The 64,628-nt window shown below is 41.7% G+C and overlaps 1 protein-coding gene across 2 annotated transcripts; it reads right to left on the reverse strand.

Annotated features, from left to right (window-relative positions):
- Window positions 1–40,210: 40,210 nt before the first annotated feature.
- On the reverse strand, window positions 40,211–42,620 carry Cfl2 (cofilin 2). 2 transcript variants are annotated; one of them, XM_045154518.1, is made up of 4 exons: window positions 42,562–42,620; window positions 41,441–41,748; window positions 41,253–41,329; window positions 40,211–41,169 (listed from the first exon to the last, which is right to left on the reverse strand). In XM_045154518.1, the coding sequence occupies exons 1-4, from the start codon at window positions 42,562–42,564 to the stop codon at window positions 41,057–41,059; spliced, it is 501 nt and encodes a 166-aa protein (XP_045010453.1). In that variant the 5' UTR covers window positions 42,565–42,620; the 3' UTR covers window positions 40,211–41,056. The 2 variants fall into 2 exon arrangements, with proteins under 2 accessions (XP_045010453.1, XP_045010454.1); XM_045154519.1 differs by lacking the exon at window positions 42,562–42,620 and adding an exon at window positions 42,069–42,089.
- Between the last annotated feature and the right edge of the window lie 22,008 nt (window positions 42,621–64,628).

Below are 64,628 nucleotides of genomic sequence, written 5' to 3' on the forward strand. Positions count from 1 at the left end.
GCTGGGCATTGTGGCACATGCTTTCAGTCCCAGCACTCAAGAGGCAGAGGTAGGAGGATTGCAGTGAGTTCAAGGCCATCCTTGGACTACAGAGTGAGTTCCAGGTCAGTCTGGGCTAGAGTAAGAACCTTAAATAAATAAATAAATAAATAGGGCTGGGGAAATGGCTTAGTGGTTAAGGCACTTGCCTGGAAAGCCTAAGGACCCCGGTTCAATTCCCCAGGACCCACGTAAGCCAAATGCACAAGGGGGTGTATGTGTCTGGAGTTTGTTTGCAGTGGCAAACTGGAGGCCCTGATGCTCCCATTCTCTCTCTCTCTGCCTCTTTGTCTGTCGGTTGCAAATAAATAAATAAAAATAAATCAAAGAAATTTTTAAAAATAAATAAATAAAGTTTCTAGGGTTGGAGAAATGGCTCAGTGGATAAAGCATTCTCAAGTGTGAGTGCCTGCATTGAATCCCCAGACTTCCTAAAAGCCAGAAGCATTTAAGGGTTTCTATAAGCCCAGCACACCTATGGTGAGAAGATGCAAGCCAGAGACTCTGAAGCTCTCAGACCAACCAGCCTGGTGAACACACACAGCCATGAACCATTTCTCAAACAAGGGGAGGGTGAGGGCGGACACTCCAAAGCAGCCCTTTGACCTTCACACTCACTTCTGCACTCACAAGTGAAGACACACACATACCCCAAAAATATGGTTCGAGGCTGAGAATGTAGGTCAGTTGGGACCATATGTACTTACCTAAAGCACGAAGCCCTGGGTGCAGCTCTTAGCATCACATAAACCAGGTGCAATGGTGAACACCTTGTTGCAGTCAGGTCACATTTCGGGCAGAAATCACCCGACCAAGAGCAGCTTTTTTGGGGGGAAAGGGGTTTATTTTGGCTTACAGACTCGAGGGGAAGCTCCATGATGGCAGGGGAAAACAATGGCATGAGCAGAGGGTGGACCTCACCCCCGGCCAATGTAAGGTGGACAATAGTAACAGGAGGATGTACCGAACACTGGCAAAGGGACACTGGCTATAACACCCATAAGCCCACCCCCAGCAATACACTGCCTCCAGGAGGTTTTAATTCCAGAATCTCCATCAGCTGGGAACCTAGCATTCAGAACAAATAAGTTTATGGAGGACACCTGAATCAAAGCACCACACACCTGAAATCTCAGCACAGATGGAAGCAAGAGGATCAGGAGTTCAAGGTCATCTTTGGCTACATAGTGAGTTGTGGGCCTAGGCTACATGAAGCCCTGTCCAAAAAAAAATTATTAGCCAGACTGTGTGGCTAACACTTACAATCCCAACACTTAGGAGGTTGAAGGGGGAGGACTGATGAAGCCAGTCTGGGCTACATAGTAACTTCCAGGCCATTTCCTGGGCTACACAATGAGACCTTATCTCAAAACAACCAAAGAAGGGGCTGAGAGAAGGCTCAGTGGTTAAGGAACTTGCCTGCACAGCCTAAGGACTGGCATTCAGTTCCCCAGTACCCATGGAAAGCCAGATGCACAAGGTGGCACATGTGTCTAGAGTTTGTTTGCAGTGGCTAGAAACCCTGGTGTGTCCATTCTCTCTCTCTCTCAAATAAATAATCAATTAAAGAGAAAAAAAAAGTGTTGATTGTATGCAATGTGCTAATGCACAGCCAGGGCTCAAGCTCTGTGTTCCAGAAGTGCTGGGACTCAGCTGGCAGACCTGGGCATGAGCTCAAGAATAATCATTGCCGTTGGGCTGGAGAGATGGCTTAGTGGTTAAGCGCTTGCCTGTGAAGCCTAACGACCCCGGTTCAAGGCTTGGTTCCCCAGGTCCCACATTAGCCAGATGCACAAGGGGGCGCACGCGTCTGGAGTTCCTTTGCAGAGGCTGGAAGCCCTGGCGCACCCATTCTCTCTCTCTCCCTCTATCTGTCTTTCTCTCTGTGTCTGTCGCTCTCAAATAAATAAATAAATAAATTTAAAAAATAAAATAAATAAATAAAAATTAAAAATTAAAAAAAATAATAATAATCATTGCCGCCAAGTGTGGTGGCACACGCCTTTAATCCCAGCACTCGGGAGGCAGAAAGAGGTAGGAGGCTCGCCATGAGTCCCAGGTCAGCCTGAGACTACATAGTGAATTTCAGGTCAGCCTGGACTAGAGCGAGACCCTATCTTGAAAAGCCAAAAAAAAAAAAAAAAGAATAGTCATTTTCTAGACTTGTTTGGAAAGAAATCTATTACAGACAAACCCAGTATCGGCTCCTACAGCTCATCTGCTAAAATAGGAACAAGGCAGAGGTCACAATGCCCCTGTGTAAGGAGGACATGCAAATCTGTAAAGTAGTCTACATTTCTTTCTAGTTATTTTCCCGAGGTAGGGTGTTGCTGTAGCCCAGGCTGACCTGGAACTCACTATGAAGTCTCAGGCTGGCCTTGAACTCATGGTGAGCCTCCCACCTCTGCCTCTCGTGCTGGGATTAAAGGCGTGCGCCACCACGCCCTGCTGTGGTCTACATTTCTTTACAGGATTTTGTAGAAAAAGCCAGAGTGTCACCATCTTAGGACAACGAGGCAACTGTTTTGCTTCCCTCATTCTCAAGCAGAGTCCGCCTATGAATCCCGTCACTGGCAATTACTGACTGCAAGAAGAGGGCGCTGGCATTCTCTGCCCTGCAGCCTCCAGTGCCCATTACTGCCTTTATCATTCTCCAGGCTTCCCCACCCCCCAGGTAGGGTGAGCTGCAATTCACTCTGTGGTCCCAGGCTGGCCTGAATTCACAGTGGTCCTCCTACCTCTGCTTCCTGAGTACTGGAATTAAAGGCATATGCAATAAATATGTTTAAAAAAATGGGCTGGAGCGATAGATTAGCAGCTAAGGCACTTGCCTGCAAAGCCAAAGTACCCAGGTTTGATTCCCCAGGACCTACATAAAGCCAGATGCACAAGATAGCACATGTGTCTGCTGTTTGTTTGCAGCAACTAGAGGCCCTGATGTGTCCATATTCACTCTTTCTCTATCTGCCTCTTTCGCTCTTTCACACAAATACAAGTTATATATATATAGTTAGTTTGTTTTGTTTTCTGAGGTAGGGTGTCACTGCAGCTCAGGCTGAATTGCAATTCACTATGAAGTCTCAGGTTGGACTCGAACTCACAGCAATCCTCCTACTTCTGCCCGCCCCCAAGTGCTGGGATTAAAGGCGTGTGCTAGCACGCGCAGCTATAATTTTATTTTTTGAGGTAAGGTCTCACTCTATCCCAGGCTGACCTGGAATTCACTATGTAGTCTCAGGCTGGCCTTGGACTCATGGTAAACCTTCTACCTCTGCCTCTTGAGTACTGGAATTAAAGGTGTGTGCCACCATGCCCATTTTAAGCTTGTTTTTATTTTTATTTTTTTATTTTATTTTTTTATTTTTGTTTGTTTGTTTTTTGTTTTTTCCAGGTAGGGTCTTACTCCAGCCCAGACTGACCTGGAATTCACTATGGAGTCTCAAGGTGGCCTCCAACTCACTGCAATCCTCCTACCTCTGCCTCCGGAGTGCTGGGATTAAAGGTGTGCGCCACCACGCCCGGCTTTATTTTTATTTTTAATTGTTTGTTTTTTTAAGGTAGGGTCTCACTGTAGCCCAAACTAACCTAGAATTCACTATGTAGTCTCAGGGTGGCCTTGAACTCACAGTGATGCTCCTACCTCTGCCTCCTGAGTGCTGGGATTAAAAGCATGTACCACTACTCCTGGTTTATACTTGTTTTTATTGACAGGCTGACCTAGAATTTACTATTTAGTCTCAGGCTGGCCTCAATCTCACAATGTTCCTCCTACCTCTGCCTTCCAAGTACTGGGATTAAGGACATCCTATTATGATGGTTTTGTGTAGACACTGTGAGGTCATGGCTATCAGGCCATTTTGTGTCTGGAAGACTGCACTGTAAGCAGTCCTACCCTTCCTTTGGCTCTTACATTCTTTTTCTTCTTTTTGGTATTTGTTTTTCTTTTTATTTATTTATTTGAGAGAGAAAGAGAGGCAGCTAGAGAAAGAGAATGGGCACACTAGGGCCTCGAGCCACTGCAAACAAAGTCTAGACGCATGTATCAACTTGTGCATCTGGCTTACATGGGTCCTGGGGAATTGAACCCGAGTCTATTGGCTTTGCAAGCAAATGCCTTAACTGCTAAGCTCTTACATTCTTGCCACAACCTTTCCCATAGTGGACCCAGAGCCTTGGAAGGTGTGATAGAGATGTCTCAGTGATGAACACTCCATGGTCACCTCTTCTCAGCAGTATGATGACTTTTGAGTCATCCCTGTCATTGTCGCCATCTGAAAAGAGAAGTTTCTCTAACCAAAAGTGAGAGTAACATGAACTTTAAGACTTTAAGAAAGGTGCTTACAGGGCAGTTTAGTGGGCATAATATTTACATTTAGTCAGACAACAGTAAGCATTTTATTCCCCTAGGGCTCATGACCTCCCCCAACATAGACTTTTGACTAGGTTTTCAGTACCAGGCATATATTCTCCAGGCTTTTATTTTTTTCCATTGATTTATTTGTTCATCTTTATCTAAATATCATGCCATTTTGGTTATTATCTTCTCTAGGCTTTTAATGAAATTTAGTGTGCTGGAGTACTATAAAGTACTGTCAGTAAATGGGAAAAAAATTGAAAAAATAATCTCTCAATAGGGCTATAGAGATGGCTTAGTGGTTAAGGAGCTCTCCTGTGAAGACTAAGGACCCATGTTCTACTCTCCAGATCCCACATTAGCCAGATGCATAAAGGTGAGGCAAGTACAAGGTCGCACATGCCCACTAGGTGGTGAAAGTGTCTGGAATTCAATCCCAGAGGCTGAGGCCCTGGCTCACCAATTCTCTCCTGCTGTCTCCCTCTCTCTTTTGCTATGTCTAAAATAAAAATAAATTTGAAAGGCCTGGAGGGCAGGGCATGGTGGTGCACACCTTTAACCCAGCATTTGGGAGGCAGAGGTAGGTGGATTGCTGTGAGTTCAAGGACACCCTGAGACTATATAGTAAATTCCAGGTCAGCCTGGACTAGAGTGAGATCCTACCTTGAAAATCAAAAAAAAAAAAAAAAGGCTGGAGGGATGATTTAGAGGTTAAGGCACTTGCCTGCAAAGCCAAAGGACCCAGGTTCAATTCTCTAGGACCCACATAAACCAGATTCACAAGGTGGTGCATGCATCTGGAGTTTGTTTACAATGGCTAGAGACCCAGGTGCACTCATTCCCCCCCCCCCACTTTCTCTCTCTCAAAATAAATTATAGACTATTTCAAAAAATAAATTAATTATAGAAATGAAAAAACTACTTCTGGGGGGCTGGAGGGATGGCTTAGTGGTTAAGGTGCTTGCCTGCAAAGCCAAAGGACCCAGGTTCAATTCTCCAGGACCCACATAAGTCAGATGCACAAGATGGCACATGCATTTGGAATTCATTTGTAGTGACTTGGAGGCCCTGGCACTCTCTCTCTCTCTCTCTCCGATTCTTAAGTAAGTAAGTAAATAAATAAATAAATATATAAACTAGCCTTTAATACCAGCACTTGGAAGGCAGAGGTAGGAGGATCGCCATGAGTTCAAGGCTACCCTGAGACTACAGAGTGAATTCCAGGTCAGCCTGCGCTAGAGTGAGACCCTACCTCGAAAAAACAAACCAACAACAACAACAACAAAAAAAAAACTATTGCTGGGTGTGGTGGCACACACCTTTAATCCCAGTACTTGGGAGGCAGAGGTATGAGGATCACCATGAGTTCAAGGCCACCCTGAGACTACATAGTGAATTTCAGGTTAGCCTGTACTAGAATGAAACCCTACCTTGAAACAGCTCCTCCATCAAGAGAAAAATAAAATAAAATGGAGCAAGACTGAGAAAAAGTCCCACTGAATTCTTAAGCACATAAGTCTTTCCTGCCACACCAGATCTGACTTGAGTTTTCCACACCCCTGGAGGGAAACTATGTGCTTGGTACTCAGATCAATGTCTTACCCATCCCAGGAATTCAGTAAATGTCTGCTAAATGAGTAATAAAAGTGTTGCCCACATTTATATTGAAATTTTCATTTTTTGTTTTCACTGCATGGCCTAGGGGCAAGACTTTAAGCGAGAAAAGAAAAGGATGTTTGAAAATCATTTCAGCTAGAAAGAAGAAAGTGAAGAGATTTAATTAGAGATGTTTTATCTTAAGATCTGAGCTCTGGGTTGTTCAATTCAATTCTCTTCTGTGGTTATGGCATGGTCTCAAATCTGTCCAATGTGGTCCTTTGTTAATGTGTGTCCTTGAAGAGGAAAGGGAAGAAATAAAACACAAGAAGCAAATCCATTATCAAGTTAAAAAAAGAAAAGTGGGTTGGGTATGGTGGTGCACGCCTTTAATCCCAGCACTTGGAAGGCAGAGATAGGAGGATTGCCATGAGTTCAAGGCCACCCTGAGACTATAGAGTGAATTTCAGGTCAGGCTGAGCTAGAATGAGACCCTATCTCAAAAAACCAAAAACTGGGCTGGAGAGATGGCTTAGTGGTTAAGTGCTTGCCTGTGAAGCCTAAGGACCCCGGTTCAAGGCTTGATTCCCCAGAACCCATGTTAGCCAGATGCACAAGGGGGCGCACGCGTCTGGAGTTCGTTTGCAGTGGCTGGAGGCCCTAGCACGCCCATTCTCTCTCTTTCTCTCTCTGTCTGTTGCCCTCAAATAAATAAATAAAAATGAACAAAATGTTTTTTGGGGTTTTTGTTGTTGTTGTTGTTGTTGTTGTTGTTTTGGTTTTTCAAGGTTGGGTCTCACTCTGGTCCAGGCTGACCTGGAATTCACTCTGTCGTCTCAGGGTGGCCTTGAACTCACGGCGATCCTCCTACCTCTGCCTCCCAAGTGCTGGGATTAAAGGCGTGCACCACCACGACAGCTAACAAAATATTTTTTTAAAAACCTAAAAATAAAAATAAAAAATAAAGAAGAGTTCTAAGCGCAGGTCCTAATGAGGGAATTTGTCAATTTAAAAAAAGTTTGAGGGCTGGAGAGATGGCTTAGCGGTTAAGCGCTTGCCTATGAAGCCTAAGGACCCCAGTTCCAGGCTCAGTTCCCCAGGTCCCACGTTAGCCAGATGCACAAGGGGGCGCACGCGTCTGGAGTTCGTTTGCAGAGGCTGGAAGCCCTGGCGTGACCATTCTCTCTCTCTCCCTCTACCTGTCTTTCTCTCTGTGTCTGTCGCTCTCAAATAAATAAATAAATTAATTAAAAAAAAAAAAAAGAGAGAGAATGAGAATGGGCAATCCAGTGCCTCCAGCCACTGCAAACAAACTCCAGATGTATCTGGCTTATGAGGGAACTGGAGAATTGAACCTGGCTCCTTAGGCTTCACAGGCAAGTGCCTTAACTGATAAGTCCTTATTGACAACTTTTATAATTATAGGCAATAAACCATAATAATTCCCTCCCCTCCTCCTCTTTCCCCTCCACAAATCCACCCTCCATCATATCCCCTCCCTCTCTCAATTAGTCTCTCTTTTATTTTCATGTCATGATCTTTTCCTCCTATTATGATGGTCTTGTGTAGGTAGTGTCAGGCACTGTGAGGTCATGGATATCCAGGCCTTTTTGTGTCTGGAAGATTGCATCGTAAGCAGTCCTACCCTTCCTTTGGCTCTTACATTCTTTCTGCCAGCTCTTCCACAATGGACCCTGAGCCTTGGAAGGTGTGATTGAATGTCCCAGTGCAAACACTCCACTGTCACTTATTCTCAGCACTATGGTGCCTTTTGAGCCATCCCAGTTGTCACCACTACCTGAAAAGAAAAGCTTCTAAGGATGGAGAGAAGGCTTAGCAGTTAAGACATTTGCCTAGAAAGCCAAAGGACCCAGGTTCTATTCCCCAGGAATCACATAAGCCAGATGCACAAGGTAGTGTATGTGTCTGGAGTTTGTTTGCAGTGGCTGGAGGTCATAGCAGGCCTATTCTCTCTCTCTCTCTCCCTAATAAATAAAAATGTTATGTTTTGTTTTTTTAAAAAAGAAGCTTCTCTAACCAAAAGTGAGAGTAGCATTAATATAAATGTGGGAAGGTTAAGAAAAGTGCTTTTGGGCTGGAGAGATGGCTTAGCAGTTAAGCGCTTGCCTGTGAAGCCTAAGGACCCCGGTTCAAGGCTCGGTTCCCCAGGTCCCATGTTAGCCAGATGCACAAGGTGGCGCACGCGTCTGGAGTTCGTTTGCAGTGGCTGGTAGCCCTGGCGCGCCCATTCTCTCTCTCTCCCTCTATCTGTCTTTCTCTCTGTGTCTGTCGCTCTCAAATAAATAAATAAATAAATAAATAAATAAACCAAAAAAAAAAAAAAGAAAAGTGCTTTTTGGGCAGTTTGGTGAGTATAACATATGTATCCAGCCAGACAACAGCAGATGTTAAATCCCTAGGGCTCATGACCACCCTATCATAGGCTTTGGACTAGGTTTTCAGTACCAAGCATGTATTCCCTCCCATGGAAAGAGCCTTCAGTCCAATTTGAGAACAGATGGTTTCCCCCATAACAAACATGCCACTATTGCACCCATTTGGTCTGGCTGGCCAAACTTAAGGCTTGCAATGTCCATTGTTGTTTATCAGCAATGATGACTTCTCTCTTCCACAGGGTTACATGCAGCATAGCTTTTTCTAGCTGTCTGTCACCTGGTCCACAGGAAGGAAATTTTCAGCTCAGCTTCAGCTTGATTTGTTTCTTTCTTTCTTCCTTCCTTCCTTCCTTCCTTCCTTCCTTCCTTCCTTCCTTCCTTCCTTCCTTTCTTTCTTTCTTTCTTTCTTTGAGAGAGAGAGAGAGAGAGAGAGAATGGGCATGCCAGGGCTTCCAGCTACTGCAAACGAACTCCAGATGCATGTGCCACTTTGTGCATCTGGCTAACGTGGGTACTGGGGAATCCAACCAAGGTCCTTTGGCTTTGTAGGCAAGTGCCTTAACCGCTAAGCCATCTCTCCAGCCCCAGCTTGATTTCTTAGTGACCTGCAGTCCAAGCATGTAGAATCTTTAGCAATAGGGTCTTCCCTTCTAGTTCTGGTGGGAAACCAAGAGCCTTGGTAATGTAATGTTTTGGCGGCATCATGGACATCCCTGGCCAACAACCCTCTGGAAGGTATCCCATCCCTGGCACTGAAATTTTTTTAATAATAGTGTATGGCTTTTTTGTTGTTGTTGTTCACTTTTATTTGAGAGCAACAGACAGAGAGAGAAAAAAGCAGATAGAGAATGGGCACGCCAGGGCCTCCAGCCACTGCAAACGAACCTCAGATGTGTGCGCCCCCTTGTGCATCTGGCTAACATGGGTTCTGGGGAATCGAGCCTCGAACTAGGGTTCTTAGGCTTCACAGACAAGCACTTAGCTGCTAAGCCATCTCTCCAGCCCCGTTTGTTTGTTTTTTGAGGTAGGGTTTCACTGCAGCTCAGGCTGACCTGGAATTCACTATGTAGTCACAGAGTGGCCTTGAATTTATGGTGTTCCTCCTACCTCTGCCTCCCAAGTGCTGGGATTAAAGGCGTGCCACCACACCCAACCTTTTTTCTTTTTCTTTTTTTCTCTTTTTTTTTTTTTTTTTGTTTTGAGATAGAGTCTTACTGTAGTCCAGGCTGACCTGGAACTCACAGCAATCCTCTTACCTCTACCTCTGCCTCCAGAGTGCTGGGATTAAAGGCATGCACCACCATTCCCAGCATCTGTGCCTTTTCAGTGTACCATTATCCAAAAAAGATTTCCATATGGCTTATTCGTAACATTAAATTTTGATTAACCCTCCTTCCACCCTTCCTTTACTCAAATCAAATCACTATTTTTAATAGTTGTTTTTTTTTTGTTGTTGTTGTTTTGTTTTTTTTTGTTTTGAGGTAGGATCTGGCTCTATGGCTCTAGCCCAGGCTGACCATTCACAATGTAGTCTCAGGATGGCTTTGAACTCATGATGATCCTCCTACCTCTGCCGCCCAAGTGCTGGGATTGAAAGTGTATGCCACCACATCCAGCTAAAAAAATATATTTGTTTTAAGTTACAAGTGCAAGCATGCAACCTTAGCTACTTGAAAAGCTGAGACAACAGAATTACAAGTTCAAGGCCCACTTGGGCAGCTTAATGAGACTGTTGTAGCTCCCTTCTCATTGCTGAGACAAAGCAAGGGGTCAAAAGCAACTGATGGGAGGGAGGAAAGGATTTATTTTGGCTTATGTTCTTCAGGGGATGCTTCATAATGGCAGGAACAAGCTGGTAGAGCAGACATTGGTCATCACATTTCATCACAGTGGGTAGAAGATAGTTGAAAAAGTGTGGTGAGCTCTGGCAAGTGGGAAGCTGAGCTTTAACACCCCAAAGCCCACCCCCACTAACACACCTCCTCCAGCAAGACTCCACCTTCCAAATTGTCCCTACCTGGGCATACAAATCCCATGAGTTTATGAGGAACATCTGATTCAAACTATCACAGAAATTCTTTCTCAAAATAAAAACTAGCCACAATCCTTGTGAGTTCAAGGTCAACCTGAGACTATATAGTGGATTCCAGGTCAGCCTGGGCTAGGGTGAGACCCTACCTTCCCCCAAAAAAAGAATCTATTAAAAAGCCTGGTGATTGGGCTGGAGGGATGGCTTAGTGGTTAAGGCATTTGCCTACAAAACCAAAGGACCCAGGTTCGATTCCCCAGGACCCACGTTAGCCAGATGCACAAGGGAGCACACGGGTCTGGAATTCGTTTGCAGTGGCTGGAGTCACTGGCATGCCCATTCTCTCTCTCCTTCTTTATCTGTCATATAAATAAATAAATAATTTTTTAAAAGAGCCTGGTGAGGGCTGGAGAGATGGCTTAGTGGTTAAGTTCTTGCCTGTGAAGCCTAAGGAACCCGGTTTGAGGCTTGATTCCCCAGAACCCATGTTAGCCAGATGCACAAGGGGGCACATGGGTCTGGAGTTCCTTTGCAGTGGCTGGAGGCCCTGGCACACCCATTCTCTCTCTCTCTCTCTTTCTCTGTGCCTCTTTCTCTCTCTGTCTGTCACTCTAAAATAAATAAATAAAAAGTTAAAAAACATACAAAGCAGGATATGGCGGCACACGCTTGTTATCCCAGCACTTCATAGGCTGAGGCAGGAGATTGTTGCAATTTGAGATCAGCCTGGTTTACATGAGAGCTTGTTTGAAGGTTCTAGCAGGGGAGCTCAGCTACTCCTATACCCTTGACCAGAGACCGACCCTCCTCTATTCCGGGAAGGTCATCCTCTTCTCAGCTTTGGGAGGGGGAGGGACACACATGGAGCGGTGAGGGAGGAATGGGACTTCTGCCTAGTGGGCCAGATCAGACAAATCAACCCTGGTGATCAATGGGTGATATGTCAAAGTCAGATCCCCTCACATCCTGGTCTACATAATGAGATCCAGACCAGCCAGGGTCACCTTGAATCTAAACAAGCAAACAAATAATTGAATAAATAAATCATGCACACTGTATGTCTCAGATCATATACATGTAAATCTACCTATAATTAATCATTATTTGGATAAGTTCCCTTCTTCAGATCATTCAAGGTGATGTCTAGAAAAGGTTAGGATGGGTTCTAGAAATTCTGAGCTGCAAAATTATTACTCAGATGGAACATAAAACAACCAAAGGAAAGCTTTAATGTGCCCCCCCCCTTTGCAAAATGACTTCATGGAAGGCTGTTTTTATTTATTTATTTATATTTAATTAGTCAGTTTTTGGAGGTACAGTCTCACTGTAGCTCTGACTGACCTGGAATTCACTATATACTTTCAGAGTGGCCTGGATCTCACAGAGATCCTTCCAAGTGCTGGGATTAAAGGTGTGTACCACCATGCCTGGCAATTTTTTTAATTTAATATTTTTTTAATTTTTACTAACATTTTCCATGATTACAAAATATATCCCATGGTAATTCCCTCCCTGCCCACCCCCACACTTTCCCATTTGAAATTCCATTCTTCATCATATTACCTACCCATTACAATCATTGTAATTACATATATACAATATCAACCTATTAAGTATACTCCTCCCTTCCTTTCTCTTCCCTTTATGTCTCCTTTTCAACTTACTGGCCTCTGCTACTAAGTATTTTCCTTCTCATGCAGAGGCCCAGTCATCTGTAGCTAGGATCCACATATGAGAGAGAACATGTGGCGCTTGGCTTTCTGGGCCTGGGTTACCTGACTTAGTATAATACTTTCCAGGTCCATCCATTTTTCTGCAAATTTCATAACTTCATTTTTCTTTACCGCTAAGTAGAACTCCATTGTATAAATGTGCCACATCTTCATTATCCACTCATCAGTTGAGGGACATCTAGGCTGGTTCCATTTCCCAGCTATTATAAATTGAGTAGCAATAAACATGGTTGAGCACGTACTTCTAAGGCAATGAGATGAGTCCTTTGGATATATACCTAGGAGTGCTATAGCTGGGTCATATGGTAGATCAATCTCTAGCTGTTTTAGGAACCTCCACACTGTTTTCCACAATGGCTGGACCAGATTGCATTCCCAAAGCAGTGTAGAAGGGTTCCTTTTTTTCCACATCCCCAACAACATTTATGATCATTTGTTTTCATGATGGTGGCCAATCTGACAGGAGTGAGATGGAATCTCAATGTAGTTTTAATCTGTTTTTCCCTGATGACTAGTGACGTAGAACATTTTTTTAGATGCTTATATGCCATTCGTATTTCTTCCTTTGAGAATGCTCTATTTAGCTCCATAGCCCATTTTTTGATTGGCTTGTTTGATTCCTTATTAGTTAACTTTTTGAGTTCTTTGTATATCCTAGATATTAATCCTCTATCAGATATATAGCTGGCGAAGATTTTTTCCCATTCTGTAGGTTGCCTCTTTGCTTTTTTCACTGTGTCCTTTGCAGTGCAAAACGTTTGTAATTTCATGAGGTCCCAGTGATTAATCTGTGGTTTTATTGCCTGAGCAATTGGGGTTGTATTCAGAAAGTCTTTGCCAAGACCAATATGTTGAAGGGTTTCCCCTACTTTTTCCTCTAGCAGTTTCAGAGTTTCAGGTCTGATGTTAAGGTCTTTAATCCATTTGGACTTAATTCTTGTGCATGGCAAGAGAGAAGAATCTATTTTCATCCTTCTACAGATAAATATCCAGTTTTCAAAACACCATTTGCTAAAGAGGCTGTCTCTTCTCCAATGAGTATTTTTGGCATTTTTATCAAATATCAGGTGGCTATAGCTACTTGGGCTTACATCTGGGTCCTCAATTCTGTTCCACTGATCTACATGTCTGTTTTTGTGCCAGTACCATGCTGTTTTTGTTACTATGGCTCTGTAGTATAGGGTAAAATCAGGTATGGTGATACCACCAGCCTCATTTTTGTTGCTCAGTATTATTTTAGATATTCTAGGTTTTTGTGATTCCAAATGAATTTTTGGATTGTTTTTTCTATTTCCATGAAGAAAGCCTTTGGAATTATGATAGGGATTGCATTAAATGTGTAGATTGCTTTTGGTAAGATTGCCATTTTCACAATATTGATTCTTCCAATCCAGGAACAAGGGATGTTTCTCCACTTTCTAGTGTCTTCTGCAATTTCTCGCATGAGTGTTTTAAAGTTCTCATTGTAGAGATTCTTTACTTCCTTGGTTAGGTTTATTCCAAGGTACTTTATTATTATTATTTTTTTTGATGCAACTGTGAATGGGAGTGATTCTCTGATTTCATCCTCTGTGTGTTTGTTGTTAGCATATATGAAGGCTACTAATTTCTATGTATTTATTTTGTATCCTGCTACGTTGCTGTAGGTTTTGATCAGCTCTAACAGTTTGCTAGTAGAGTCTTTAGGGTCCTTTATGTATAGAATCATGTCATCTGCAAATAATAATAACTTGATCTCTACCTTTCCAATTTATATCCCTTTTATGTGTGTCTCTTTCCTTATTACTATGGCTAAGACTTCCAGAACTATATTAAATAAAAATGGGGACAGTGGACACCCTTGTCTTGTTCCTGATTTTAGTGGGAAAGCTTCCAGTTTTTCCCCATTTAGTAATATGTTGGCTGTAGGCTTGTCATAAATAGCCTTTATTATATTGAGGTATGTTCCTTCTATTCCCAGTCTCTGTAGGACTTTTATCATGAAGGGATGTTGGATTTTGTCAAATGCTTTCTCTGCGTCCAATGAGATGATCATGTGATTTTTGTCCTTCAACCCGTTTATATAATGTATTACATTTATAGATTTGTGTATATTGAACCATCCCTGCATCTCTGGGATAAAGGCCACTTGGTCAGGGTGAATGATCTTTTTGATATACTCTTGTATTCTGTTTGCCAATATTTTGTTGAGAATTTTTGCCTCTATGTTCATGAGGGAGATTGGTCTGTAATTTTCTTTTTTTGTTCTATCTTTGCCTGGTTTTGGTATCATGGTGATGCTGGCCTCATAGAAGGAGTTTGGTAGAATTCCTTCTTTTTCTATATCCTGGAAAAGCTTAAGAAGCAATGGTGTTAGCTCTTCCTTAAAAGTCTGGTAAAATTCAGCAGTGAATCCATCCAGGCCTGGGCTTTTTTTTAGTTGGGAGATTACTGATAACTGTTCGGATCTCCATGTTTGTTATAGGTCTATTTAAGTGATTAATCTCATTTTGATTTAATTTAGGTAGGTCGTATAGATCAAGGAAATCATCCATTTCTTTCAGATTTTCATACTTTGTGGAGTATATGCTTTTATAGTATGTCCCTATGATTTTTTGAATTTCTCTGGAATCTGTTGTGATGTTACCTTGTTCATCTCTGATTTTATTAATTTGTGTCTCTTCTCTCTTTCTTTTGCTCAGATTTGCTAAGGGTTTATCAATCTTGTTTATCCTTTCAAAGAACCAACTCTTTGTTTCATTAATTCTTTGGATTGCTCTTTTTGTTTCTATTTCATTAATTTCTGCCCTAATCTTTATTATTTCTTCCCGTCTACTGATTTTTGGTTTGCTTGTTCTTCTTTCTCCAAGGCTTTAAGGCGAAGCATTAGGTCGTTTACTTGCGACCTTTCTAATTTCTTAATATAGGCACTTAAGGCTATAAATTTACCTCTTAGAACTGCCTTCATTGTGTCCCAGAGATTTTGGTATGTTGCGTTCTCATTATCATTTGACTCTATAAATTTTTTGATTTCCTTCTTGATTTCTTCATTGACACATTCATCATTTAGTAGTGTATTGTTTAGTTTCCATGATTTTGGTTATGCTCTATAGCCTTTCTTGCTACTGATTTGTAGTTTAATTCCATTGTGGTCAGATAGAATGCAAGGAATTATTTCAATTTTCCTGAATTTGTTAAGATTTGCTTTGTGTCCTAATATAAGGTCTATTTTAGAGAATGTTCCATGTGCTGCTGAAAAGAATGTATATGATGCAGCCTTTGGATGAAATGTCCTGTATATATCTGTTAAGTCCATTCCTTCTATGACCTCATTTAGTCCAGTTGCCTCTCTGTTTATTTTTTCCCGGGATGACCTGTCAATTGATGAGAGTGGGGTGTTAAAGTCACCCACCACCACTGTGTTTGGTGTTATCTGTGACCTTAGTTCTAATAGTGTTTGTTTGACGAATTTGGGAGCCCCCATGTTAGGTACATATATGTTTAGGATTGTAATGTCCTCCTGCTGGAGTGTGCCCTTAATCAATATAAAGTGACCTTCCTTATCTTTCTTGACTAACGTTGGACTAAAGTCTACCTTGTCTGATATTAGGATAGCAACCCCTGCTTGTTTTCTAGGCCCATTTGCTTGAAACACTGTCTTCCAACATTTCATCCTAAGATAATGTCTATCTTTTGTAGAAAAGTGAGTTTCTTGGAGACAACAAATTGTAGGATCCTGCTTGTTAACCCAGTCTGCAAACCTATGTCTTTTCGTTGGGGCATTGAGGCCGTTGATATTAAGAGATATTATTGAAAGGTGTGTATTTATGTTTGCCTTTTTTTTTTTTTTTTTTGTGTGTGTGTGTGTGTGTGTGGTTCCGGTTCTACCTGTGCTCTCTTCTGTTAACTAGTATTTGAGTATTGCTTGTTTTTTCTAGGGTCCTTATATGTATGCTTTTCCTTTTCTTCAGCATGGAGGATTCTATCAAGTATTTTCTGTAGAGCTGGTTTTCTCTTCAAATACTCCTTTAATCTGCTTTTGTCATGGAATGTCCTTATTTCTCCATCTATTTGAATGGATAACTTTGCAGGATAAAGTAACCTTGATTGACAATTGTTATCTTTCAGAACTTGGAATATATCACTCCAAGCCCTTCTGGCTTTAAAAGTTTGTGTTGAATAATCTGCTGTAATCCTGATGGGCTTACTTTTGTAGGTAACTTGATTTTTCTCTCTAACTGCTTTCAATATTTTTTCTTTGGTATGTGTGTTTGGAAGTTTGATTATAATATGGTGAGGAGAGGTTCTTTCCAGATTTTGTCTGGCTGGGGTTCTAAAGGCTTCCTGTATCTGTATTGGCACCTCTTGCCCAATTTGGGGGAAATTTTCTTCTATGATTTTGTTGAAGACACCTACTATGCCTTTGGAGTGGAATTCTTCTCCTTCTACTATGCCCTGAATTCTAATATTTGATCTTTTCATAGTGTCCCGAATATCTTGAAATTCCCACTCATACTTTTCTATAAGTTTGTCTTTCTCTTTGTTGGCCTGTATTAGATCTGCCACCTGGTCTTCTAGCTTAGATATTCTGTCCTCTCCCTCATCCATTCTACTGGTGAGATTTTCTACAGAGTTTTTTACTTCATTAACTGTGTTCTTCATTGCTAGTAATTCTGACTGGTTTTTCTTTATTATTTCTATTTCCTTATTTATGTCTTGTATTGCCTTCTTTATTTCATTAAATTGGTGTCCTGCATCTTCTTTGACTCCTTTGATTTCCTCTTTAAGTTCCTCTTTGACTCCTTTGATTTGTTTTCTGACTTCTTTGAACATATTTACAATCATTCTTTTGAAATCTTTGTCAGGCATTTCCTCTAACTTGTTTTCACTGGAGGACATTTCTGATGCATTGATACTTTTAGGTAGATTTATATCGTCTTGCTTTTTAGTGTTTCTTGTGTTATAATGTATATATTTTTGCATCTTGGATTAAGTTAATGCTTGGATTTTCTAGCTAGCTGTGTATTCTTAGCAGTATCAATTGATTTGATGTTATATATTTTCAGTGTAGGAGCTTGAGGTTTTATATGTGGCTCTTAAGACTCTGAGAGTATCTACAAAGGTGCTCCTAGGGGTTGAGTTTCCCTGCCATGGGGGTATTCAAGTAGGCTGAGTGGAATAAAATACAGGTAGATTCTAAAAGTTAACTAAACGGTTGATATTGTATATATGTAAATACAATGATTGTGATGGAGAGGTAATATGATGGAGAATGGAATTTCAAAGGGGAAAGTGTGGGGGGTGGGGAGTGAGGGTATTACCATGGGATTTTTTAAAATAATCATGGAAAATGCTAATAAAAACTTTAAAAAAATAAATAAAAATAAATAAAATAGTTAAAAAGAAAAATAAAAGTTAACTAAACACTGTACCCATTCAGTCAAAAACAGCCCCAAGTATGTATGCCAGAGTAGTTATTATAACAACCAGATCCTCTATCAACATAGAGGTTAAGACTTCTGGTCTGTTGAGGGATCCTAGTCAGCTTGTGGCCAAGTGAGACCCTTCCCTGGTGCAAACCCAGTTACCTTGGATGAGTTTGGTCTCAGTCAAGTTGCTTCCTGGGTCATCAGGCTGCTGTTGTGATTTCTGGTGCTGGGCACTGGCTTTTCCTGCGGGGCAAGCCAAGCCTGGCAACTGTGGCCCTGCAGATAAGCACCCCTGCTGCTGGAACTGCTGCTCAAGCTGCCACTGCTGGGTCTGTAGCCGCTGCTGCTGAAGCTGCTGCTGCTGGACCCACTGCTGCTGCTGCCTCTGCTGCTGCTGTAGCTGCCACTGCTGGAGCCACCACTGCTGCTGAAGCTGCTGCTGCTGTGTCCACTGCCACTGCTCCCACAGAAGCTGCTGCTGCTGGGTCTGCCGCTGCTGCTGCTCCTGGGTCTGCTGCTGCTGCTGCGACTGGAGCTGCTGCTGCTGGGGCCGCTGTTACCATTGCTGGAGCTGTTGATGTTGCTGCCGAACTCTGCTCCTGCTTGGGTCCCGCTGTCGGCTCAAGTTGGCGTGGCTGGTCCCGGGCTGCTGCTCTGTTTGCAGGAGCTGGGCTCAGGCGGTGGGGGAGGGGAGGGAGCCGCGGCTGCTCTGGTTCTCTCGCTGTTCCACGTGTTCTTCTACCTCGCGGTCTGCTACTCCGCTGCTCGCTGCCGCTCTCCCTTCACGTTTCCCGAGTTGCCGAGAGCGTGGTGTGAGGGGAAGCGCCCGCACCTGGCTTTTCCTGTGGCTCGAGCCGAGCCTGGTGGCTTCCTGGTGCGCCGCCGCCGCTGCAGTTGCCGGGGCTGGCGGAGCCGCTTTTGCCAGCCTGTGCGGGCTCTGGATGCTCTGGAACTCTTCTACTTCTCCACTGCCCCTTCAATTTCCTATACACCTCATTTTTTAGTAAAAGTGTATATTTTGCTGAATTTTTTGGTCTTTCCCCCACCTAGGCTGCTTTGCCGTGGTACCTATGCCGCCATCTTAACCGGAAGTCTAAATTAAATATTTAATTTATTTAATTATGAGAGAGAGAGAGTGAGGCACATAGAGAAAGAGGATGGGCACACTAGGGTCTTTTACCACCATGGCTAAACTAATTTTCTTTTAAAATATTCATTTTATTTATTTGCAAGCAGAGAGAGAGAGAGAGAGACAGCAGACAGAGAGAATGGGCATGCCACTGCAGATGAACTCCAGATGCATGCACCTCCTTGTGCATCTGGTTTATGTGGGTACTGGGGAATCAAACCTGGGTCCTTTGGCTTTGCAGGCAAACACCTTAACCGCTAAGCCATTTCTCCAGCCCTTCTTTTCTTTTTTCCTGGCTTTTTGAGGTAGGGTCTCACTCTACCCAGGCTGACCTCGAATTCACTATGTAGTCTCAGGGTGGCCTTGAACTCTAGTGATTAAACTCATTTTCTTTAAGTATAATTTAAAACTCAGTTCTGCTGGGCATGCTGGCATCTACCTTTAATCCCAGGCAGAGGTAGGAGGATCTCCATGAGTTCAAGGCCACCCTAAGTTTGCATAGTCCAGGTCAGCCTGGGCAAGAGTGAGACCCTACCTCAAAAAATAAAACTCTCAGTCCTGGTGTCTGAGTGATTCCTAGGGCCCAGCAAAGGGACCAAGTTTCCAGAGCCCTGAAGACAAGGGGTAACACACCAAAATATGGACTCATTTTCCACTCCACTTTCATCAGCCGCATCTAAGGAGGAAATGGTAAATGAACCAGAAGACACAGGCAAAAAGCATGTCTCCAAGAAGAGAAAATTCTCTTCTGTGGAGGAACTGATTAGCAGTGGGCCTGAAGAGGCTTCTGGCAGCAAGAGCAGCACCAAAAAAAAAGAAAAAGAAAAAGTCACAGAAAGCATCCCAGGAGTAGACTGGACATTCCATGGACATGTCCCAGAGGTTATCTTGTATATCCCATGTCCTAACCCCAATAAAAACAAATGCATAAAAAAAAAACTCAGTTCTAAGAAATCTGTTTTTTAATTCTTTTTTCCTGCCTTCCCTTGATGCTTATTAAATTGCTTATCACTGAATACTTATTAGTTCACAGGTCAATTTTGTCTCTCCAACTGAATTATAAAAATGCCCTTGAGAAGTTTATTTTTCACAGTAGCCAGAATAGTGTTCTACAAATAGACACTCAATAAATGCTTCCTGTTGAATGTAAGGACTTTCAGAAAAGTGAATTTATTTACCACAGAAGCCAGATTAAAGACAAATATCATTAGATAACTTTGCTACAAAGAGAGAAAAAAAGAGGGGACATTGATTTTAGATACTACCTGTGAAAGGAAACATGTTTATAAATAACTTTTATTTACTAGAAGTTTAAAATCTTCCTTAATTGAGGGGGCTGGAAAGCTGGCTCAGCAGTGAAATTTGCTATTTGGCAAAGCCTATCATTCTGGACACAATCCCACACCACCCACATAAACCAGATTCGAAAAGTGGCATACAGCTAGAGAGATGGCTTAGTGGTTAAGGCACTTGACTGTGAATCCTAAAGACCTAGGTTTGATTCCCCAGTACTGACATAAGCCAGATGCACAAGGTGGCACATACATCTGGAATTCATTTGCAGTGGTTGAAGGCCCCAGCGTGCTCATTCTTTCTATTTCTCTTTCTCTGTCTCTTTCTCTCTCTCCTCTCTCAAATAAATGAAACATATATATATAGGAAAAAAGTCAAAGGGAGAATTTCTGGGTGTGTGGGTATTTTTTTTTTTTTTGAGGTAGGGTCTCATTCTAGCCCAGCCTGACCTGGAATTCACTTGGTGGTCCCAGGTTGGCCTTGAACTCACAGTGATCCTCCTACCTGTGCCTCCCAAGTGCTGGGATTAAATACATGAACCACCACATCCAGTGAAAGTGAGATTTTCTGTTAATGCTCATCAGAAGGTGACCTCATCAGAGGATGACTTTAATAATGAAGTAGATAAGCTGACTCGTTCTGTGGACTCTTTCTGCAGCCATCCCTGTCACTGCCCAATGGGCCCATGAACAAAGTGGCCATGGTGGCAGGGATGCAGGTTATGCATGGGTCCAACAACATGGACTTCCACTAACTAAGGCTGACCTGGCAACAGCTGCTGCTGAGTGCCAAACCTGCTAGCTGCAGAGACCAACTCTGAGTCCCCAATATGGTAGTATTCCTCAGGGTGACCAGCCAGCGACCTGGTGGCAGGTTGACTACATTGGAGCACTTCCATCATGGAAAGGGAACCATTTTTTTTTTTTAATTTTTCATTTATTTATTTGAGAGCGACAGACACAGAGAGAAAGATAGAGAGAGAGAGAGAGAATGGGTGTGCCAGGGCTTCCAGCCACTGCAAACGAACTCCAGACCCGTGTGCCCCCTTGTGCATCTGGCTAACATGGGACCTGGGGAACCGAGCCTCGAACCGGGGTCCTTAGGCTTCATAGGCAAGTGCTTAACCGCTAAGCCATCTCTCCAGCCTGAAAGGGAACCATTTTGTCCTTACTGGAATAGACACTTATTCTGGGTATGCATTTGCCTTTCCTGCACGTACTGCTTCTGCCAAAACTACCATCTGTGGGCTTACAGAATGTCTTATCCACCGTCATGGCATTCCACACAGCATTGCTCCTGACCAAGGAACTCACTTCATAGCCAAGGAAGTACGGCAGTGGGCTCATGATCATGGAATTCACTGGTCTTACCATGTGCCCCACCACCCTGAAGCAGCTGGCTTGATAGAATGGTGGAATGGCCTTTTGAAGAAACAGCTACAGTGCCAACTAGGTGGCAATAGCTTGGAGGGCTGGGGGAGTGTCCTCCAGCAGGTCGTATATGCTCTGAGTCAGCGTCCTGTATATAGTACTTGTTGCATTCAGGTCCACATTGCTGGTAGAAATCACCCAACCAAGAGCAGCTTGTAGGAAAAAAAAGAGGTTTATTCTGGCTTACAGGCTTGAGGGGAAGCTCCACAATGGCAGGGAAAATGGTAGCATGTGCAGACAGTAGACATCACCCTCTGGCCAACATAAGGTGTACCATAGCAACAGGAGAGTGTGCCAAACACTGGCAAAGGGAAATTGGCTATAACACCCATAAGCGCACCCCCAGCAATACACCATCTCTATGAGGTGTTAATTCCCAAATCTCCATCAGCTGGGAACCTAGCATTCAGAACACCTAAGTTTATGGGGGACACCTGAATCAAACCAACACAGTACTGTTTCTCCTATAGCCCAGATTCTCAGGTCCAGGAATGAAGGGGTGGAAATGGGAATGGTCCCACTTACCAGCAGCCCAAGTGACCCATTAGCCAAATTTTTGCTTCTTGTTCCCACAACCTTATGCTCTGCTGGCCTAGAGATTTTGGTTCCAGAGGGGGGAGTGCTTTTGCCAGGAGGCACAAAGAACATTCCATTGAACTGGAAGCTAAGACCCCTGGCCACTTTGGGTTCCTGATGCCCTTGAGTGGACAGGCTGAGAAAGGAGTTACAATGGTAACTGGGGTGATTGATCCAGACTACCTGGGAGGGTGGGGGGGGGGATCAGACTGTTCCTCCACAATGGAGGTAAGGAAGAGTATATCTGGAGTGCAGGGGATCCTTTAGGGTGTCTCTTGGTGTTACCATGCCCTGTTACTAAAGTCAATAGACAACTACAACAATCCAATCAAGGCAGTATGATAAACCGCCCAGATCCTTCAGGAATGTGGGTACTGGGGAATCGAACCTGGGTCCTTTGGCTTTGCAGGTAAAGAACCAAGACCTACTGGGGTACTTGCTGAAGGTGGAGGAAATACAGAATGGGTAGTAGAAGGCAGTTACAAATACCAGCTAAGGCCACGTGACCAGTTACAAAAAATGAGGACTGTAATTGCCATGAGTGTTTCTGTCTGACCCTTGTTAAGAGTGTTTGTAGGGCTGGAGGGATGGCTTAGTGGTTAAGGCATTTGCCTGCAAAGCCAAAGGACCCAGATTCAATTTCCCAGGACCCACATTAGCCAGATGCCCAAGGAGGCGCACAGGTCTGGAGTTTGTCTGCAGTGGCTGGAGGCCTGGCACACTCATTCTCTCTCTCTCTCTTTCTCTCTTTCTCTCTCCCTCTTTCTCTGTCAAATAAATAAATAAATACAAATAAAATATTAGAAAAAAAGAGTGTACATAGCTATACCAATATTAAGATGCTTTTGTTCTTCCTCTTTCTCTACTAGGTAATTAATATCACTCAGGAGGCAGAGGTCAGAGGATTGCCAAGAGTCCGAGGCCACCCTGAGACTACATAATGAATTCCAGGTTAGCCTGAGCTAGAGTGAAACCCTACCTTAAAAAACAAAACAAAACCAAAAAAAAAGTCATATTGCTAGTTAACTGCTGTTGAGTTTATATTTGACCTATTATATCAGAGACTAGGCATGCCTCAAGGAACCTTGCTTTGTGTTTGGGGGAAGATTGTGCATTTCTGGTTGTATGTTAGGCGGAATTATGCCTTTATTACTGTCTACACTTGGAAATTAAGTATGACAAGGAGATATGATTTGGTGACAAGTTGACAAGGAGTGGATGGTTAAGTTTGTGTCAAATTGATCTGTTTAGGAATCCACAGACATTCCTCATAAGTGGGTCTCTGAGGCTGCTTCCAGGAAGGATTAACCTAAGGAGGAATTCTTCCCCCAGGGTGAGCCCTTCTCCCAGAGAGGGCAACCCCTCTTGGAAGTGGGCTTTATCTAAGGAAGCTCTGGGAAGGACAGTATCCCCTCCTCCCACCTGGCTGCTACTTGCTCTGCTTTCTAGGGTGGACTGGAGAGCAGCGAAGACTAAAGAGCAGCGTCTCCCAGGACGCCTCCAGGCCTTCAGTGCTGGATCGGGACTGCTGAGGCATCCAGCCTCGTGGGCTGAGCTGCTACCGGGTTCATTGACTCTCAGGCCTGCAACCTGCTATAGGTGGGCTGCCATAAATTAATCCAATAAATTCCCTTTTAATACAATTCATTCTATCAGTTCTGTTTCTCTGAGAACCCTGGCTAATACAAATGATTAAAGCCTCATACTCTTTCACTTAATTATAAAATTAATGAAGCCTTGTCAATTTTTGCCTCTAACATACTTTTTGCTGTCTTGGTCTATCAGTTTTCCTCCTTCTATAATTCTCGTGATGATCAGAAAACAAGTCAGGATTGCATTTTGGAATGATCGCAGTGCTCCTCTGCTTTAAAAGAAAGGGTGCTCTTTAGTTTCTGTCGGTTTCATGTTCGACCTTGTAACAAGGATCCTGGAGTTTTTGGCTCACACTCGCCTCTCCACACTCACGGAGTGCTTCTTGCTTAGTGCACAGCTGTGACACTCTGCAGGGCCATGTGCAGCCGCGCTTTCTCCAACACAATCCTAGTTTCTTGTGAACTCTCCTTGTACTCTCCAGCCAGCTGCACTACTACCTCTATGATGTCTTCTCCAAGCCCATCCCAACTCCAAAGCTAGCCACTCCCTTTTCTTTTCCTTTTTTTTTTAACCAAGTTCTTCTCTTTATTTTTTTATTACTCATTTTTATTTATTTGAGAGTGACAGAGAGAGAAGGAGGCAGAGAGAGAGAGAGAGAGAGAGAGAGGGAAAGAAGCAGAGAGCGAGAGAGAGAATGGGTGCACTCGGGCTTCCAGCCTCTGCAAACGAACTCCAGATGCGTGTGCCCCCTTGTGCAACTGGCTAACGTGGGACCTGGGGAACCGAGCCTCGAACTGGGGTCCTTAGGCTTCACAGGCGAGCGCTTAACCGCTAAGCCATCTCTACAGCCCGCCACTCCATTTTCTAAACTTGTAATAATTAGCACATAAACATGCCATAGATAGATAGATAGATAGATAGATAGATAGATAGATAGATAGATAGATAGATAGATAGATAGAAAATTGTTTTGTTTTGTTTTGTTTTTTAATAAGGTGCTCATGTTTTTGGACCTGAACTGAGTTTGATCTAGTGATCTGAGTAATTGGGAAACAGAGATGGGATGCTTCCAGAATGATTCATTGCAACCAACATGATCATATTTCTCCACAGTAATCATAAATCTTGCAATGCTTTAATCATGGGGATTACCAGCCCCTCTTGGAATAGCACACAAAAAACAAACACTCGTTTTAAGTTAAGTGAAAACTAAGGAGGCAGTTAGTTACTGTTTGGTGTGTGTGGTTTGGGAAAACTAGTACAGCACCTTTTTGTCATCTATAATGTGCTTTGGACAGTGCAGAAACATATACATTCTACTTCCTCTTTAAATTTTTAACAGGAACAAAATTAGAATAGAGGGTGTTTTATTTATACTGTACACCAGGAATTAACACCTGTTAATAGAGTTCTGAAGCTGGGTGTGGTGGCGCACGCCTTTAATCCCAGCATTTGGGAGGCAGAGGTAGGAGGATCACCATGAATTTGAGGCCACCCTGAGAATACAGAGTGAATTCCAGGTCAGCCTGGGCTAGAGTGAGACCCTACCTCAAAAAACAAAAAAAGAGTTTTGATACATTGCAAACTATTTTACAAATTATGTAAGTGGTTCATGGTTTCAATGCCCAGTCTAATAAAAGTAGGTAGCACGAAAAATACTGGATGGGGCTGGAGAGATGGCTTAGCAGTTAAGCATTTGCCTGTGAGCCTAAGGAGCCAGGTTCAATTCCCCAGTACCCATATAAGCCAGATGCACATGGTAGCACACGCATCTGGAGTTTGTTTACAGTGGTTGGAGGCCCTGGCATGCCCATTCTCTGTCTGTCTGTCTGTATCTCTCTGCTTTCAAATAAATAAATTATACATACATACATACATACATACATACATATTTTTTTTTAAGAGAAAAGTACAGGATTGCTGGAGAGATGGCTTAGCATTTAAGGCACTTGCTGGCAAGGTCAAAGGACCCAGGTTTGATTCCCCAGTACCCACAAAAAGCCACATGCACAAAGTGGCACATTCATCTGGAGTTCATTTGCAGTGACTAGAGGCCCTGGCATGCTGATTCCCTTTCTCTCTATATATACCTATCTCTCTCTCTCTCTCAAATAAATAAATAAATAATGGACTGGAGAGATAGCTTAGCAGTTAATGTACTTGCCTGAGAAACCTAAGGACCCAGATTTGATTCCCCAGTACCCACATAAGCCAGATGCACATGGTTGCACATGTGTCTGGAGTTTGTTTATAGTGGCTACAGGCCCTGGCACATCCATTCTCTCTCTCTCTCTCTCTCTCTTTTTTCTCTCTCTCTAATATTAAATAAATAAAGCTAAAATATTTTAAAGTGTTGTAAAAATAAATAAAATATTGTTTAAAATACAGGAAGGGCTGGGGAAATGGTTTGGTGGGTAAGGCTTTTGCTTGCAAAGCCTAAGACTCTGGTTTGATTCCTCAGGACCCATGTAAGCCAGATGCACAAGGGGATGCATGCATCTGGAATTCGTTTGCAGTGGCTGTAGGCTCTGGCATGCCCATTCTCTTTCTCTCTATCTATGTCAAATAAATGAATAAATAAACAATTTTTTAAAATACAGGAAAAGTTGTGGTTTCAAATATTTATGGTAAAAAATAAGGGCCAGCCAGGCATGGTGGAGCACACCTTTAATTGCAGCACTTGGGAGGCAGAGGTAGGAGGATTGCCATGAGTTTGAGGCCACCCTGAGACTACAGAGTGAATTCCAGGTCAGCCTGGACTATAGCAAGACCCTACCTCGAAAAACAAACAAACAAAAAAAACAGAAAATAAAAATAAATAAGGGCCAGTTATGGTGGCACACACCTTTAATCCCAGCACTTGGAAGGCAGAGGTAGGAGGATGGCTATGAGTTCAAGGCCAACCTGAGACTACATAATGAATCCAGGTCAGCCTGGGCTAGAGCAAGACCCTACCTCAAAAAGCCACCCTTCCCCCCGCACACACATAATAGAGTTTCCCAGTAGAAGCTAGACATGGTGGTGCTAAATATTCTGGTGCATGCCCGTAATCTCATCCCTTGGAGGCTTAAAAGGAAGATCTCAAGTTTAAGACCATCTGGCCAGTCATGGTGGCACACACCTTTAATCCCAGCACTGAGGAGGCAGTGGTAGGAGGATCACCATGAGTTTGAGGCCATCCTGAGACTACATATGAAATTTCAGGTCAGCCTGGGCTAGAGTGAGAGCCTACCTTGAAAAACAAACAAACAAACAAACAAAACATCAAGTTTAAGACCATCTGGGGCTACACCAGAGTAAAAGGTCAGCCAGTCTGGGCTATAATATTGAAACTATCTCAAAAAAACAAACAAGGGCTGGAGAAATGGTTTAGAGGTTAAGGCACTTGCCTGTGAAACCTAAGGACCCAGGCTCTATTCCTCAGTACCACATAAGCCATATGCACAAAATGGTGCATGCATCTGTAGGCCCTGGTGTGCCCATTCTATCTGCCTCTTTCTTTCTCTCTCTCACAAATAAATAAATAAGATAAATAAAGAAAGAAAAAGAAAAGGTGGGCATGGTGGTGCACACCTTTAATCCCAACACTAGAGAGGCAGAGGTAGGAGGAGTGCCACCAGCCTTTTACTTATTTTTATATTTTATTTACATTTATTTATTTGACAGAGAAAGAGGGAGAGAGAGAGAATGGAAGCACCTGGGGTCTCCAGCCACTGCAAACAAACTCTAGATGCATGCGCCACCTTGTGCATCTGGCTGACGTGGGTCCTGGGGAATCAAACATGGGTCTTTTGGCTTTGCAGGCATGCCTTAATTGCTAAACCGTCTCTCCAGCCTGGCTTTTTTAAATTTTTTTATTTTTTGAGGTAGGGTCTCACTCTAGCCCAGGATGACCTGGAATTTACTTCATAGTCTTACAGTGGCCACGAACTCACAGTGTTGCTCCTACCTTGGCCTCCCAAGTGAAGGGATTAAAGGCATGCACCACCATGCCCCAATAGATGTTTTGTGTGTGTGTGTGTGCATGTATGTGTGTGTGTGTGTGTTTGTTTGTTGTTGTTGTTTTGTTTTTGTTTTTGTTTTTTGAGGTAGGGTCTCACTCTGGCCCACGCTGACTTGGGTGGCCTCAAACTCACAACGATCCTCCTACCTCTGCCTCCTGAGTGCTGGGATTAAAGAAGTGTGCCACCGCCTCTAGGAGGCAGAGGTGGGAGGATCGCGGTGAGACTACACAACAAATTCCAAGTCAGCCTGGGCTGGAGTGAAACTCTACTTAAAAATAAATTTAAAAAAAACTATTAATTTTAGTGTGTTCCAAAAAAAAAAAAAGTGTGCCACCATGCCCACCTGATAGATTTAAAAAAATTATTTATTTACTTGTTTGCAAGCAGAGAGAGAAGACAACAGACACACAGAGAGAATGGGTATGCCAGGACCTCTAGCCACTGCAAAGGAACTCCAAATGCATGTGCCACCTAGTGTGTCTGGCTTTATGTGGGTACTAGGCAATCAAACTCACCCAGGTTGTGAGCTTTGTAGGCAAGCCCCTTTCCTTAACCGCTAAGCCCTCTCTCCAGCCCCCTAGATTTGTTTGTTTGTTTCCAGGTAGCTGACCTGGAACTCACTATGTAGTCTCAAGATGCCTTGAACTCACAGCAGTTCTCCTACCTCTGCCTCCCGAGTGCTTGGATTAAAGATATGTTCCCCCATGCCCAATGATTTTTTTAAACTTTTTTTGGGAAGTAGGGTCTTGCTCTAGCCCAGGATGGTCTGGAATTCACTATGTAGTCTCAGGGTGGCCTTGAACTCTGCCTCCCAAGTGCTGGAATTAAAGGCAGGTGCCACCACACCCAACTTATAAATTCTTTTTAAAGTATTTTTATTTATTTATTTATTTATTTATTTATTTATTTATTTATTTATTTGAAAGAAAAGATAATGAGCGACAAGGGCCTCTAGCTACTGCAAATGAATTCCAGACACATGTGCCACTTTGTGCATCTGACTTTATGTGGGTACCAGGGAATCAAACCTGGGTCCTTAGACTTTGAAGGCAAGTGCCTTAACTGCTAAGACATCACTCCAGCCCGTTGTTTAAAAAATATATTTGGGATGGAGAGATTGTTTAGTGATTAGCAGTTAAGGCATTTGCCTGTGAAACCAAAGGACCCAGGTTTGATTCCCTAGGACCCCCATAAGCCAGATGCACAGGGGGCACATGTATCTGGAGTTCATTTGCAGTGGCTAGAGGCCCTGGCGTGCCCATTCTCTGTCCCTCTCTGCTTGTAAATAAATAAATAAAATTTAAAAATATATATTTATTTGCAAGCAGAAGAGAGAAAGGCAGGGATTGGGATCAGGGCTTCTAGCCACAGCAAACAAACTCCAGATGTATCCACCACTTTGTGCCCCTGGCTTACATGGGTACTGGGAAATCAAACCTGTATCCTTAGGCTTTTATGACAAGTGCCTTAACTGCTAAGCCGTCACTCTAGTCCCCCCCCCCTTTTTTTTCAGCCTTTTCTTTTGGTATTTCGAGGTAGGGTTTCACTGTAGCTCAGGCTGACCTAGAATTCACTATGTAGTCTCAGGGTGGCCTCAGACTCATGGCAATCCTCCTACCTCTGCCTCCCGAGTGCTGAGATTAAAGGTGTGCACCACCATGCCTGGCCTTTCTGGTTATCTTAAACACAAGATTTATTTTATTTATTTATTTATTGGTGGTACTGAGCATTGAACCCAGAGCCTTATGCATGCCATGTAAGCACTCTACCACTGAGTTGTATGCCCAGCCCCTTTTCTGGTTGCAATGGAAGTATTTACTCATGGGGATGAAACAAATAGGGTTGAGCTCAGCTGTTTCTTCCTATTCTGCTGGGCTTTGGGTTTATCGCCTTTGCTCTTCTGTTACCACTTTCAGCATCTTGTTCGGGAGCTTGCTATATAGCTGAGGATAACCTGGAATTTCTTGATACTTCTGCCTTAACTTCCTGAGTGCTGGGATTACAGGCATACATCACTCTGTGTGCTTTACACAGTTCTGGAGCTAGAACCCAGGGCTTTCTGCATTTGCCTGCAAAGCCAAAGGACTCAGGTTCAATTCCCCAAGACCCACTTTAGCCACATGCACAAAGGTGTGCATGCATGTGGAGTTTATTTGCAGTGGCTGGAGACCTGGCACACCCATTCTCTCTCCCTCTTTCTCTGTCAAATAAATAAATAAATGAAAATAAAATATTTTTTTTAAAAAGAACTCAGGCGGGCTGGAGAGATGGCATAGTGGTTAAGCGCTTGCCTGGGAAGCCTAAGGACCCCGGTTCGAGGCTCGGTTCCCCAGGTCCCACGTTAGCCAGATGCACAAGGGGGCGCACGCATCTGGAGTTTGTTTGCAGAGGCTGGAAGCCCTGGCGCGCCCATTCTCTCTCTCTCCCTCTGTCTTTCTCTCTGTGTCTGTTGCTCTCAAATAAATAAATAAAATTTAAAAAAAAAAAAAAAAGAACTCAGGCATTTCTGCATTCTAGGCAGACACTGTATCCTCTGAACCATATCTTCAACTTTTAAAACTATTTTATTTTTGCCAGGTATGGTGGCACACGCCTTTAATCCAAGCACATGGGAGGCAGAAGTAGGAGGATCACTGGTAGTTCGAGGCCACCCTGAGACTACATAGTGAATTCCAGGTCAGCCTGGGATAAAGTGAAACCCTACCTCGAAAGACCAAAAAAAAAAAAAAAAAAAATTTAAAATTTAAAAAGCATACATTCTCTTCAAAAGTTGAGAATCAAGTAGGCATGGTGACACACTTTTAATTCTAGCACTAAGGTAGGAGGATCACTGTGAGTTTGAGATCATCCTAAGATTACATAGTGAATTCCAGGTCAACCTGGGTTACAGCAAGACCCAACCTCAAAACAAAGAAAGAAGCTGGGAAATGGAACCAGCCTAGATGTCCCTCAATTGATGAGTGGATAATGAACATGTGGTACATTTATACAATGGAGTTCTACTCAGCGGTAAAGAAAAATGAAGTTATGAAATTTGCAGAAAAATGGATGGATCTGGAAAGGATTATACTAAGTGAGGTAACCCAGGCCCAGAAAGCCAAGAGCCACATGTACTCCCTCATATGTGGATCCTAGCTACAGATGACTGGGCTTCTGCGTGAGAATGAAAATACTTAGTAGCAGAGGCCAATAAGTTAAAAAGGAGATATAAAGAGAAGAGAAAGGGTACTTAATAGGTTGGTATTGTATATATGTAAGTACAATGATTGAGATGGGGAGGTAATATGATGAAGAATGGAATTTCAAAGGGGAAAGTGCAGGGGGTGGAGGTATTACCACGGGATATTTTTTATAATTATGGAAAATGTAAATAAAAATTGTGAAAATAAGAAAAGGGCTGGAGAGATGGCTTAGCGGTTAAACGCTTGCCTGTGAAGCCTAAGGACCCCGGTTCAAGGCTCGGTTCCCCAGGTCCCACGTTAGCCAGATGCACAAGGGGGCGCACGCATCTGGAGTTTGTTTGCAGAGGCTAGAAGCCCTGGCGCGCCCATTCTGTCTCTCCCTCTATCTGTCCTTCTCTCTGTGTCTGTCACTCTCAAATAAATAAATAAATAATTTAAAAAAAAGAAACAAAAAAAGTTGAAAATCAATAATTTTATTTTTTTAAACACGTAATCCATTTTTTAAAATATATTTTATTTATTTGAGAGAGAGAAAGAGGGACAGAGAGAGAGAGAGAAAAAAAATGGGTGCACCAGGGCCTCTAGCCACTGCAAACTAACTCCAGATTTGTGCATCTGGCTTACATGGGCCCTGGAGAATCAAACCGGGATCCTTTGGCTTTGTAGGCAAATTCCTTAACCGCTAAGCCATCGCTCCAGCCCAGCAATTTTATTCTTTTTCTATTTTTAAAATTTATTTATTTATTTGAGAAAGAGGCAGAGAGAAAGAGAATGGGCACACCAGGGCCCATAGCCATTGCAAAGAAACTGGACACAGCTGTCACCTTGTGCATCTGGCTTACTGGGTCCTGGAGAATCAAAATGGGTCTTTTGACTTTGCAGGCAAACACCTTAGCCTCCAGCCCAAACAATTTTATTCTTTTACTTTAAAAAAGCAGGTTAGGGGGAAAAAAAAAGCAGGTTAGCACGCTGGGTGTGGTGACACACCTTTAATCAAAATGCTCAGAAAGCCGAGGTGGGATGACTGCTTCAAGCCTGCTGGAACTATGGAATGAGTTTCAGGTCAGCTTGGACCACAGTAAAACCTGGTCTTGGAAAAATAAATAAATAAATAATAAATAGCTTTAAATGTTGGGTTTGGGCTTGGTGGTGCACCCTTTTAATCCCAGCACCCAGGAGGCCGAAGGGAGGAGGGTCACTGTGAGTTCAAGGTCAGCCTGAGCCTACAGAGTGAATTCTAGGTCAGGCTGGGCTATTGTGAAACTCTACATCAAAACAAACAAAACCAAAAAATTCAGGGTTTTTTGTTTTTTCCTTGCTTTTTTTCTTTTAAGAAATAGGTTGATGTGTCACATCTTCAGACTCATCAGGTAACCAAGAGACTGAGGTAGGAGGATGGCCCCGAGTTTGAGGCCAGCCTGGGGCTAAAGTGAGTTCTAGGTCAGAATAGGTTAGAGTGAGACCCTGCCACAGAGAATGAGGAAGAAAGGGATGGAGGGAAGGAAGGAAGGACTAACTTGCTGTGTAAATTCAAGAGTGGAAATTGGGGCTGGAGAGATGGCTCTGTAGTTAAGGTACTTGCCTGGAAAGCCTAACAACCCAGGTTCAATTCCCCAGTGCCCATGTAAAGCCAGATGCTCTGAGTGGCACATGCATCTGGAGTTCATTTGCAGTGGCTGGAGGCCCTGGTGCACCCTTTCTCTGTCTCCTTGTAAATAAATAAAAATTAAAAAACAAAACGCTGGGCATGGTGGCACACATCTTTAAATCCCAGCACGTGGGAGGCAGAGGGAGGAGAATTGCTGTGAGTTCGGGGCCAGCCTGAGACTCCATAGTGAACTCCAGGTCAGCCTGGGCTAGAGCGAGACCCTACCTTGAAATAAAATAGTAAGACCTCTTTCTTGATGTGTATGTGTACAGTGGTGCAGGTATGTGCCCCATGCACACGTGTGCACAGGCCAGAGGACATCAGGTGGCCTCTTCTATCACTCTTCCACCTTATTCCTTGGAGACAGGATCTCTCTGAACCTGCAGCTCACATAGATTTTTGGTGAGACTGGCTGACAAGCAAGTCCAGTGATCGTCCTTGTTGCCCCCACCCTCAGCACTGGGGTTAGGAGCATGAGCAGCCATGCCTGGCTCTTTCGGTGGTATTAGGAATGCAGGTCCTCATGCTTGTGCAGCAAGTGTTACTGCTGTTGAGAAACAACAACCTCTATCATGAATTTAGGACAAATATCCCGAAGGAATAGCTCTTTTATTTACTTCAAAATTACTTGGGGGAGAAGGCTTGGAGAGATGGATCAGTGGTTAAGGCACTTGCCTTCAGGGCCTAATGACCCGAGTTCAATTCCCCAGTACCCACTTAAGGCCAGATGCACAAAGTGGCACATTCATCTGAAGTCCCTTTGCAGTGGCTGGAGGTGCTGGCATACTCATCTCTCCGTCTGTCTTCTATCTCTCTCTGCTTGAAAATATATATAATAAAAAATAACCTGGGGGAAGCCAGGCATGGTGGTGCATGCCTTTAATCCCAGCACTTGGAAGGCTAAGGAAGGAGGATCGCCAGGAGTTTGAGGCCACCCTGGCACTACAGAGTGACTTCCAAGTGAACCTGGACTAGAGTGATACCTTTCAAAAAAAAAAAAAAAATACCTGAGGGAAAAAGGCCAGTATCTGACTATTCACACATGGAAAAGGCACTCAAAGAATTAAAAGTAGTTATGATCATTAACTCAGAAGCTACATTAACTTTTTTTTTTTTTCCAAGGTAGGTCTTGTTCTAGCCCAGACTGACCTGGAATCGGAATTCACTATGTAGCCTCAAGGTGGCCTCCAACTCTCAGTGATCCTCCTATCTCCTTTCCCTTATTCATTTAGTTTGGTTTTTCGAAGTAGGGTCTTGCTCTAGCCCAGGCTAACCTGGAATTCATTGAGTCTCAGGCTGGCCTCTAACTCACCATGATCCTCCTACCTCTGCCTCCCAAGTGCTGGGATTTAAAGCATGTGCTACCACATCCAGCTACTCCCTTATTTATTTATTTATATTTTTGAGGTAGGGCCTTACTCTAGCCCAGGCTGACCTGGAATTCACAATGATGTAGTCTCAGGGTGGCCTCGAACTCACAGCGATCCTCTTACCTCTGCCTCCTGAGTGCTGGGATTAAAGGTGTGCACCACCACGCCTGGCTTCTATTTATCTTTTTAGCTATTAAAGGTAAATGGTTTATCTTTGATTAGTTTAGATACCTGTGTGGGTACTAATTAGCCCACAAACTGGAAGCAGAACAGCAGCATTTAAGAACACTAGAGCAGAGAACATGTCTTAAGTATTAATATATCTATAAGCAATGAACTCAAGATACAAGAAATGAGACAATTACTTAAGTAAAACCCTGACTGAGTATATACATAGCTTAAGAATAAAGTCAAACCTGGTCACTGTTGAGCTAAATTAGTCTGATACATTAGAGACATTATGATAGACCTAAAGTGATTTTTTCATCAACTAACTTTAATCATTGAACCATTTTTAAGTTTAACATAAGGCACTATTTATGACTGGTAGAATGTATGAAGCTTAGACAACTTATATTGTTTGTACACTGTAGGCTTTCCTAGGACAGGAATTGTTTCCTCAGTTTCCCTAAGAACAAAGTTACAATGACTGAATCACCTTTTATAAGACTTAGACAATAATCTCAGTGATAATCACCCAGTAAAACAGCATGAAAAAGACAGAATATATCTTATAAAAGGTGATTCAGAGCCAGGCGTGGTGGTGCACGCCTTTAATCCTAGCACTTGGGAGGCAGAGGTAGGAGGATCGCTGTGAGTTCAAGGCCACCCTGAGACTCCATAGTGAATTCCAGGTCAGCCTGAGCCAGAGTGAGACACTACCTTGAAAAAAAAAAAAAAAAAAAAAAAAAAAAAAAAACAAAACAAAAGGTGATTCAGTCATTGTACCTTTGTGTGTGTGTGTGTGTGTGTGTGTGTGTGTGTGTGTGTGTGTATATATATATAAAATTTTTTTTTTTTTTTTTTGCAAGGTGGTGTCTCACTCTAGCTCAGGCTGACCTGGAATTCACTATGTAGTTTCAGGGTGGCCTCCATGTCATGGTGATCCTCTACCTCTGCCTCCCGAGTGCTGGGATTAAAGTTGTGCACCACTATGCCCAGCAAAACAGGAATCGTCATAAGGTTACATTATTTATTTATTTGTTTGGTTTTTTGAGGTAAGGTCTCACTCTAGCCCTGGCTGACCTGGAATTCTCTATGTAGTCTCAGGGCAGCCTTGAACTCATGGTGATTCTCCTACCTTTGCCTCTTGAGTGCTGGGATTAAGGTTGTGCACCACCACATCTGGCTTGTTTGCTTGCTTTTTTTAAGCTATAATAATCTTATTAAATAGTAAGAAGTTGACAAATAGAGGAACATAGAAAACTTGGTTGAGAACTTTAAAGTCAGTCTTTCACAACCATTATCATAACCAGATTATCAGTGAGTTAAATTTTTTTAAAGTTTACAACCTGAATGCCATAGCATCCTGTTACTAGCCAAGGCCATCCTTTAATAGTCTGATATAAGCCCTATGCTAACAGTCATCCTATATATCTGAAGGAGTCTGTAATCTGATCAAGCATTTTAAGACTTAATCAATTTTATATTTAACCTTCTATTTAAATTTACTTATACCTTTACCCACATACTTTACTCATACCTTCATCTACACACTTTTACCTTACAATCTATGTAACCACTCTATAACAATCTTTTTCTTCAAACATTTACCAGTATTTAAAGTTTCCAGTTTATTTTCTTTAGTCAGTTCATTTCATAACTACCAACAAAAATTTTCATTGTCCTTACCATAAGACTTTTAACATGACCATTTAAGTGCCCCCATCCCCAGCTTCTGCTTTTATGGTTTTCTTGTTCCTATGGTTAATTATAAATAGACTGTCTGGATTCTGATTGTCTCTCTTCCCATTTCCTTGGGTCAGGAGTTCCCCTAGGCTCCCCCCTTTATTGTTTTGAACATTTAGAAGGTCAGTTATATTAATTTCATATTTTTTACTTTTATGTTATACTTCAATAAGGTTTAAATAAACAAAAACTCATTGAAAAAGATAAATGGTTTAAAAAATATTACATGTATGTAACATTTTCATAGGAGGATCACCATGAATTCAAGGCCACCCTTAGACTATGTAGTGAATTCCAGGTCAGCCTGGGCTAGAGTGAGACTCTACCTCAAGAAAACAAAACAAAGGGCTAGAGAGATGGCTTAGTGGTTAAGGCATTTGCCTACAAAGCCAAAGGATCTTGGTTTGATTCCCCAGGACCCACGTAAACCAGCTGCACAAGAGGGTGCATGCGTCTGGAATTCGTTTGCAGTGGCTGGAAGTCCTGGAGTGCCCATTCTCTCTCTCCCTTTCTTTCTCAAAGTTTAAAAAAAAAAAAAAAAAAAAGCTTGCTTGCATAGCCTGTCAAGACTGGGGTTCAATTCCCCAACATCACTGTAAAGCTGTGTTTCCAGGCCCTACTTGTTTGCAGTAGCAAGAGACCCTATCTCAAAGATGGAGCCCAGACAACTCTACCTCTGTGCATGCTATACACAGACACACAAAAACTAAATACAATTAAATGTAATTAAAATAAAAACATTTTCACAGGGCAACCCTACCTTGAAAAAAAAAAAAAATTCCATAGCTGAGGGCACAGTTCACTTTAGAGCTGCTTGCCTGCCCTTGCAAACATTCAAACATTTCTTCAGTGAGACTCAAAACCCAGGTATGGTAGATACTGTCTTTCCTATATGATAGATAAAAAATATTGAAGATCAGACAATGACTTGCGGTTACCTTTGGAAAGGAAACCAAAGTACAGGGATGACTTCTAGTTCCACATTGAAAGAAATTATCTGAATGTTCCAGTGCAAAAAGCCAGTTTGGTGGTATATGCCTTTAATCCCAGCACTTGGGAGACTAGAGAGGCAGAGGTAGAAGGAGCACTGGTTTCAGGGCCAGCTTGGACCCTACCTCAAAGAAAAAAAGGAGAGAAAAAGAAAAAAGTCAGAGGAAAATGCTTCAACTGTCTTTACTGCTGAGATGAGAGACTATCCATACTACACTGAGAAGCAGTGTTCAGATGTTTCTACATCTCTAGTCCAGGGTCTTGCTATGGAGGTGTGGCTGGCTTTGAACTTGTATTAGTCTTCCTGTCATAGCTTCCCAAGTACTGAGCTTACAGAAATATGACACAACACCTGGCTTTCTAGAGTAGCTTTTATAGTCATAGAAAAATGAGTACTTGTGTTTTGCATACCTAACTACTACTAAATTTATAAGCAGAAGTAGGACCTAAAAAGAACAGAACAGTTATTTATTTATTGGAGATAGCTCATTCAATAGCCCAGGCTGGCCTGGAATTCACTGTAATCCTCCTGTTTCAGCTTCAGGGTGCTAGGATTAGAGACATGAGCTACCATGTCTGATTTAAGATCTTTTTTGTTTTATTTTGTTTTTCAAGGTAGGGTCTCACTGTGGTGGTGCACGCCTTTAATCCCAGCACTCGGGAGGCAGAGGTAGGAGGATCGCCAAGAGTTCGAGGCCACCCTGAGACTACAGAGTGAATTCCAGGTCAGCCTGGACCACAGTGAGACCCTACCTTGAAAAACCAAAAAAAAAAAAAAAAAAAAAAGGCAAACCTGGCACTTAGGATTACACAGTCATAGACTGAACCCATGTGCACAGGCATGTATATGTGCATACACCCATGTACACACATTTGTGTACAGATACCATACATGCACAAAGAAGTATTCTATATGGAGTGTCCCCCCCCCCCGCGAGGTAGGGTCTTGCTGTAGCCCAAGCTGACCCTGAACTCACAATGATCCTCCTATCTCTGTCTCCCAAGTGCTGGGATTAAAGGCGTATGTCACCATGCCCGGCTTCTATATGGAGGTTTAAAAAATTATTTGAGAGTGAGCGAGAGAGAAAAGCAGATAGAGAATGGGTGTGCCAGGGCCTCTAGCTAATGCAAATGAACTCCAGGTACCTGTATCTGCATCTGGCTTACTGGAGAATTGAACCTGGGTCCTTAGGCTTCATAGGCAAGTGCCTTAACCACTAGGCCATCTCTCCAGACCCCTCAAAGAAGTATTCTAAACCATCCATTTCTGAGATTATTAACAAGAGAACACCGATCCACCTACCTCTGCCTCCCAAGTATTGAAATTAAAGACATGCACCACCATGCCAGGCTAAGAAAACACTTTTATAGCTTTATTAGCTTGAAGCTTTCTCAAAGTCCACTCCCATCTTGAAGCGTATTCTACGATACTCTCATATTTAGTAAATCCATTCTTTTACTACTAAGATGAATAAATAAAAAGAACTTCCTCCCTAAATCCAGTTGTTGGCATAAATTAGCTGCTACAAAGGATCTGTATCAGGGAATCTGAAGCCTAGTAAGAGGCTGCTTTTCCCCTAATCTACTAAGAAGACACGTTAAACACACAATGCTGGCCACACTATTTTACATAATGATGGAAAACAACAGCTGACAGTCCGTTTAAGACAAATGTTGCCAACTGTTCAATTTGTCTGAAAATGCTAAAAGTAATGGCTGTAATAATCAGTGTCTGCAGAAAACTGGTTATGTCTAAATGAGAAAGTTTATCAAGTGAAACTGAAAAAGTTTAGATAATGCTGCCTCTTTGATTTGCAATATTAGTTTTTCAACTTAAATGTTCTGAAGTGAAAGTAAACACATCTCAACAGCTTTAAATATTTCATGTATTTTATTTTTAAACACTTATAATTTCGCAAGCTAGCAGTAAAATATTGAACCTTCAATATTTTACTAATTAGCACCGTATACCTTTTAAAGCTAACTGGAACATTGTTTCATTGTAAATGATTATAAAATCAGATGAGCATTTCAAACATCAAATTAGTCTCAACATGTGATTCGCTATTAATGAAATCTTATTTTTGGCTTTGTGCACAAAGTGTATTTTAAAGATGAAGCTAACTAAATTAGTACCAGTTTGCTAACCTACCAAAGTGTCATAGTTTACAGCAGTATTTGTGAATACTGCTTTAATACATACATAATACTTCTGAAATTATACTATAAAGAAACATATAAAGAAGTTGAGAAATGAGCTATAAAAACAAAATATAATTGATTTACTTTTTAGAAAGCTTTTTCTTTTTTTGATGCATGACAAAATAATCCATGAAAAAATTCCTTTGGTGCAAATATCAGTTAGACAAATGGGTGAGTATATATAAGCATTTTCATGCTGTGCTTATTAGTGGCCTCACAAAAATGCAGGGACAACTCACAGCAACAGCTGGAAGGCTGAAAGAAAACAGCGCTAAAAAGATCCCAAGTCATCCACACAGTTTTAAGTGGATGCCTAAACACTTAACCCGTGTTTTAGTGTTATCATCAGAAAAAAATCTTCCAATGTGGAAAAACCCTAGCTATACTTAAAATTATTTCCACATATTTAATGAAAACACTCTTTTCATTTCCTATTTTCTGATGAAAGCATTCTTCAGAGTTCTAAGCCACAACTGACTGCTTACTAGCATGTCTGTCTGGCATGCCAGCAGAATCAAGTCCCGGTTTGCCATTTGTGGATGACTATGACAAGATACAAAAGCATGTGTCTGCCATAAATAGCTCTGGCTAACAGCAATCCGCACACTGCCTGGATCAAATTCTCTATAAGGAGAACCATCTGGACCACAGCCAAATCCTACTACGAATGTTGAAGACTGCTGTGTCAATTCCTTTTCCAACTCAATTTGGAAAATATATTAAATAAAGTTGAAATGAACATTCCTAAACATTATTATTACACTTCTGAAGGATATTTTACAAGTTATTTTCATTCTGACCAAGTTAAGCATTAAAATTTTTCTGCTCAACAACTTAACAACATAAATGTTAATTTAAAACAGACTATTCTAATTTACCTAGCGAACATGAGATACTAAAGAGTATGTTAAATGCAAAAAAAAAAAAAAAAAAAATTCTGGCCTGGTATGGTAGCACACGCCTTTAATCCCAGCACTCGGGAGGCAGAGGTAGGAGGATCGCAGTGAGTTCTAGGCCACCCTGAGACTACATAGTGAATTCCAGGTCAGCCTGGGCTAAAACGAGACCCTACCTCAAAAAAATAAAATAAAATAAAATAAATTCTGGTCTCCATATTAACACCTAAAAGTATCACTCTTTTAGTGATGGTATTATGACTTCAGGGTATTTTTAAACTAAAGAAATCCAACAAATCTGGGAAAAAACCATGCCTGCATGTTGTACAAAAAAATTCTCAAGTAACCAGTGCAGAAATTAAGAGCTGTCTACTCTAAAAGTTGTTTCACATAACAGTTTGCAAAATCTACAAGGAAAACAAGGCAACATTCTGTAATATGCCACAATTTTTATTGCAACGTGGCCATTTTTATGAGGGTGGGAAGGTTTGATCTCAAAACAATGTTCCATTTAAGGCTCTTTTATACAGAAATTGCCATCATGACCGATACTCAAACTATCTTTAGTGTTTCAAGACTCGCATGGTAAACGTAAAACTACATTTATTCAGTAGTGTACACTCGACGGAGAACAAAAGGCATCAGTACAGCTATTCCTCTTCAGAAGATAGGCAGGTAGTAGGAATGAACACTGAGGTACCAGAATAAATTGACAACAGTTAATTAAACTTAATTGGCATTTGATTAAGGGATTAAACTCGTTACAAAAAAAAAAAGTGCTTTGAAAGCTTAGTGTTAAATTGGTGCTGCCATGTCACAGGATAGGCTTGCTGAGGCAGGTGAGGGGTATGGATGCTCCAGCGTCTCACAGAACTGCAATCAAGTGCAACTAGAAATAATACTGAAAAAAGTTGACCATCTGACCAGTGGATAACACTTTCAAGACATTCAATTAGCTTACCCTTCGCAGTACTCTAAGCTATTCACATTGACAATCACATCCATTGTAGTGCTTGCTGCAAGGAAGGCATATAACCAGTTGTTTGGCTAAAATAAGACGGGAAGGCATTCCTTGGGTTCTACATAAAAGTAACGGTATTAAACAGTCTAATGGCAATCACTGACAGGCTTCTTAAATGAATGATCTCTCCTTCATTCATTGTGTTGGAAGGGCCCAGTGGAAAGGGGAAAGAAACAAAACAAAATAAAACAAAAACCTAATACTATTCCATGGACTGAGCTGGAGAAATGCAAAATCCAGATGGCACTTGACTATTATTTTATAATGGTTTTCCTTCAAGTGACACTACAACATTGCCTCCCAATTTCTCTCCAAGTGTGGAACGGTCCTTAATATCATCCAAGCCATTGACTTGCCACTCATGTTTAATACCTAAAAAGAAAAAAAAAAAATCCATTACCTTATTATAATTGGGAAAGAGTAACTTCTGTGCACAAAATACTCAAGGCTAGTACCTGTAAATTTCTTCTTAATGGCATCTTTAGAGCTAGCATAAATCATCTTGCTTTTTAACGGAGCACTTTCAGGAGCCCTAGAGGGAGGAGGAAAAAACGTTGAGTTTCAATAGAAAAACAAAGGCAAAACTGACTATGACAATAATCCTTGCATTTTAAAAGTACTTTTTTCTTTTGTTTTTACACACCAGAATATAAATACTAGGTCTTCTTTCTTAGACTCTTTTGTTTCGTATGTGGCATCGTACAAAGCATATCGGCAATCATTCAGAGGTAGCAACTTCACAAAAGATGTGTAGGGGTCCTCTACAGTATCACCAATGTCACCCACCAAGATCTGCTTTGCTTCCTCTACAATGATTTGTCTTTTGTCATCGCTTAAACAGAAGAGAACTGCTTTCTTTCTTTTTTTGATCTCCTCTTGTGTAGAAGATTTTCTTACTTTCATATCATTAAAAACTTTGATGACTTCATCATTCACTGTAACTCCAGATGCCTGAAAACAAAGAGCAGTAATTTAGAACAAGTATCTTGGTTTTAATCACAATTACTGCTTGCCTAGGGAGGATTCACTTTAGACTGGCCATTACAAGTCGCACGGTACAACATTAAGTAGTCTTAAGAGATTTGTCACATTTTCAGGTGTCAGTACACGGTCCACAAGGATTCTAACTCATTCTGCCCATTCATCCTTCTTAAAGGAGAATGAAGAAGCAAATGGAAGGTAGAAAGGGACAAATACAAGTTGTCCCATCCCTGAAATGTTTCCTATTTCATAGGGTGATGTCAGAGCTTCAGGAACAGCAGCAAAAATACCTTCTGTATTGTGTCAACTCTGAAGGCCTTCACAAGCCACTTTGGGATTTCAGTGAATGCTTCTACTATTTTTTTTTTTTCTTTTTTTCCTTCAGAGTCACCCCGGCGGCCGCCGTTTCCTCATAAGGAGAGGGAATCCAGCGTCCACTCCCAGCGCCCACGGCCCCGCGGCGGGCGCGCAGAAGCCGGGCTCCGGCGTGGGCGTGCTGCCCGCGAGAAGGCGTTTTTAAAGGGACTTCCCCACCTGCTCACGGTCCTCATAACGGTTTCGGGACAGGCCGCCCGAGGCTTCCACCGCACCCCGCGAAGCGGAGGGCGAGGGCGGCGCGGGGCTGCGGGCCCGCCGCCCGGCCCGACCCTCCCTCCCCGCGCCAGCGGCAGGCCGGCGGCGGGACGCCCACCCCCGAGGCCCCGGCCCGGGTAAGATGGCGGCCCCCGCCCCGGGCCGCGGGGGCTCGGCGGCCAGCCTCCCGGCCGCGCGCGCCCGCCTTACCATAGTGCCCGCGGCTGTGGCGGCGGCGGCGGCGGCGGCGAGGCTCGGCAGGCGCTCCGGCTCGGCGGCGGCACTGGGAGCAGGTAGGAGGGGCCGGCGGCCGCGGCGGCGGGGCAGCGGCGAGTGCGGGGCACGCCGGGAGGGCGGGCGGGAGGGCGGGCTGGCGGGCCGCCGGCGGGGCGGTCACGTGGACACGCCCCGGCCCCGGCCCCGGCCCTGCCCCGCCCGCGCGGCCCCGCCGCCCGCCCGCGTCCTCGGCCTGACCCCGAGCGTGACACCGGCGGGCGCGGGGGCCGGGGAGGGCGGTGCGCCGGTGGCCGGGGCCCAGGGCCCGGGCGGCGCCGTCACCGGCCCCGGGGCGTTCACTGCCGGTCGCTCGCTCGCGGGCCTCGCGGGCCGCTCGGCGGAGATAGCGGTGAGGGAAGGGGCTAGGGGCGGGAGCGCGGTCTCTCATTCGCCTGTGCTTGGGACGAAAAGGCTCGTTTTATTTTGTTTACCCAGCCCCAACTTTGCATGGATGGTTTAAATCTGGTTCCTTTTCCTTTTTTTTTTTTTTTTTTTTTTTTTTTTTCCCCGCTTGTTTCGGGACCAGGTCCCATGCTGGCCTCTAACTCACTACGTAGAGGAGGATGACCTTGAGCTCACTATTCTGCCTCCACTAAAGCGTGTTCACCAGTGCCCAGTTTTAGATTCCTTTGCTCTACAAGGAGAATAAACCGGGCGTGGTACCTCACCCCTAAATTCCCTGAGGAGGCTGAGATAGGAAGATTTCTGTGATGAGAGCCTGCCTCTCAAAAAAAAAAAAAAAAAACCAAAATAAAAATGGGAATAAACCCTCTGTTAACTTTAGTAATAAGCTAAAAACAACATGACAAATAGAGGTAAAAAATAACTCCAGGCCAGCTCATATAATCCCACAGGAGGCTGAGGCAGGAGCATTGTCTGGAGTTTGAGGCCAGTCTGGGCAAAGAAAGACATTTCCTCTAAATAAATATCCTGTGGTTAATTATTGGAGAAAAGTGGGTGGTAACATTCCTTGAAATTATAGCTGAAAAATTCCATTGTGTATATGTAGTACATTTCCTTTATCCATTCATCTGTTGGTGGTCATCTAGGATGCTTGCATTTCTTAGTTTTTGGGAACTGTGCAATGCACATGGATGTGCTAGTATCTGTGATAGTGATGTGGGACCTTTGAAGTCCAGAGAGGGATTAGATGCTCATAAATATGCAAGAGATCCCAGCCCTGCCCCACCACCCCAACGTTGGGTTCTTGTCCATGTTATCAAAGATGTGAAAACACCTACTCAGAGAAGGGCAAATTATGACTTATGAAACTTATTTTATTTTATTGTTTTTTTGAGGTAGGGTCTAGCCCAGGCTGAGATGGAATTCATTATGTAGTCAGGTTGGCCTTAAATTCACAGCAACCCTCGTACTTCAACCTCCCCAATTAGTCCTCCTTGACCCACTATGTGAGGGGGATCTTTTGGCTTGGACTTCCCTGCTTTGTTTTCTGTGTGTGCACAAACACACACCCGCCCCAGAGGCTTCTTCCCCAGAGATATGAGGGAGATTTTCTTCAATTCCCTGGCTGGGAAAGGGGAGAACTTTTGGTGTGGGTCTTCCTGCTAGCTTTATCACTGGATCTTAACTCTCTCTAAAATAAGTTTCATGCCGGGCTTGGTGACGCATGCCTTTGATCCAGGCATTCGGGAGGCAGAGATAGGAGGATCACCATCAGTTCAAGGCTACCCTGAGACTACATAGTTAATTGCAGGTCAGCCTGGACCAGAGTGAGACCTTACCTCAAAAACAAAACAAAAAAGCAAAATAAAAAAAAATTGTACTACAGAGCCATAGTAACAAAATTGTATTGTATCTGCACAAAAACAAATGTGTAGGCGTGTGCCACTGCCAGCTCTGTGATATAATTTCAGACGAGGAATTCTGATAATTCCAGCATTACTCTTTCTTCTGAGGATTATATTCACTATTCAGGGTCTTTTATACTTCCATAGGACTCTGAGGATTTTCTTTTACAGTTCTGTGAAGAAAGCCATTGATTTTTTTAAAAATATTATTTTATTTTATTTATTTATTTATTTGACAGAAAGGGGGAGAGAGAGACAATGGGTGCACCAAGGCCTACCAGCCACTATAAATGAACTCTAGACGCATGCACGACCTTGTGCATCTGGCTGACGTGGGTAGTGGGAAATAGAACCTAGGTCCTTTGGCTTTGCAGGCAAACACTTTAACTGCTAAGCCATCCCTCCCGGCCCCCCTTTTTATTTGAGGTAGGGTCTCACTCTAGCCAGGCTGATCTGGATCTCACTTGCTAACAGTCTCAGGGTGGCCTCGAACTCATGGCAGTCCTCTTACCTCTGCTTTCCAAATGCTGAGATTAAAGGCATGTGCCACAACACCCAGTTTAAGATTTGTTTTGTTTTTGTTTTCCAAGGTAGGGTCTCATGCTAGCTCAGGCTGACCTGGAACTCACTATGTAGTCTCAAGGTGGCCTTCAACTCACAGTGATCCTCCTACCTCTGCCTCTCCAGTGCTGGGATTAAAGGCGTGCACCACCACACCTGGTTTAATTTTTATTTTTGTTTATTTGTATTTATTTACTTGAGAGTAAAAGACCGAGAGAGAAAGAGGCAGAGAGAGAGAATGAGTGTGCCAGGGCCTCCAGCCTCTGCAAACTAACTCTAAATGCATGCACCACCTTGTGCATCTGGCTTACGTGGGTCCTGGAGAATTGAGCCTTGAACCAGGATCCTTAGGCTTCACAGGCAAGTGCTTAACTACTAAGCCATCTCTCCAGCTCTTAAGATGTTTTTATTTTATTTATTTGAGAAAGACAGAGAGGGGCAGACAGAAAAGACAGAAGGGAGAGAGAGAATGGATGCATCAGGGCTCTGGCCACGGCAAAACAAACTCCAGATGCATGTGCCACCTTGCGCATCTGGCTTTATGTAGGAACTAGGGTCCTTAGGCTTTACAGCCATCTCTCCAGCCACCCCAAATATTTTCTTAAATATATTTTATTTCTTTATTTGAGAGAGAGAGAAAGAGGCAGACAGAGAATGGGCATGCCAGGGCCTCCAGCCACTGCAAATGAACTCTAGATGCATGTGCCCTCTTGTGCATCTGGCTTACGTGGGTCCTGGAGAATCAAACCAGGATCCTTTGGATTTGGAGGCAAACACCTTAACTGCTAAGCCATCTCTCCAACCCCCAAATATATACATATATATACGTGTGTGTATGTGTGTATGTCTATCTATATCTATATCTCTCTCTATCTATCTATCTATCTATCTATCTATCTATGTGTGTATGTCTATCTATATCTATATCTCTATCTATCTGTCTGTCTGTCTGTCTATCTATCTATCTATATATATATGTATATGGGATCCTTTGGCTTTGGAGGCAAATGCCTTAACTGCTAAGCCATTTCACCAACCCCAAATATATATATATATATATATATATATATATATATATATATATATATATATATATATTTATTTTTTTTTTTTTTTTTTTTTTTCCCAAGGTAGGGTCTCACTCTAGCCCAGGCTAACCTGGAATTCACTATGGAGTTTCAGGGTGTCCTCAAACTTATGGCGATCCTCCTACCTCTGTCTCCCAAATTCTGGGATTAAAGGCGTGAGCCACCATGCCTGGCCCCCCAAATTTTTTTGATAATAGTTACTTCAAAATTTACTTAGTATTTATAAAATAAGCAATATTTATATTTTGTTTGTTTGTTTTGTTTTTCGAGGTAGGGTCTCACTGTAACCCAGGCTGACCTGGAATTCACTATGGAGTCCCAAAGTGGCCTCGAACTCATGGTGATCCTCCTACCTCTGCCTCCTGAGTGCTGGGATTAAAGGCATGTGCCACCACACCCAGCTGACATAAGCAATATTATTTCCAAATGTGATTGGTAATTGTAATTAATATATCTTTTATCTATGTATATTTCCACATATTTTTTTCTTTTTTTTTCCTTTTTTATTTCCATGTTTTTATATATTCTTCTTTTTTTCTGGTTTTTTGAGGTAGGGTCTCATGTCTCACTCCAGCCATTCTGCATGCACTTCAGTGGGAGAGAGAGAAATCACCAGTGAAGATTTGCAACAGTGGACATTGCAAGCCCTATATTTGGCCAGCCAGGCCAAATGAGCCAACGGGTGCAATACTGACATGTCTGTCATGGTGGAAACCAACTGCCCTCTAATTGGACTGGAGGCCTGATCCATGGGAGGGAATACATCCCTGATACTGAAAACTTAAAACAGGGGTAGTCATGAGCCCTAGGGGTGTAACGTCTGCTGCTGTCTGGCTAAATGTATATACTATGCTTATCAAACTGGCCAATAATCACTTCTCTTAATGTTCATACCCATATATTAATGCTACTCTCACTTTTCGTAGAGAATCTTTTCTTTTCAGATGGCAGTGACCTTGGGATGACTCAGAAGGCATCATGGTGCTGTAAAGAAGTGACAGGAGTGCTCAGCACTGCAATATCTCTATCACACCTTCCAAGGCTCAGGGGTCCACTGCAGAAGAGGTGGCAGAAAGAATGTAAGAGCCAAAAAAAGGGTAGGACTCCTTACAATGTGCTCCCCCAGATGCAAAAGAGCCTGGATATCCATGACCTCACAGTGCCTGACACTACCTACACAAGACAATCATAAGAGGAGGAAAAGAGAGGGAGGGGATATGATGGAGCCTGGAGTATCAAAGGGGAAAGTGGGTGGGGGGAGAGCATTACCATGGGATATTGTTTATAATCATGTACATTGTTAATGAAAAATACTTAATATAATTGAAATACATGTAATAGTAATTGCATTAATAATTACTAGGAGGCCAAAGGGGTTTAAAAAGAAACAAGAGGTTCACAAGCTCTAACATTACTATTCTGAATAGTCTTCTAAAGCTGATCATATCAATTAAAATCTGGTACAAAGCACATTCATCTTGGTAAATTAGATTTGTCATCTGGGAGCGCATCACTAAGGCATACAATATAAATTATTGTTGACATTTCAAGGACAAATTATTTTAAAAATTACCTTTTGTCACATATATTTGCTGATACATGATGGTGAATGCACATGAAATCATGTGACTTAATATATACATTTTTATTAAAAATAAGAAACAACAAGCAATTTTTTTTTTTTTTTTGGTTTTTCGAGGTAGGGTCTCACTCTGGTCCAGGCTGACCTGGAATTCACTATGTAGTCTCAGGGTGGCCTTGAACTCATGGAGGTCCTCCTACCTCTGCCTCCCGAGTGCTGGGATTAAAGGCGTGCGCCACCATGCCCGGCTAACAAGCAATTTTTAACTAAACTCAATAACAATAATGTGTCTGTCAATAAAACTAAACTAGCATTGATTTTGACCCTGTGACTAGCAAATAGTAGGTCTTCAATAAATGCCTGTTGCACTTATTTTTGTAAAAATCAGTTTTTCCTATCATTTTAAAGCTTTTTATTCTTGATAAAATGATAATCTGAAAAGTTTTATATATATATATATATATATATATACATAAAATATATAATATATATATAGTATTCAGGTATATACATTTATACACATGTGGTATATATGTATATAATATTTGAAAATATGAATTAATTTGAAATTTACATAGCTTCATTGGTTCCACCATCCAATCACACCATTGCCACCTGCTTTTTCTTTGATACTTAAAAGCAATGAATCTACTTTATTATTAACTGAAACCTCCAAAACAGTGAATCAAAATAAATCCTTTCTCTTTGTATGTTTTTCCCTCAGATATTTATCACAATAACATTTGTTTCATTTATTGTATCAGTCTTTGATGCATATTTCAGATTACAAAATTAGCATCTATTTAACACATTTCAGAAGTTATTCTCATGTTCATAAGCTACATATTTGTGTATTATCTGTATCTAAATGTATCCTATAACTTTTTTTTCTCAATTGTTATTAACATTTTCCATGATTATAAAAAATATCCCATGGTAATACCTTCCCTCCCCCCTTGTTTTCCCCTTTGAAATTCCATTCTCCATCATATCCCCTCCCCATCTCAATCATTCTACTTACATATATACAATACCAACCTATTAAGTACCCTCCTCCCTTCCTTTCTCTTCCCTTTATATCTCCTTTTTAACTTACTGGCCTCTGCTACTGAGTTTTTTCCTTCTCACACAGAAGCCCAATCATCTGTACCTAGGATCCACATATAAGAGAGAACATGTAGCACTTGGTTTTCTGGGCCTCACTTAGTATAATCCTTTCCAGATCCATCCATGGTTCTGCAAATTTCATAACTTCATTTTTTTTTTACCGCTGAGTACAACTCCATTGTATAAATGTGCCACATCTTCATTATCCACTCATCAGTTGAGGGACATCTAGGCTGGTTCCATTTCCCAGCTATTATAAATTGAGTGGCAATAAACATGGTTGAGCACGTACTTCTAAGGCAATGAGATGAGTCCTTAGGATATATGCCTAGGAGTGCTATAGCTGGGTCATATGGTAGCTCAATCTTTATCTGTTTTAGGAACCTCCACACTGATTTCCACAATGGCTGGACCAGATTGCATTCCCATCAACATTGTAGAAGGGTTCCTCTTTTCCACATCCCCACCAGCATTTATGATCATTTGTTTTCATGATGGGATGATGGGAGCCAATCTGACAGGAGATGGAATCTCAATGTAGTTTTTTTTTTTTTTTGGTTTTTGGGGGTTTTTGTTTGTTTGTTTGGTTGGTTGGTTTTTCAAGGTAGGGTCTCACTCTGGCTCAGGCTGACCTGGAATTCACTATGTAGTCTCAGGGTGGCCTTGAACTCTCAGCGATCCTCCTACCACTGCCTCCCGAGTGCTGGGATTAAAGGCGTGCGCCACCACGCCTGGCTCTCAATGTAGTTTTAATCTGCATTTCCCTGATGACTAGTGATGTAGAACAATTTTTTAAATGCTTATATGCCATTCGTATTTCTGCCTTTGAGAACTCTCTATTTAGCTCCATAGCCCATTTTTTTATAGTCACCATAACTGTTTTTATTACATTACAATAATAGGAGCAGTACAGTTCATGACCAAAAAATATCACAAGTTTCAGACCACTTCACAGAACATACTCCTATGAACATTTGAAAGTTAATTACAGGAGTGATTACTCTGAGATTGACTGTGACATGACCAGCATTCCCCAGGTCAGTGCAACCGAAGGATGAAACAAAGGGATGACACTGCATATGTCCCACACAAGAAGTACAACGTGCATGTTTCAGTTTACACCATACAAAAATAGTTAAGACCCATCTCCATAAACATGGTGCAGTAAGAAACAGTACTAGTAAGAAATTGGCACTCAAAGGAAAAATGTGAAAGCACCTCAACATGAAAACACAAGACAGTGGAATTGGAAACATTCAATTAAAATTATATAATCCATTAAGGTTATATTTCTGGGGGGAATCTTCTGAAATTGACATTTCTGCAGATAATATTTTTCCCCTAAATTCATCTAAAATGCCTATTGCCATCCCAAACAGGCACTTCGAACTTCCAAACTAACCCACAAATCTTAATCTAGTTATGACTATTTTTTGAGAACTATTGTATAGCTTTAGAAAAAAAAATTTAGGGTTGACAGAATTTTATAGCTATGCTATTCAATTTCCCAATGCAGACTTCATGCTACCCAATGTTAATACAAGTTATTAAATACAAATTCCCAGTCATAAAATGCTGGGTTTTAAAAAATTACATAATTAACAAGAAATTGCATTTTGACAAATAAAAATGACTTCAGTTACTTATTGCCTACAAAAAACTCTCCTAGATGTGTATATTATTGTTTGGAAAGAAAATGGTCAGAGCTAAGCTAAATCACTGGAGTACAAATGAGATGAACGTGTGCGACCTGGAACTTAACATGCCTCACCAAGCTGGCGCATACATTAGGACTAAACTGGACAATGGGGCAGAATTTGGATAGCCTATAAATGCAGGCTCTAATTTCCTATGCAGTGTGACTCAGTAGAGCCTAGAGTTCCTAACTGAGAATATGTGAACTCACATAAAGTATCCTGCACTTGTCTGCTATAGTCTTCCCACAAACATGTTAATGCCTAAGACTACATAATTTAGTACTCTTCTCAACTTCAAAAAATTTTATCTTTAAGGCTGCAGTAGTAATTAGATAACATTTATGATTACATCTAGGATCCTCTCCCTTTTAAAAATCTCCACAAAAGCCTTTGCTAACAAAAAGCTAACATAGTTCAAAATTCACATAATGAGCACTACTTTAAACAAACTGCCCAGTAGTATCGAAATTCACCAGTCCCCATTTCGTGATAGGCTTGTTTTATTCCTTATTAGTTAACTTTCTGAGTTCTTTGTATATCCTAGATACTAATCCTCTATCAGATATATAGCTGGCGAAGATTTTTTCCCATTCTGTAGGTTGCCTCTTTGCTTTATTCAGTGTCCTTTGCAGTGCAAAATCTTTGTAATTTCATGAGGTCCCAGTGGTTAATCTGTGGTTTTATTGCCTGAGCAATAAGAGGGGTTGTATTCAGAAAGTCTTTGCCAAGACCAATATGTTGAAGGGTTTCCCCTACTTTTTCCTCTAGCATTTTTAGAGTTTCAGGTCTGATGTTAAGGTCTTTCTTTAATCCATTTGGATGTAATTCTTGTGCATGGAGAGATAGAAGGATCTATTTTCATCCTTCTACAGATACATATCCAGTTTTCCCAACACCATTTGCTGAAGAGGCTGTCTTTTCTCCAGTGAGTATTTTAGGCATTCTTATCAAATATCAGGTGGCAATAGCTACCTGGATTTACAGCTGGGTCCTCTATTCTGTTCCACTGATCTACATGCCTGTTTTTGTGCCAGTACCATGCTGTTTTTGTTACTGTGGCTCTGTAGTATAGGTTTAAATCAGGTATGGTGATACCACCAGCCTCTTTTTTGTTGCTCAGTATTATTTTAGATATACGAGTTTTTTTGTGATTCCAAATGAATTTTTGGATTGTTTTTTTCTATTTCCATGAAGAATGCCTTTGGAACTTTGATGGGGATTGCATTAAATATGTAGATCGCTTTTGGTAAGATTGCCATTTTCACAATATTGATTCTTCCAATCCAGGAAAAAGGGATGTTTTTCCACTTTCTAGTGTCTTCTTCAATTTCTCGCTTGAGTGTTTTAAAGTTCTCATTGTAGAGATTCTTTACTTCCTTGGTTAGGTTTATTCCAAGGTACTTTATTTATTTATTTTTTGATGCAATTGTGAATGGGAGTGATTCTCTGATTTCAACCTCTGTGTGTTTGTTGTTAGCATATATGAAGGCTACTAATTTCTATGTATTTATTTGGTATCCTGCTACATGGCTGTTGGTTTTTATCAGCTCTAACAGTTTGCTAGTAGAGTCTTCAGGGTCCTTTATATGTAGAATCATGTCATCTGCAAATAATGGTAACTTGATCTCTTCCTTTCCAATTTGTATCCCTTTTATGTATGTCTCTTGCCTTTTTGCTAGGGCTAAGACTTTCAGAACCATATTAAATAAAAGTGGGGACAGTGGACACCCTTGTCTTGTTCCTGATTTTAGTGGAAAACCTTCCAGTTTTTCCCCATTTAGTAATATGTTGGCTGTAGGCTTGTCATAAATAGCCTTTATTATATTGAGATATGTTCCTTCTATTCCCAGTCTCTGTAGGACTTTTATCATGAAGGATGTTGGATTTTGTCAAATGCTTTCTCTGCGTCTAATGAGATGATCATGTGATTTTTGTCCTTCAATCCATTTATATGATGTATTACATTTATAGATTTGCATATATTGAACCATCCCTGCATCTCTGGGATAAAGCCTACTTGGTCAGGGTGAATAATCTTTCTGATATATTCTTGTATTCTGTTTGCCAATATTTTATTGAGAATTTTTGCATCTATATTCATGAGGGAGATTGGTCTGTAATTTTCTTTTTTTGTTCTATCTTTGCCTGGTTTTGGCATCAGGGTGATGCTGGCTTCATAGAAGGAGTTTGGTAGAATTCCTTCTTTTTCTATTTCATGGAATATCCTATAACTTTTATCCATTCCTTAAGGGTAGTAGATTACTTACTATCTATGATTAAAATGCAGTTTTATCCAAATTGTTTTAATATTGTCTATAGAAGATTTAAATAATTTCTAATAATATATCAAAGTCATATTGCAAAAAATATATTTTATTTATTTAAGAGAGAGAGAGAGAAAGAGTCAGATAGAGAGAGGAAAGAGAATGAGCGTGCCAGGGACTCTTGCCACTGCAATTAAACTCCAGATGCATGTAGCACTTTGTGCATCTAGCTTTATGTTGTTACTGGGGTATCAAGCCTGTGTCCTTAGGCTTTGTAGGCAAGCACTTTAACCACCTAGCCAACTCTCCAGCCCTAAATATATATATATTACAGTACTAATTTTGCCAAGTTATAAACATGAGACATATTCCCTTTTTGGGGGGTGGGGGTTAGGTAGGTTCTCGCTCTAGCCCAAGCTGACTTGGAATTCACTTTTAGTCTCAGGGTGGCCTTGAACTCATGGTGATCTTCCTACCTCTGCCTTTCAAGTGCTGGCATTAAAGGTATGCGCCACCATGCCTGTTACCATTTTCTTTTCTATCTTTTTAAAAAATATTTTATTTATTTATTTGAGGGAAAGAGAGAGGGGGAGAGGCAGATAAAGAGAGTGCAAATGGGTGCACTAGGGCCTCTAGCCAGTGCAACTGAACTCCAGATGCATGTACCACCTTGTGTATCTGGTTTTGTGTTGGTACTGGGGAATGGAGCCTGGGTCCTTGGGCTTCTCAGGCAAGTGCCTTGACTGCTAAACTATCTGGTTTTACACTTGTTGCTTTTGATGTTTGGTGGCTGGTGATGGTTTCTCTGTACTTGGATGTATGGAAGCAGCTTCTGACCACTGATGAAACTTCCCTATAGATCTGTAGGCTTGAATTAAATCCTATCCTCCCCTCACCTACCTGGTTTGGATGTTCATCCCTGCAAAGTGGTGCTGACTACAGTAGTGACTCAAGCCTTTATTCCCAGTACTCAGGAGGCTGAGGAAGGAGGAGCACCAGGAGTTCAAGGACAAAGTGAGCTCAGCTTCAGGTCAGCCCAGGCTAGAGTGAGACCCTGCCTCAAAAAAAAAAGATGGAGAACAAATGAGGAAGATACCCAATGTCAACCTCTGGCTTTCACATGTACATGCACCATGTATCCACATGCAGCCACACATAAAAACACTTATATTATACACATACACATGCAAAGAAAAAAAGAAAGAAAGAAAGAAAGAAAGAAAGAAAGAAAGAAAGAAAGAAGAGAGAGAGAAGAAGGAAGGGAGGGAGGGAAGGGAAGGAAGGGAGGGAGGGAAGGGAGGGAAGGAAGGAAGGAAAGGAAGGAAAGGAAGGAAAGGAAGGAAAGGAAGGAAAGGAAGGAAGGAAGGAAGAGAAGAGAAGAGAAGAGAAGAGAAGAGAAGAGAAGAGAAGAGAAGAGAAGAGAAGAGAAGAGAGCAATACAATTAGACTGGGCGCTTGGGTCTGTAGCTCCCAGCTACTTAAAAGGCTAAGGCAAAATGATCAAAATTTCAAAGCCAGCCTTGTCTACAGAGTCAGTTCAAAGACATAGCAAAACCCTATCTCAAAATAAAAAACAAAAGAAGGGCTGGAGTGTTGGAGAGATAGCTTAGCGGTTAAGGATCTTGCCTGCAAAAGTAAAGGACCCAAGTTTGATTCCCCAGGACCGATGTAAGCCAGATGCACAAGGCACTGCATGCATCTGGAGCTTGTTTCAAATGGCTAGAGGCCTTGATGCACTTATTCTCATTTTCTCTCTCTCTCTCTCTCTCTTTTTCTGTCTCTTTCAAATGAATAAGTAAAAACAAAATAAAGGGCTGGAGAGATAGCTCAGCGGTTAGGTGCTTGCCTATGAAGCCTAAGGACCCTGGTTCGAGGCTTGATTCTGCAGGACCCATGTTAGCTAGATGCACAAGGGAGCACACGTGTCTGGAGTTCGTTTGCAGTGGCTGGAGGCCCTGGCGCACCCATTCTCTCTCTCTCTCTCTCTCTCTCCTTCTTTCTCTGCCTGTCTGTCACTCTCAAATTAAAAAATAAAATAAAAAGAAGGGCTGGAGAGATAGCTCGGCTGCTGTTAAGGCACTTTCTTGCAAAGCCGAAGGACCCTGGTTTGATTCCCCTGTACCAATATAAAGCTAAATGCACAAGGTGAGGCATGTTGCAGTCACTGGAGGCCCTGGTGCACCCATTCTCTATCTTCTTTCTCTGTCAAATAAATAAATAAATAAAAGATACTTTTAGAAAAAGAAAGCAATGGCTGGAGAGATGGCTTCATGGTTAAGGCATTTGCCTGCAAAGCCAAAGGATCATGGTTTGATTCTCCAGGACCCACATAGGCCAGATACACATGGGGGTGCATGCATCCTGAGTTTGTTTGCAGTGGCTGGAGACCCTGACATGCCCATTCTCTCTCTCAAATAAATAAATAAAGTATATTTTTTTAAAAAAGAGACTTCCAGGGCTGGAGAGATGGCTTAGCGGTTAAGCGCTTGCCTGTGAAGCCTAAGGACCCCGGTTTGAGGCTTGGTTCCCCAGGTTCCACATTAGCCAGATGCACAAGGGGGCGCACGCGTCTGGAGTTCGTTTGCAGAGGCTGGAAGCCCTGGCGCGCCCATTCTCTCTCTCTCCCTCTATCTGTCTTTCTCTCTATGTCTGTCGCTCTCAAATAAATAAATAAAAAATGAACAAAAAATATTTTAAAAAAAAGAGACTTCCAAAAATAAATAAATAAGTAGGACTTCTAGTTAAGATGGCAGTATAGGAACCATGCCAAAGCAGCCTAGGGAAGAAAAAGAAAAAAAAAAAATCCAGCAAAATACACTCTTCTACTAAAAAGTGAGGTGTATAAGAAATGACCAACAGCATCAGAGAAGTAGGAGATTCAGAGCACCCAGCCCACATAGGCAGGCAGAAGTGGCTCCAGCAGCGGTATCACCAGGTCCGCGGGGCCACAGCTGCGAGGCTCGGCTTGAGCCACAGGAGAAGCCAGGTGAGGGGATTTTCCACTTACACCAGAGGTCTTCACAAACTCAAGAAATGTGGAGAACAACAGAGGAGCAGATCACAAGGTAGAGGATCATGTGGACCAGAGGGAGAACTAAAGCCACCACCCATAGCCTCCCCTACCCCACCACCAGCGCAAGTGCCAGAAAGCACCAGAGACCTGGGGAAGGGAGCTCATAGCACCCAGCACAGGAGACCAGAGCAGCGATACAATGACCAAGCCAGCCTACTTGAACCCACAGTGCACCAAAGAGGGAACCAAGCAGGAACGTAGCATAACTGAGACCAAAATCATCCCAAAAAATAACTGGGATTACACCAGGTCAGTACCCACCAAATAAGCCTAGCATATAGGCCTGAACCAGAAGTGCTAATTGCACCTTCCATATTAGGATAAGTTATATGTTAAGACTGATGGATGGTCAGATTTGCCATGCTTAAATAAACTATACCTTGAGCTTGTTATTTTTGTTCTTGATTTATAGTGGCTTTGTTTCCTCTTCTGTTGTACATTAGGGAAGGGTCTCACTTGGTCACAAGCTGACTTGGAACCCTCAACAGACCAGAAATCTCAACTTCCTTGTTGACGGGATTAAGGGCATGGAGCGCCACACACCCTAAGGGACAGTGATTTTGTTAGAGGATCTGGTTGTCATAATACCTACTCTTGCATAAATACTCTGTGCTGTTTTTCATTGAATGTGTATATTGTTTAGTTAAATTTTAGAATCTGCCTGTATTTTGTTCCACTCAGCCTACTTGAATACTCTCATAGCAGGCAGATCCAACACCTATGGTCACTTTTGTAGATACTCTGAGAGTCTTGAGAGCCACACCTAGCACATTAAGCTCCTACCCTGAAGATATATGATATGACATTGATCAATACATCTAATAATACTGCAGCTAACTAGAAAATCCAAGCATTAAATTAGTACAAGATGCAAAAATCACTACATTATGATACAAGAAACACAAAAAATCAAGACAATATAAATCTACCAAAAAGTATTAATGCATAAGAAATGACCTCCAGTGAGAATGAGCTAGAGGAAATGCCTGAGAAAGATTTCAAAAGAATGATTATAAATATGCTCAAAGAAGTCAAAGAGGTATTCAAAGGAATGAAAGAGGAAATTAAAGGAATAAAAGAAGACACAGGAAACCAATTTAATGAAATAAAGAGGTCAATACAAGACTTAAATAAGGAAATAGAAATAATAAAGAAAAACCAGTCAGAATTATGAGCAATGAAGAACACAGTTAATGAAATAAAAACTTGGTAGAAAATCTCAGCAGTAGAATGGATGAAGGAGAGGACAGAATATCTAAACTAGAAGACCAGATGGCATATCTAATACAGTCCAGCAAAGAGAAAGACAAGCTAATAGCAAGGTATGAACGGGAATTTCAAGATATCCGGGACACTATGAAAAGATCAAACATAAGAATTCAGGGTATAGGGCTGGAGAGATGGCTTAGCGGTTAAGCGCTTGCTTGTGAAGCCTAAGGATTCCCGTTCGAGGCTCGATTCCCCAGGTCCCACGTTAGCCAGATGCACAAGAGGGCGCATGCGTCTGGCATTCGTTTGCAGTGGCTGGAGGCCCTGGCGCGCCCTTTCTCTCTCTTCTCTCCCTATCTGCCTCTTTCTCTCTCTGTCACTATCAAATAAATAAAAATAAACAAAAAAATTAAAAATAAATAAATAAAAAGAATTCAGGGTATAGTAGAAGGAGAAGAATTTCATTCCAAAGGCATAGTAAGTGTTTTCAACAAAATCATAGAAGAAAACTTCCCCAAATTTGGGAAAGAGGTGCCAATGCAGATACAGGAAGCCTTTAGAACACCAAACAGACAAAACCTGGAAAGAACCTCTCCTCGCCATATTATAATTAAACTACCAAACATACAACCAAAGAAAAAATATTGAAAGCAGTTAGAGAGAAAAATCAAGTTACCTACAAAGGCAAGCCCATCAGGATTACAGCAGATTACTCAACACAAACTTTAAAAGCCAGAAGGGCATGGAGTGATATATTCCAAGTTCTGAAAGATAACAACTGTCAACCAAGGTTACTTTATCCTGCAAAGCTATTCCTTCAAATAGACAGAAAAATAAGGACATTCCACAACAAAAGCAGGAAAGGAATATCTGTAGACAAAACCAGCTCTACAGAAAATACTTGAAGGAATCCTCAAAAAAATAAAAAAGAAAATAAAAAAGAAAGAATCCTCCATGCTGAAGAGAAAGAAAAGCACACATATAAGGAACCTGGAAAAAACAAACAATACTCAAATACTAGTTAACACAAGAGAGCAAAGGTAAAACCAGAATAACTACAAAAAAATGACAAAAATAAATACACATCTTTCAATAATACCTCTTAATATCAATGGTCTCAATGCTCCAACCAAAAGACATAGGTTTGCAGACTGGGTTAAAAAGCAGGATCCTAAAATTTGTTGCCTCCAAGAAACTCACCTTTCTACAAAGGATGGACAGTATCTTAGGGTGAAAGGTTGGAAAATGGTATTTCAAGAAAATGGGCCTAGAAAACAAGCAGGGGTTGCTATCCTAATATCTGACAAGGTACACTTCAGTCCAACATTAGTTAGGAAAGATTAGGAAGGTCATTTTATATTGATTAAAGGCACACTCCAACAGGAGGACATTACAATCCTAAACATATATGCACCTAACATGGGGGTTCCTAACTTCATCAAATAAATGCTATTAGAACTAAGGTCACAGATAACACCAAACACAGTGGTAGCAGGTGACTTCAACACCCCACTCTGATCAATTAACAGGTCATCCTGGCAAAAAATAAACAGAGAGGCATCTAGAATAAATGAAGTCATAGAACAAATGGATCTAACAGATATATAGAGGACATTTCATCCAAATCCTGCATAATTCTTTTCATTAGCACATGGAACATTCTCTAAAATAGATCATATGTTAGGACACAAAGCAAATCTTAACAAATACAGGAAAATTGAAATAATTCCTTGCAGTCTATCTCACCACAATGGAATCAAACTACAAATCAATAATAAGAAAAGCTATAGAGCATACACAAAATCATGGAAACTAAATAATACACTACTAAATAATGAATGGGTCAATGAAGAAATCAAGAAGAAAATAAAAAAATTCATAGAGTCAAATGATAATGAGAATACAACATACCAGAACCTTTGGGACACAATGAAGGCAGTCCTAAGAGGTAAATTTATAGCTTTAAATGCCTATATAAAGAAATTAGAAGGTCTCAAGTAAATGACCTAATGCTTCACCTTAAAGCCTTGGAAAAAGAACATGGCAAACCAAAAATCAGTAGATGAGAAGAAATAATAAAGATTAGGGCAGAAATTAATGAAATAGAAACCAAAAAAAAAAAAAAAAATCCAAAGAATCAATGAAACAGAGTTGGTTCTTTGAAAGAATAAATAAGATTGATAAACCCTTAGCAAGTCTAACCAAAAGAAAGAGAGAAGAGACATAAATTTATGAAATTAGAGATGAAAAGGGCAACATCACAACAGATACTAGAGAAATTCAAAAAATCATAGGTATATACTATAAAAACGTATACTCCACAGAGTATGAAAATCTTAAAGAAATGGATGATTTCCTTGATTTATATGACCTACCTAAATTAAATCAAAATAAGATTAATCACTTAAATAGACCTATAACAAGTATGGAGATAGATCTAAGCAGTTATCAAAAATCTCCCAACTAAGCCAGGCATGGTGGTGCACGCCTTTAATCCCAGCACTTGGGAGGCAGAGGTAGGAGGATTGCCATGAGATTGAGGCCACCCTGAGACTACATAGTGAATTCCAGGTCAGCCTGAACTAGAGTGAGACCCTACCTTAAAAAACAAAACAAAATTTAAAAAAAATCCCAACTAAACCGGGCATGGTGGCGCACGCCTTTAATCCTAGCACTCGGGAGGCAGAGGTAGGAGGATCGCCGTGAGTTCAAGGCCACCCTGAGAATACAGAATTAATTCCAGGTCAGCCTGGACCACAGTGAGGCCCTACCTCGAAAAAAAAAGAAAAAGAAAAAAAAAATCTCCCAACTAAAAAAAGTCCAAGTCCAGATGGATTCACTGGTGAATTTTACCAGAACTTCAGGGAAAAACTAACACCACTGTTTCTTAAGTTTTTCCATAAAATAGAAAAAGAAGGAATCCTACCAAACTCCTTCTATGAGGCAAGCATCACCCTGATACCAAAACCAAGCAAAGATAGAACAAAAAAAGAAAATTACAGACCAGTCACCCTCATGAACATAGATGCAAAAATTCTCAACAAAATATTGACAAGCAGGGCTAGAGAGATGGCTTAGCAGTTGAGCACTTGCCTGTGAAGCCTAAGGACCCTGGTACGAGGCTCCATTCCCCAGGGACCCACGTTAGCCAGATGCAGAAGGGGGCACACATGTCTGGAGTTTGTTTGCAGTGGCTGGAAGCCCTGGTGTGCCCATTCTCTCTCTGTCTCTCTTTCTGCCTCTTTCTCCCTCTGTCTGTCCCTCTCAAATAAATAAATAAAAATAAACAATTTTTTTTAAAAAGTTGACAAACAGAATACAAGAATATATCAGAAAGATTATTCACCCCAACCAAGTAGGCTTTATCCCAGAGATGCAGGGATGGTTCATTATACGCAAATCAATAAATGTAATACATTATATAAATGGACTGAAGGACAAACATCACATGGTCATCTCACGAGATGCAGAAAAACATTTGGCAAAATCCAACATTCCTTCATGATAAAAGTCCTACAGAGACTGAGAATAGATGTAACATCTCAATATAATAAAGGTTATTTATGACAAGCCTACAGCCAACATATTTACTAAATGGGGAAAAACTAGAAGGTTTTCCACTAAAATCAGGAAGAATACAAGGGTGTCCACTGTCCCCACTTTTATTTAACATAGTGCTGGAAGTCTTATTATAGCAATAGGGCAAGAGACACAAATAAAATGGATACAAATAGGAAAGGCAGAGATCAAATTACCATTATTTGCAGATGATATGATTCTAGACATAAAGAACCCTAAAGACTATACCAGCAAACTGTTAAGAGCTGATAAACACGTATAGCCATGAAGCAGGATACAAAATAAATACACAGAAATTAGTAGCCTTCATATATGCTAACAACAAACACACAGAGGATGAAACCAGAGAATCACTCACATTCACAATTGTATCAATAAATAAATAAAGTATCTTGGAATCAATCTAACCAAGGAAGTGAAGGATCTCTATAATGAAAACTTTAAAACACTCAAGTGAGAACTTTCTGAAGTCACTAGGAAATGGAAAAACATCCCTTGTTTCTAGATCAGAAGAATCAATATTGTGGAAATGTCAATCTTACCAAAAGTAATCTACACATTTAATACGATCCCCACCAAAATTCCAATGGCGTTCTTCACAGTAATAGAAAAAAAAAAAAAATCCAAAAACTCATTTGAAATCACAAAAAAATCTTGAATATCTAAAACAATACTGAACAACAAAAATAAGGCTGGTGCTATCACCATACTTGATTTTAACCTATAGTATAGAGCCATAGTAACAAAAACAGCATGGCACTGGCACAAAAACAGAAATGTAGATCAATAGAACAGAATAGAGGACCCAGCTGTAAATCCAGGTAGCTATAGCCACCTGATATTTGATAAAAATGCCCAAAATACTCATTGGAGAATAGACAGCCTCTTCAGCAAATTGTGCTGGGAAAACTGGATATGTATCTATAGAAGGATGAGAATAGATTCTTCTCTCTCTCCCTGCACAAGAATTAGGTCCAAATGGATTAAAGACCTTAACATCAGACCTGAAACTCTGAAACTGCTAGAGGAAAAAGTAGGGGAAACCCTTCAACATATTGGTATTGGGAAAGACTTTCTGAATATAACCCCATTGCTCAAGCAATAAAATCACAGATTAATCCTGGGACTTCATTAAATTACAAAGATTTTGTACAGCAAAGGATACTGTGAATAAAGCAAAGAGGCAATCTACAAAATGGGAAAAAACTCTTCGCCAGCTATACATCTGATGGAGGATTAATATCTAGGATATACAAAGAACTCAAAATATTAAATAAGAAGAAATCAAACCAGACAATTAAAAAATGGGCTATGGAACTAAATAGAGAGTTCTCAAATGAAGAAATACAGATGGCACATAAGCATCTAAAAAACGTTCTACATTCTTCTCATCAGGGCAATGCAGATTAAAACTACGTTAAGATTCCATCTCAGTTCCGGTTAAGATGGCGGCGTAGGTACCACGCCAAAGCAGCCTAGGGGGGGAAAAAGACCAAAAAAACTCAGCAAAATACACGTTTTTACTAAAAAGTGAGGTGTATAGGAAATTGAGGCGGCAGCGGAGAAGTAGAAGAATTATAGAGCAGCCAGAGCCCGCACAGGCGAGATAAGCGGCTCCAGCGGCTCAGGCAGCTCGGCCAAACGCCGCAGCCGCGGCGCAGCAGAAAACCGCCAGACCAGCTCGAGCCGCAGGAAAAACCAGGTGCGGGATTTTCCCCTCACACCGCGCTCTCCGCAGCTCGGGAAACGTGAGGGGAGAGCGGCAGCGAGCAGGGGAGGAGAAGACCGCGAGTCAGAACACGTGGAGCAGCGAGACAACCAGAGAAGCCGCGGCTCCCTCCCCTCCCCCACCGCCTGAGCTCAGCTCCAGCAAACACAGCAGCAGCCCGGGACCCGGCCGCGCCAACTTGGGCTGACAGCGGGACCCAAGCAGGAGCAGAGTTCAGCAGCAACTTCAGCGGCTCCAGCACCGGTACCAGCGGCCCCAGCAGCAGCGGACCCAGGAGCGGCAGCGGCGGCAGATCCCGCAGCAGCGGCTTCGGGGGGAGCAGCGGCGGTGGTCACAGCAACGGCAGCTTCAGCAGTGGTGGTGGCTCCGGTGGTGGCAGCTATAGGAGCAGCAGAGGCAGCAGCAGCAGCGGCTCGGTTTACCCCGTAGGAAAAGCAAGTGCCCAGCTCCAGAAATCAGAACAGCAGCCCGACGACCCAGGCAGCAACTTGACTGAGACCAAAATCACCCAAGGTAACTGGGATTGCACCAGGGAAGGGTCTCACTGGTCACAAGCTGACTTGGATCCCTCAACAGACCAGAAATCTAAACCTCTTTGTTGATAGAAGATCTGGTCATTATAATAACTACTCTTGCATACATACTCGGGGCTGTTTTTGATTGAATGTGTACAGTGTTTAGTTAAATTTTAGAATCTACCCGTATTTTATTCTACTCAGCCTGCTTAAATACTCCTATAGCAGGGAATCTCAACCCCTAAGAACATCTTTGTAGATACTCTGAGAGTCTTAAGAGCCGCACCTAATACCTTAAGGTCCTACCCTGAAAATATATTACATTAAATCAATTGATACAGCTAAGAATACACAGCTAGCTAGAAAATCCAAGCATAAACTTAATCCAAGATGCAAAAATATATACATTATAACACAAGAAACACTAAAAAGCAAGATGATATAAATCCACCTAAAAGTATTAATGCATCAGAAATGTCCTCCAGAGAGAAAGAGTTAGAGGAAATGCCTGAGAAAGAGTTCAAAAGAATAATTATAAATATGTTCCAAGAGGTCAAAGAACACATGAAAACAATCAAGAAGAAATCAAAGAGGAAATCAAAGAGGAAATCAAAGGAATCAAAGAAGAGGCAGGACACCAATTTAATGAAATAAAGAAGGCAATACAAGACATAAATAGGGAAATAGAAATAATAAAGAAAAACCAGTCAGAATTACTAGCAATGAAGAACACAGTTGATGAAATAAAAAACTCTGTAGAAAATCTCACCAGTAGGATGGATGAGGGAGAGGACAGAATATCTAAGCTAGAAGACCAGGTGGCAGACCTAATGCAGTCCAACAAGAGAGAGACAAACTTATAGAAAAGTATGAGTGGGAATTTCAAGATATTCGGGACACTATGAAAAGATCCAATATAAGAATTCAGGGCATAGTAGAAGGAGAAGAACTCCACTCCAGAGGCATAGTAGGCATCTTCAACAAAATCATAGAGGAAAATTTCCCCCAAATTGGGAAAGAGGTGCCAATACAGATACAGGAAGCCTTTAGAACCCCAGCCAGACAAAACCAGGAAAGAACCTCTCCCTCACCATATTATAATCAAACTTCCAAACACACAAACCAAAGAAAAATTACTGAAAGCAGTTAGAGAGAAAAATCAAGTTACCTACAAAAGCAAAGCCCATCAGGATTACAGCAGATTATTCAACACAAACTTTTAAAGCCAGAAGGGCTTGGAGTGATATATTCCAAGTTCTGAAAGATAACAACTGTCAACCAAGGTTACTTTATCCTGCAAAGTTATCCATTCAAATAGATGGAGAAATAAAGACATTCCATGACAAAAGCAGGTTAAAGGAGTATTTGAAGACAAAACTAGCTCTACAGAAAATACTTGATAGAATCCTCCATGCTGAACAAAAGGAAAAGCACACATATTAGGAACCTAGAAAAAACAAGCTATACTCAAATACCCGTTAACAGAAGAGAGCACAGGTAGAACCAGTAACAAACACACACACACACACAAATGGCAAACATAAATACACACCTTTCAATAATATCTCTTAATATCAATGGTCTCAATGCCCCAACGAAAAGACATAGATTTGCAGACTGGGTTAAAAAGCAGGATCCTACAATTTGTTGTCTCCAAGAAACTCACCTTTCTACAAAGGATAGACACTATCTTAGGATGAAAGGTTGGAAGACGGTGTTTCAAGCAAATGGGCCTAGAAAACAAGCAGGGGTTGCTATCCTAATATCAGACAGGGTAGACTTTAGTCCG

The sequence above is a fragment of the Jaculus jaculus genome, chromosome 7 (assembly GCF_020740685.1).
Source record: "Jaculus jaculus isolate mJacJac1 chromosome 7, mJacJac1.mat.Y.cur, whole genome shotgun sequence".
NCBI lineage: Eukaryota > Metazoa > Chordata > Mammalia > Rodentia > Dipodidae > Jaculus > Jaculus jaculus.

Excerpts from the sequence above, each read along its gene's own strand:
- Cfl2 (XM_045154518.1), bottom strand. Across the intron at positions 41,330-41,440 it reads GACCTAGTATTTATATTCTG|GGCTCCTGAAAGTGCTCCGT; the intron begins GTGTGTAAAAAC and ends TCCTCCCTCTAG. Across the intron at positions 41,170-41,252 it reads CATTAAGAAGAAATTTACAG|GTATTAAACATGAGTGGCAA; the intron begins GTACTAGCCTTG and ends TTTTCTTTTTAG.